Below are 72,089 nucleotides of genomic sequence, written 5' to 3' on the forward strand. Positions count from 1 at the left end.
AAACCAGTGAGAAAATGATCAGATCCTTCAATACCATGACTGAAATAAAACCTACACCTAAAACAGAAACAAGAAATATAAAAATATTACAAATATTTAAAATGTGTACCATTTTAAAGACAGTTTTCAAAGACAAACGAATGTCACCGATTGGGAATCAATATTTAAAAACATATGTTCTACAAAAGACTTGTATCGAGAATATATATTTTAAAATCTGGTAATATAAAAATAATTCCATTTAAGAGGTGGCAAATGTCTGAAAAACACTTCATAAAATTAATTGCACCAATGGGCTATGTGACTGTTTTCAAGTGTCATCCAGTCAGTGCCACCATGTAGTGACCCTGTATCCACACAGCCATTACTGTATCGGAGTCTCCCATTGCAGTCATTGTGTCAATTCAATTTCATTGAGTGTATTGCCAATTTCCGCTGACCCTCTATTTTGGTAACTGTGATGTCACCGGGAAACTTTCCATTTTTTTCTATGTCCAATCCACATGTCATCCCAATTAAAATATAATACTGAAGGTCGTAGCCAGGCATGGACATTGCTTTAACCTTCAGGTGATTCCAAGCAGCCATCAAATTTGGGGGCCATTCCTTATCTTCAATGAGATGAAGTTTCTCCAGAAATAATAACTCTTCAACCTCTTATTTATTCTTGAACTGGAAATAGCCTCCTTCTTCCACCTGAGAGCCATAATCTGCACACAGGGTGCACTTTGTACATTCCTAAAAAAGACATGGACCCACCTGCTAGGCTTTGCACCTCAGTTTCCATTGTTTTTTAAATTAGTGTTCTTCACAATCGCCCCTTCCAATCCTAACGCCTTGTGTGCCACTTCCTCTTGTTTGATGTCTTCTTTCTCCTTTCAGAATTGATTCACTGTGTTCGGTGTTCCTGTTAATCTTTGTCTTTGCCCTCATTTATCATTGCCTGGCACGCATCACTAATTGGGGAAGTCATCTTCCCCAGGCTGTGACGCTGTGATTTAATCATCTGCGGCGTGAGGGGCTGTGGCCTTAAAATTGTAAGACTCTCTGCTCCCTTCTTGCTCTAAATTGCTATAAGCCCTGAAACCTGCGCGTGCTCCTAGGAAGAGCCGCCATCGCTAGCACCGCGGGTCCTACATCGTCACAGCAAGCCAGTTTGCAAGTGAGCATCGCTTTTGGATGTTGGAGGCTTCAGACGGAGCACATGTATTTCCCCTTTCCTGAGAAGAAAATAGTAATCCTGATCATGTCTAATGCACACCAGCACACACTATACATCACACTACGTATAGTGTACTCACACTGTGTTATCATTATAAATTGTGCACTCACTCATATATGTGATATCAAAACATTTTTACATTGTCATCTCATTTTACTCATCATGACAAACATGCAAGGCAGACAGGCAGTACTACTGCCATCTTACAAAAAAATTAACTGAAGCTCAGACAGGTTAAGCACTTTGCCTAAAGCCTCATAGGATTGACATGAAAGGGCTCTGTCTTGAATCGATAGCTTCTACATCCTATTGATGATCCAGTCCATTCAATGCGGGCCCTCCTAAATTTATAGTGCTGCTCCTAAACCAAAGCACCGAACCTAGTGGAGCCCTGATGGCGTAGTGGGTTAAGCACCGGGCTGCTAACCTCATGGCCAGCAGTTGGAAACCCCTAGGAGTTCCTTGGGAGAAAGATGGCACTTTCTACTTCCAGAAAGAGTGACAGTGTGGGAACTCCACAAGAGCAGTTCTACCCTGTCCCATAGGGCCACTATGAGTCGGAACCAACTGATGGCAGTAATTTTCATTCTTTATTATTGTTATTGTTATTATTTACCAACATGGAGAGTCCTCCAACTCACAGGCACCCTAGAGAGTGTTTCCAAAGCTGTACATTTTTAAAAGATGAGACAATTCATTTTTTTTCCCTGAGGGTCAGCTGGTGGTTTTGAACATCGAACTTTACAATGAGTAGCCCAATGCTTACCCAATAGTGCTACCAGGGCTCCTAAGTACTCCACCTACATTCCACATTTAGAACAAGAGTGAAAAAGTCTACAGAGTTTAACACACCTTAAGTGCTCATGGGTTGTGAGTGGGATAATGCTCCCTCCTGAAATCCAGACTCTTAATCCCTCCCATCTTGCCCTTCTCCAGACTTGGGTGTGATTAAAATGAAAACAGCAAAGAAGGCCAAATCCAGGGCCAATGTCCCTTACTTTCCAAGCATGCTCCTAGGCCTCCTGGAATCCGGGTGGCCTACAGGTGGTGGTGGAATTGCAACTTCAGGTTGTGAGTCTGCGACAAGGTGGCATGGTGGGGGCAGTGGGCCGCAGACCTGACAAGTGGCAGTTACTTCGCCATGGAATTGGGGTCTGCTGTTTGTATGCTTGTGGCAATGACGCCAACAGGAAATGGTTACACACCAATGAGCGTTTCCATGGGGAGCAAGAACCCCATGGGTCGAATAGGTAGGGCCCCTTCCTGAATGTAAATTCTGGCCTAATCAGTTCTGCCTATGGTTTAAAATGACACAAGCCCACACACCTGCCTGAAGTGGCAAACTCAGGCAGAGATGAGGGAGCAGCTACAGAGAAAGTACTAATGCCACAGGACCTCTTTCAAAGTTATCTGTGGTGTCGGAGGAAAATTTGGTCACTGGATATTCAAAGAGTTGACTTTCACATAGGGACACAATCTTTGGAATGGAAATATGTGGCATGAGTGAGAAATGAGTATATGATAAGAGAAGTAATGAGATATCCCTGTCCTGTGATGTACTAGACTCCACACTGTCTGCTCTTCCCCTTTCAAACTGGGATCTTGAAACTTAAGGAAATGCCAATGTTTTTGAGCTCTGCTTATGTGTAGCCATCTAGAAGAAACCAAAATTATATGTTATGTCAGTGACCTCCATTTACTGATGAATCACTGAGCCTTTTAGAGAAAGTGGCCTTTTGGAGGGCAAATGGAGCATGTCTGGTACCAACTATTCTTCTGTGCCAGTCATCTCATAACCTTGTGCTGTCAGAATGCAAATTCCTGTCATCCCTCAAGAACGCTGCCATAGGGCACTTTGTCTTCAAGGAGAACTGGTGTAGATGCTTCCACTAGGGGGACTGGATAGATACTGTTCAGTGGGCTATGGAGAACAGTCTTCTGGTACACCGTCCTTGGAGTCTTTAAGAAGTGATCTCATAGCCATTATCCTCATTCAATAAAGGCAGAGACCGAGACCTCAGGGGCTAAAGGGTTTATATACAGCCAACAAAATCAGAAATTTCAGACTCAAGACACTCATTTCTAAACCAATTGTGAGCTACACAATTCTATTCTGAGCTTGAAGAGGATTTTTTTTAACCAACTTTGTTCTCTTCTGGGCTTAGAACTAAGTTTATTTCAAGTAAAGACTTGAAGGTAATCTATACCCCCAAAAGACAATAAAAATGAAGCCCAAACAAGCAATCGCAGGGTCAATTAATCCACTTCTATGAAGTTTATTGCCGTTTTTGCTCTCTGCTTATTTTAGTTTTAAAGTCTGTGTTGGTTAATCTTATATGCCAACTTTATACTAGTCTCGGTGCTGTCACTTTCCATTGTATTTATATGCAAATAATTCAATTGGCCTAAAATAAGGCAGGTTATGCCCCACAAAATGCATGGTCCTCATCCAATCAGATGAAGGTCATAGAGCAAAAAAAGCAATTTTGCCAAGAGACTATCTTACCTCCAGACTGTTCCAGAATTCCTTCATTTTTTAAATGCCTGTTAGACATAAGATTTACTGTTTATCTGTCTTTAGCAAATATTAAAATAAACCTTATTTGGGCACCCTCTAAACACGAGTGCATACATTTTTATCAGGTGTTGATTGTGAGAAATAAATGATGAAAGGGAATAGTAAAACGAAATCTGCCTCTATTGAATTGATTCAGACTCACAGGGACCCATGTGTGAGAGTAGAGCTGCTCTTTAGGGTTTTCTTGGCCATAATCTTTATGAGGTAGATCACTGAAGTCTTGCTTCCACTGTGTGGATTTGAACCACCATCCTTTAGATGGATGGTTAAATGTCAACTGTTCGCACCAGCCAATAGACGTTACCTAAACGTTAGCAAGAAGGAGGGTGCTATAACGCTAAAGGCATTGCATGTGGTAGGCTTGTGGTGATGGAAGAGTTTTGAATCTTGATTGTGGTGATGGTTACATGAAACTATACATGTGACAAAATCCCATAGAATTATATATACACATGAGGAGTACCCCCCAAAACAGAATTCCCCCACCCCAAGTTATGTATTTAAAAATTTTTAATCAAACAACCTATCACCTTCAAAGTACCCTCCATCACATTTAATACCTTTGTCAAATCTGAGATTCCACTCTTGGAAACATTTTTCAAACTTCTCTGTTTGATTGGCTGACAGCACCTCCCTCATTTTTTCTTCACCTCTTCTACGCTGTCCTTTCGTGTCCCTGTTCATTCGCAGAAACAAAAAGAAGTCACATGGAGTGAGGTCAGGTGAGTAAGGTGCATGGGGAAAGAGAAGCATGTGGTTTTTTGCCAAAAACTGGTGCACCAAGATAGCTGCGTGAGCAGGTGCATTGTCATGGTGGCAAAGCCAGTCCTCCATCTGCCACAAATCAGGACTTTTGTGGTCACACGCTGTTATGCAATCTTTCAGAAGCTCTAAAGAGAAAGCTTGACTAACAGAGTTACCTGGTGGAACAAACTCCAAATGTGTAATGTCCCTCACATCAGCAGAGCTTTTTGTGAGTTTTTGTTTGTTTTCTTGGGGGGGTATATTCCCTCATATAATAAGTGCATATAGAAAGTGGCAAAATATGAATAAGGTCTGTGTATTATTGCCAGTGACACTACTGGAAAGACTAGTTGAAATGCATACTGAACTTCCCTGGATAAGTTTTATACTTTCTTGAAACCTATAATTATATTTTAAAATAGATTATAAATGATAGTGTCTACTGTAAAAATATTATAAATTGAATTAAGACTATGATAATATCTCCCTGCAATTAAAATGATGGCGTCCATCCCAATGGGGGCTAGGATTGTCTGGGGAAGCCTTTGCTGGGTCTTTGGACTCTGATTGATAATATAAAGATGTGAAGCCAAGTCTCTTGGTTTCAGATTCCAGCTCCGCTGGTGGTTGTTTGGTGCCATTGAATTGGTTCTAACTCAGAGCGGCCTTTGATTCTGCACAAGACATAGAATTGTTTCTAATGTTGTGTCCATTGTTGTAGCCACTATTCCAATCCACCGCCTTGCAGGATTTCCTCTTCTTCTATAACTCTATTTTAGCAAGCACGATGCCACTTTCATGGGCTCGGTTCCTCTTAATAACATGTCCATCATGTATGCGATCAAGTTTTGCCATCTCACTTTCAAGGTGTATTCCAGCCTGACTGCTTCCAAGACAGGTCTGTTTGTCCCTGGCAGTCCATATTGTGCATCAACACCACAAGACATCAACTATTCTTAGGTGAACCACCTGCACCATAATCCTTTCAAAATATTCCCCCAAATTTCTATATTGTCATTTATATCAACCCAGTGCTCTGAGGAAATAAAGCATGTTGCTTGATGTGAAGAATCTGCATTCCAGTTGGAACCTTGTGAGTCTGCATCCATTAGCAAAGTCAAATCAGGACAGGTAGCAGCAATATGCACCATGAAGTCAACAGCAATATGCACCAACTCACAGGCTCAAATATCCTAGCTTCATCTAGTTGACTTTTGGTCAAATCAATATGTGCCACCTAGCTTAGCATCACCAGAGTGCCCATTTATATCCTTGTCTCAAATGCTCAACAGCCCTAGTCCTTTGGGCTAGGGCATGCTATAGGATCAGGTTCTGCACAAATCTTTAAACTTCAGAGCAGCTAACCCTCTCTTGTCTTCTCCTCTAGTCCCTGATAACCTGATATGCAGGTGTCAATGACCACAAGTAGACTCTGGTGGTCACCTAGCAAGTCTTTCAGGCTGCCCACAGGCTCTCTAGCTTTTAGTCCTGGAGAGGAGAGTTTCTTCCTGGCTCCTAATTTTTTCCAGCTTCAATGGGTAAACTACTAGTTCAAAATTCAGGAAGCTAAGGGCTCCTTTATCTTTCTTGAGTCTGTGGACAGCCCTCTCAGCAAGTCTTTTCTAAAGCAAATGTCCTGAGCACTCAAGGCACTGGGTGAGGTTTATCTTTCAGAGCCTTCTTTGCAGGCGTGTCCTATACCCATTTGAGAATCCAGTTTAATGGATGAAGACAGTAGGCTTACAGACTCTTTCCTACTTCCTAATAATCATTTTTATCACATTATATAAATAACAATAGGTGAAACCAATATAATCCTAGTACATCCACATCCTAAACACATTCTTAAAACAGTCCACTTTAATCCTTATCTAAACTATTCCATTCATATGCTATATGGCCTTAGGCCTCAGGGGCCATTTTACCCCCTGAGCTCAATATTTACATTAATCACACTCAGTTTTTCCATTTCACACAGGAATAAGTAAAGACAACAACCAAAGAAAAGAATCAAAACATTAACTTCCCATATTCTTTCCAGAAAACAATCAAGTACAGAGTGTGGCCCACTCTGAACTCTGACTAGCCAAAGAAGAAAAGCTACCATGAGGCAGAGGTCAAACAAGCATCCACTGTCCATCTTCATGATTTGTTTCCCTAGTCCCTCATTCCCAAGATACCATAATGTGTTAGGCCAGGTTGATTAGAGAAACAAACCCAGGGACACTCATATATTTGTAAGAGAGAGCTTTACATTAAGAAATGTTATACATCAGGAAACCAGCCCAGTCAAGAGCAAGTCCGTAAATCCATAAATCCCTCTTTAGACTCACATAGCCACAAGCAAAGATGTATAATTCAGGAAGATCACGGGCCAGTGGGTAAAATATCTCTGGCTCCAATGACAGTGGAAACATTGTTAGGTCTCTCTCTCCGGACTAGATTTCAGCCTCGGTCCTTGGCTCCGCGCGAGAAAGATTTCACGCCGAAGCCGGGCTCGTGATCCAAGTGAATTTAATGAGAGTTAAAAGAAACTTCAGGTTTTACATGGCACCCATAGGATTCCTCTGACCATGCGGCCTGGCAGAGACTGCCCCAGGTCACGCAAGGATCTCTCTCCTCCCATGAAGACGACCAGACCAGCCAAACCCCTCTCCCTTCCGGTCCCTGCCTTTTCAAGGGTTCTCCGATAGTGGAGTGTTAAAGTCACCCACTATGTTTGTTGATTCCGTGATTTCTTCTATCATCTTTTTAATAATTTGATGAAATTCGCTGCACCATTATTAGGAGCATAAATATTCAATATGGTAAGTGCTTCCTGGATTACTGAACCTTTGAGCATTATGTAGTATCCCTCTTTGTCTCTTTCTAAGGCTTGGATCTTGAGGTCCATTTTGTTGGAGATTAAGATAGCCACTCCTGCCTTTTTGGAGTTACCATTTGATTGGTAAACTTTCTGCCAACCCTTATTCTTAGCATATTCTTGTCTGTGAGCTTAAGATGTGGCTCTTGCAGGCAACAGATTGATGGGTTCTCGATGGGCATGCACATAGTTCCTTTTGCACTCAGTACCAATTCCAAGGGTCAGCAAGCCCAAGATTCTGACTGCTTGTTGTGTGTTGCCAAGATCACCAGTTCCTTCTTCCTTGTCTTTTCTAGTCTGTGATCTACACTGAAACCTGTCTTATCAATGGTCATCTTGCTGATGTCTGGTCCCAATGGATAGCATCACAGCAACATGCAAACCACCACAGTATGACAAACTGACAGAGTGACCTCAGGTAACTTACCTTGCTTCTCTGTGTCTGAATTTCTCATTGGAGTCCACAAATGGTCCTACTCATCTTAGTATTGAAGCTATGGTGGAATCTTTTCAGTATCATAGCAACATGCCAGCCTCCTCTGACAGATGGGTGGTGGGTGTGCATGAGGTGTACTGGCTGGGATTCAACCCAATGAAGGAAAGAATTCTACCACTGAATCACCGGTGCCTCCTGTGTTTAATTTTTAGCATACTCTATTAAATCAATTTCCTGCCATTGAGTCAATGGTGACTCATAGCTACGCCTTGTAGCTTTCTGAGACTGTAACTGTTTACAGGAATCAAAAGCCCAGTCTTCCTCCCACAGAACTGCTGGCAGTTTCCAGCTCAGATGCAGGGAGGACAATACAGTCTCCTGGTCTACCATGTACTGTAGGCAGAAACAGTTGGAGTTCATAGGAAAGTCAGGGCTGTAAAAGGGAATTATGAGCAAAGAAACTTATAATGTTTCAACAATATAAATAAATAGTCACAGTATGAAACAATAATAATGCTGTCATGCCATGTAAGGAAAGAAAAATTCTAAAACCAACAAAAAGAAAGTATCAATAGAGCACAAAAATATATTCTGAAGGTCATTGTATTGTTCAAAAGAAGGAAAATATTAATTAATTGTAAGTTTCTATAAGCATATTGTATAAGCTAAATCTTTCTGGGTTATAAAATACTAGAAATAGTTGAATATTTTCCAATCAGGAAAATGAAAATATTGCCAGCTATATATAATTAATACAAAAGAGATGATGAAAGACACTGGCAAAAATAGGATTAATAGAAAACAAAAAACGGAGATGGTATAAATAAATCCAAATATAATAGTATTTATAGTAAATGCAAAGAAATTATAATGATTTTTTAAAAAATCTTAATTATGCACTATTTACAGGAGACAGACTAAAGCAAAATAATAAAACATTAAGCATCCACAAATGTTCATTTCCTTTCCCTGTAAGATTAAAATGTGCATAGAAAACATAATTTACAAAAAAGTACAATTTATATTTGTAATAAACATAAAGGTTTTAGGGATAAGTCTAATACAAATTGTGCTCAAAAGAGCTAACTAACTCTTGAAGAATAAGGTTATCGTTCAGAAAGTGATTCTTCTAAATACCCTAGCTTACTCATATTGTGTCATCTTACTAATTATTTCAATATGATGTTGACACAAAGATAGGTAAAACTAATGGATCATAACAGTAGGACCACACATCCACAGAAACTCCATTTGTAATTGTCAGGAATTAAGAGCAGCAGGAGTCTCTAAGCGGCACAGATGTTTATGTGCTCAACGACAAGCCCAAAGTTTGGCTGTTTGAACCTTCCAAAGGCACTTCAGAAGATAGACCTCTCAGATCTTGCTTCTGGTTTATGACCTTGGGGAGTTCGCAGCTGATACACATGAGCTCACCGTGAGTTGGAGATGTTTTAATGGCACAACTCTGTGCAGCTAACAAAAGAGCAGAATTCCCTGCCGCCAGGATGAAGGCATCTGGGTCTTCTGGAAACAGCAGTGGTTTTCAAACTTCAACATCACCACTGGTGACAGAAAACCTGGCTGGAGGACTTTGTGCACTGTCCAGAATGACACCCCTATGTTGTTCAAGGATTACTCAGTAATTCCGAAAGCATCCTAAACAACAACAACCGCAATCTCTTGCCATTGAGTTAATACCAAATGATAACAACTCTATGGAACAGAGTAGACCTGCCCCATGACCTTGCTCAGGCTGTAACCTTGATGAAAGCAGCCAGTCACGTTTCCTGGCATGAAGCCGCTGGTGCCTTCAAACCACGGACCTTTGGGTCAGCAACCAAGTGCTTACCACTGTGCCACCAGGGTACCGCGAACTGGTTCTAGATATTAAAAAAACAAAACAGCAACAACCTTTTAAGTGCTGTGCTTACAAAGATGTTTAAAAGACTGATAGAAGCCAATTCTAATCCATGATTCCTCCCACAAATGTAGCAACATTCTTGTTCTGAGCTGTGGTCCATCTACCACAGTAAATGTCACCTAATTAGCCAGCTGCTCAGATACAAATCCTCTGAGCCACTGTTGCCTCTCCTTTTTTTATAAAACTTCATATGAAATTTATTAGCAAAAACCCGTTGGCTGTATCTTCAAAATGTATCCAGAATCCAACAAATTCGCACCACATCTTCTGCTACCTCCCTGCTTTCAGCCTTTTTCTTTTCTTTATAAATCATTTTATTGGGGGCTCGCACAACTCTTTGTAACACAATACACTCCCTGCCTTTGCCCTTGCTCACTACATAGTGCTTTTCACCCAGCTGCTAGACACAGTGCGATCAACACGGTACTTCCAATGTTTCTGTCAGTACACCATAAGGTTCCTCATTCCTCGAAGTAGATTGTGGTTCTTTATGTTGATCAATGGAATATAAAGGGGAGTGATGTGATCCCTCTGAGGGGATGGAAACTTTGATGCCTGGACTAGGTTGACTACATTTCCTTTTCCAATGGTGATGGGAACCAGTAGCACACCAGAGGCCCGTCCGGACTCTAGAGAGAAGGCTGTGGGACACAATCCCCAACTGGCTTGTAGTGAATGTGTAATGTGGGCAAGAATGTAATTTTCCTGGTTTCAGGCTACTGAGACTTAGCAGTTATTTACTACTGAAACACAACATAATCCATCATACCGTAGTCTTCTGGAAATGGAATTCTGATCATGTTGTACTTCAAAGACTTCCTCTTCCATAGATTGAGCCCATGGTCCCTCATTGAACTTACCTTCTTTCATACCTTGTAGTCGGAAGGTTTTTCTGAACACATCAGGCACACTCTACCTCAGAGATTTACACCTTTTCTTGCCACTATTGGACAAATTTCTCCACCAGATGGACACATGACTTGTTTTTTCTCATCCTTCAAGTCTTTACTCAAATGTTTCCTTTTGAGTCAAATGTTCCTATCAATCCTATAAAATATGAATGATTAGGGCAAAGAATGTACAGATGTGCTTTATACAATTGATGTATGTATATGTATGGACTGTGATAAGAGTTGTATGAGCCCCTAATAAATTGTTTTTTAAAAAAAGATGGGGAAAAATATGCAACCCCAACTCTGCATTTCCTATTCTATTTTATTTATGTAAATTTTATTGTCAGGTACTTTGTTTTCCTATTTGCCATCTCCATCACCGTTTAAATAAAATGAAAGCTTCATTAGGGTAGGACCTTTCAACTTCTTTATTTTCTCTATATTCCTGTCTCTGTGGGTAATGTCAAGTACATATTAAACTTCAAATCGAACTCACTGCCAGCGAGTCAATGCCGACTCATAACGCCCCTAACGGCACAGGGTGGAACTTCCCCTGTGAGTTTCCACGACTCTTCACAGGAGTAGAAAGTTGTCCCTTTCTCCCAAGTACCTTGCAGCCATGCAGTAAGTATTAGCGGAGGGAAGAATTGCCAAAGCTGACATTGTAGGTTAGTGAAGAAAGAGAGTGAAATATAATAAATGACACCAGAAGGAGAGATTGTATATATAAAGTTTTTAAAAATAGAGCCTGTACTTAATATTATAAACTAAATCAGTACCAAGAATACATTTTGAAAAGTTAAAGGCTAAATTATTATATTTAGGGGAAAATCAATGGCAATGTAATTTCATGATCCAAGGAAAGATTCCACAAACAATAAACAAAAATGGCAAAGTATAAAGAAATTATTGAAAAATGTATCTGACACAAAATTAAGAATTCCTATACCTCCAACTCCATCTAGAGAATTAAAAGATAAGTGAAAAACTGTGAAAATATTTTCATTACAGGGTCTGCACACTGTTGAACATAGGGATACTCCTCTACTCTGTGTCTGGACAACAGTTAAACTTGGAACCACATGTATGGTCGCTTCCTCTCCCCACCCCCCGGTGTCTATCTATGTAAGATAGGCATGACAGGCAATCCCAAAAAGACAGCAATGAGACTGATGGTTCCAGGGGGCATTGGAGAGGAGGAGGGGAGAGCGGGGATTGATGAGCATATAAGACAGGGACAGGGAAATAGCAAGAGATATAAAATTGACAGTGGGAGGCAAGTGTTTGATCAATTGAAATGTATCCCAGAGGAATTACTGAGAAGTGAGCAATGGATATACATGATAGTGGGGCAGGAGGAAAGAAAATAGGAGAGAAGAAAGTAAAACTTATATATATATATATGTATAAGTAAGTATAAATGCAGACATATATACATTAAGATAGGTATAATTGTCTATATATGTGTAAATGTATGGATAGATAGGTGATAGATGGGTGGATGGATAGATAGATACATATAGATATATAGATGGACTTTGGGCCGCTGCTTAAATCTTACCTCAGTACAGAAGAGTATGTTCAAATAATGTATGATACTTATATGACACTTAACTTCTCAACACAATTGCTGAAGACAAAACGGATGCATGAGTAAATGTGGTGAAGAAAGCTGATGGTACTGGCTATTAAAAGATAAGTACCTAGGGTCTTAAAGGCTTGAAGTTAAACAAATGGCTCTCTAGCAGGAAAGCAACAAAGCCCACACAGAAGAAACACACCAGCCTTTATGATCATGAGGTGTTGATGGGAATAAGGTAATGGAAATTCAAAAATAGGCAATCAGATTGACATTATTGAGCATAGACAAAGTAGAGACCCCAATCCCACCTGTAAGATAATTGGACAGTCCCCAAAGAAGGGCCACACAAAAGAGATGATATATCCAGGTTGTAGAATAACACTGTTGAAACACATAAATACCCTCCCTTACTATTATTGTTTTAGTTTCATCTCATTAATCTTGTGAGACCTGTGTATGTTCATTTGCATAATTCAGTTCATCAATGAATGAAATCCAAGATAGATAAACCCTTCAGAAATAGTAATGGGAGTAATGACTCCCTGAGGATACGGGAAGAATGGGAGTGGGGGAGATTGATAGCAATGTAACTCTGTGACCCCACTCCAGGTGACCAATGACAGAATTTTTGGTGAATGAATACATTGGATGTTGTAAGATATGGCTAAGTATATATGGATTCTTGGGAGGTCACAGGAGTGGGAAAGAAGGGGATAATGGTGAACTGATATCAACTAATTCAAGAAGAAAGAAAATATTTTTTAAATGATGGTGGCAGCAACTGTACAATTATGCATGATCTAACTGAATTAAGAATTGTTATAATATCTGTGAGAGTTCCAAATTTTTTTTAAAAAACCATTAACTACAGTGACAAACTAATAAGAATAAGACAAACCATTCAGAAAAAATCCAGGATAAAGCAGCTTGAATGGAAAACCCAAATGGTCGTAAACCTGTGACAATGTGGGCATCTCTGTGAATAATCAGGCAAAGGCGCTAGTCACAGCATGAGCACATCGCACCTTCTGAAGACACTCAACGTGGCAAGGTACTTATAATATCACACCATTGATGAGAACATGGACTGCAGAAGAACTTGACAATCACTGCACAAAAATATTAGGACTATTTGATAAAATTGAAGATGGAAATGCACTCTGGACCTTTAGTTCCATATACTACTCAATAAAGAAATATATATCAGTACATATATTTAGGCAAATATAGACCTAGAGAAAATCTTACACATATACAGCAAGAGATGCATGCATGAATGTTCATTTATATGAGAATATTCATAGCTGATCTGGGAAAAAATAGGAACGATCCAAATGCCCATTATCTTAATATGATAAATAAATTATGACATGTTCATATAATGTAATCATATCCAGTCATGAAAAGAAGTGAATTATAGTGATAAGTATCACAATGGATAAATATTACAAACATGCTATGGAACAAAACAAGTACATCACAAAAATCTACTCAGCATGAGTCCACCAGTGCATAGTTCAAAATAATGCGATATGTTTTTGAAACTCAAAATTGAGTGCAGTTATGTTTCATGGGGTAGAATCCATAGACAGGAAATTTCAAAGGGAATGTTTGGGGGATTTTTCCCTTAAATGCATGGATGGGATATGGGTTTGGTTTTGTTATTATTTCTTGCAATTTATGTACATTTTTCATAAGTCTTCTTTCATATTTATCTAGCAAATAATAAAAACCTTTAAAAACATCTTTGCAACAAAGCTTTTAGAGAACCCCCCATTTATTTGCCATGATAACAAATAGAAAGCCTTTTGATTACCTGATTGTTTCTTATCTATTTGGGCAGCTAGAAACTGTGCTGCTCAGCATTACAAACTGCAAGTAAAGGCCTTTTGAGAAAGGTAACAAATCAGAAATGCAAAATGCCATCACTGATTAATTTATGAAAATGAAGGTTTCCGCGTACGAGAACCAATGGCAAAACAAAACAATAACTCACTGGGGCCTCTGAGCCCCGAAGTGTGGCGCTTGGCCATGTGTAACTATTTATCACTTCAGGTTTCAAATCTGAATGATATCAATCATGCTGTTTGCCAGGGCGCCGGCTGAATATAAATTGGCCTTTCCGGGCATCAATAGGCCTCGCTCTGCCAAGTGATTTGATAGTTCTTTTATTTTAAAACACTTAGGATGGATTACGGAATGAAAGCGCACACTCTGGAGCTGTTTAGGAAAATCAATTCAGGCCACCACACTTCAAGGACAAAGGAAAATCCTTCTTTCTGGTGGCACAGCTTACCCCATGGATCGTCCCACGGAGATGCTAATACCTGTACAAGGTAAGTGTCCATGGTCAGGTGATGGCGAGCACATGTGTCATGACTTCATGTGCTCAGGGTGCCGATCCCCACCTTGGCTCTAGCAGGGCTGCAAGTGGCCCAAGTGTTTGGGGAACCCCCTGTTTGTGGAATTGACCCTTAGAAGCTTACATACATTCGGACAGCGTGGCAGTGGGTTGCTTTGGCTTATAGAACATGCCAGACATCTTTTGGAACTAAAGGTAAACAAAGAAAGGGCGTTTTTGACACTCTCAATATTTCCTGCTTTAATTTTTTTTTGAAGCCCTGTGTTCTCAGAACAGAATGGCATTTTGAAGGAAATGGAAAACGTTGTTTTGGGGTTTTTTCTGTTTTAGAAAATCTGGTATTGGCATAATTGGAGGAGCACACATTTCCCAAGAGGTCCCTGGCCCTGGGGTGGGTGGAATGAGACCTGGGTTGTGGTTCTTTTTCATATTCTTGTGGTTACACAGACCTTTTCAACACCCCATAGAAGTGCACTAGATAACACTTCCCAATCAACCCAGCAGTATAAGTTCTGCTGGTCATGAAAAGGGTTACAGATGGAAACCATTGATTTGGCTTAAAAACAAGGTAAATTCATGGGGAAGTGAGTCTGGTTTCTCTGGGTTGGACATATAGTAGTGTTGCTCATTCCAATTCCCCAGGGCAGAATTGAGGTGGCCCAAAGTTTAGACTTGGGAATTAAGTCTACATGGGGATCCTGAATCTGCCATTTGCTAGTTCTGGGGCAATATCAAAATGATGAGAGTCTTTTAACAATCAGCTAACTCCCCTGGCAATGAGAATTACCATTGCTATCTTAAAGAATTGTTAAAACTATTTAAAGAAATGGCTTCAAATAATAATAATATTCAATAGGAGATAAAGAAAAGAAAAAATATATAGTAAACCTAATCCAGAGGTCTTGCTGTTAGTGTACATTGTGGGATAATAGTATATAAAGTGCATGTGTCTTCAAATCAGGCTCACTAACACTTAAATCACAGACGCGCCATTTCTAAGATATGTAATTGTCAGAAAAATATTTAACATTAAAAAGACCCTTCAAGTAAAACTGTAATAATGATAATATTTGTTGATTACTGTAACATCAATACTAATATGAGAGATTTAATACTAAAAAGGAATCTGTTATAAATTTAGCCAGAGTTGCAATATTTTAAATTTAAGGTTTAATTAACTTATTGTTGGGTAACACTTTAAAAAACTATTTTAATTGGCATATAATTCACATATCATATAATTTAATTCTTCAATCATATTAAGACACTTTGTGCAATCATCTCCACAATCAATTTCAGATCATTTCCTTCTCCTACTCCTTGTTGTTAGCTCCCAATTTCATTTCTGTCCTCCTCCTTTCCCCTGCCAATTTATCAATCCAGTGACCATCGCTATAGATCTCCTTACCCTGGATTGCATATAGGGAAAATCACAGAAACACAAACAAGATGCCAGCAAACAAACCAACCATCTCCACCGAGAATGACTTCAAGACCTGGCAACTCAACGCAGCTTTCACCTCCAGAATCTACCATTGAAGAGACAGAAGGAATGGAGAGACATACACCCACACACACCTTTTTGAGACTTTCAATTTACTAATATCCCTATCCTACCAAAAACTAACATTCATAACTGCATGTAATGGTAAGACTAAGGCATAGAAATTATATTAGACCAATCTCCTTGGTGTACGTCTTGATTCCACAAAAAATGAAGCTTGCTTTCCTTAAAAGCATGACAATTTCTATAAGATGAACTTACCTTCAACTGTGACATCTGTGTTATGGTCTTGATTAGAAATGTGGTTTATCCAATGACATTATGGTAGAAATTAAGAGAGACTTATTGAATCTATCATGGAAAGTAAGAGATTCAATGAAGCTCTAGGTAATGTTGCAGAGAATGCCAATCAAATGTGGCTTCATTTTCTACACAATCATTAGACTTCTATATTTTTTTTAATTCTGAGGAATAATTTGAAATGGGTTACTTTAAAATCAATATAATTTTTACAAGTACAAAGGGTCTTCAAAAAGTTCATGGAAAATGTATGTTACCAAAAAAACTATGCATGGATTTCTTTTTTTGCAACCAACGTAAACTCATACTGATTTGATACAACATGAATAGACAGAATGGCCTGAAAAGTACAAGATATCAGTTTGAAAAGAACCTCTTTCAGAGCAACATGAATTCTGCTACAACTTAAGCAGGATGAACAGCAAATTTATGATAAAATTTCCGTGAAATAGTTGATATCTTGCAAAATGTTTATGGGGATAATGCACCAAAGAAATCGGCAGCTTACAAATGTTTCACTGGTTTTAAGAAGGGAGGAGACAATGTTAAAGATTAAGCCTGAAGCAGCAGACCATCCACATAGATTTGTGAGAAAACAGTGGATTCTGTTTGTGCTCTTTGAAGACCAACAATTAACAGCAGCAACAACATGCAACACCATAGATGACTTCAACTGGTTCATCTCACACAATTCTGACTGAAACATTACAGCTGAGCAATCTTTAAGTTTCATGGGTGCCACAACTGTTGCTCACGGAAAAGTACAAACAAACGAAGGGTTTTCCATTTACATTTTAAACAAGTGGGATCAAGATATGGAAGCATTTCTTGGAAGAATTATAACAGGAGATAGAACACGGCATGAACAGTATGGTTGTGAAGACAACCCAGTCAGAGCAATGGCTCACAGAACAAGGCAGTGGATCAGCCAGAGGCAAAAGTTGCTTTGCTGGTTTTTGATGTTAGATATTCAAGGCATTTTACCTGTTGACTTTCTGAAAAGTCACAAACAGTGGCATATACTGATTGTGGGTGTTTTAAGAAAATCAGCCAGAGCTTTAGTTAAAATGTTCAGGAAATCATTACCCGTGTCCTTTTCAACCACTATTTAAAAAAAAAGAAAAGCCACTGCCATCGAGTTGATTCCAACACACTGCAACTCCCCTCAATAAGTAAAGGCAGTTTTGCAAGTATTTCTAAAGGAAATCAATGGGAAAATATCCACTTTACCATCACATTTAACTTCTTTTTAATCCATAATATTAAAAAGTCCTTAAAGGACATCAATTTGTCTTGTTAGTAATGTAAAAAAGACTGCATTGAGCTGCCTAAATTCCCATGACTCTCAGTTTTTTAAGGATGGACTAAATGCCTGGTACCAGCATTATAAAATTGCCTTGACTTTTGTGAAACTAAAGTTGATAAATTAAAATATATATATATATATATATACACATATACATACACATATGCATGTATATATTACCTTTTAAATTTTCATTTCATTTTACAAGAATTGTTAAGACCCCTTGTATGTATAAAGTATTTCACTGTAAAAATCATAAAAACTAACCCAACTTCTGCTGGAGAGTTGATTTAGACTCAGCAATCCTATGGGCCAGGGTAGAACTGCTCTCTAGGATTTTTGAGACTGTAATTTTAGCAGATTAGGTTTGAATTGCGGTGCTGATGAGGAATATTGAAAGCACCATGGACGCCCAAAAGGACGAACTAATCTGTCTTGGAAGAAGTATGCCCAGAGTGCTCCTTAGAGGCCAGGGTGTGGAGACATCGCCTGTCGTACTATGGACATGTCAGGAGAGACCATTCCCTGGAGAAAGACCCCATGCTCCGTATAGGGGAGGGCGGTGCAAAGGAGGAAGCCCTCTGTGAGACGGACGGACAAGTGGCTGCCACAGTGAGCGCAGGCACAGGAACAATCGTGAGGATGGCGCAGGATGGCCAGGTCTTGTTCTGTTGCGCAGAGGGTCATGATGGACTGAAACAGACTCGTTGGCACCTGACAGCACTCTTTGGAGAAGCAGATTGCCACATCTTTTCCCTGTGGAGTGGCAAGTGCATTTTCACCCCCAATTTTGGGTTAACACTTGACCACTTTAACCAATAAAACCCCAAACCCAAACACATTGCCAGTAAGTCGACTCTGACTCGAAGAGTGACCCTCTAGGACAGAGTCAAACCTCCCTGTAGTTTCTGAAGCTGTGAATTTTCATGGGAGCGACAGCCTTCTCTTTCTCTCAACGAGAGGCTGGGGAACTTGTCATTAGCAACCCAATGCGGACCTCACTAGGTCACCAGGGCTCACTTTGGCCAATAAAATGCATGGCCATAGAGTAGATTCTGACTCTTAGTGAGCCTATATTGGGTTTCTGAGGCTATAAATGTTTACTGGAGAAAATGACGTCCTGCAAAGCAGCTAGTGGATTTGAACTGCTGACCCTGTGGTTAGTAGTCCAATGCTTATCCAACAGCTCCACCAGGGTCCTTTAACCAGTAATACATGTCTTATTCCTGTTTTTCAGTGGTCATGCCTGAATGTCTCATCATGAACTCTGATGTTGCTATTATTTTCATGTTGATATTATAATTAAAATATCTTAGAAAAAATTTTTACTTCTCAGTTTTCTATGAGAATTAAGCATTAAAGTATGCCAAGTGATCTTTAATAATCAGGATCTGTGGAGCTTTTATATGATTTATATTCTAAAATAAGCTATTATATTTGCAATTCAATCATAAATCTGTTTTATTTCGAGTAAATTGTTCTCTTGATGCATTATTGGATTTGACGTACTACCATTATATTCTGAAAACTCCTAAGTCCCTTTGATCCACAGTTTTCTTTTATGTGACATCTTTGTACTGCTTTGAATTCTGTTGCTTGCTTCAAGAAGTGAACTGAGTGGCTTTACATCTTTTATATTTTCTGGAAAAATATTTATATTAAAAGATAATTGGTTGTCACTTTAAGTTTGGAAAAACTTCATAATCAAAACATCTGACCCCAGAAAACATTTCAAATTAATTTTTTAAACCTTTAAGGTATTTTCCATGATTGCCACTACCATTGATTGCATTCCAACTAATACACAACAGAACATGGTTTCCAAGACTGTAAATCTTTACAGGAGCATACAAATTCATCTTTCTTCTGAGGATCAGATGCTGGCTTTGAACCACTGAACTTGCAGTTAACAACTAAAAACCTAACCCATAGTACAACCAGGGCTCCTTAAGTTCAGGGCTGTTAACCACAGGGCCAGTGGTTCAAACCCACCAGCAGCCCCTTGGGAGAAAACTGAGTCTATCTGCCCCTGTGAAGACACAGTGTTTGAAAACCTCTAGAGGGCTCTGTGAGTCAGTATTGAAATGATGGTAATGGGACTGGGTTCATATATCCAGTTCATAAATGTTAACTTATACTGCTAGTTTTTATTCATAGAAAATAAAAAATTGTCACATGGGACTTCCATATTTATAAATAATTATTGTTGTGTTGGTCTGGGTAGACTAGAAAAACAAATCTGCAAAAACTCATATGAATATAAGAGAGAGTTTTATATAAAAGGTAAGTGTACATTAAGAAAACATCCCAACCCAGTTCAGTCCAAGCCCATAAGTCCGACATTAGTCCATATGTCCAACACCGATCTACAAAGTCCTCCTCAAACTTGCAAAACACACGCAATAATGCCGACTGCAGGAGGAAAGCTGAATCAGTGAGCATATAAGCATCTCAGCGCTGGCAGGGGTCTCCGCATGGCTGCTCCAGCATCCAGGGCTGCATCGGGGTAGGTCCATGTGGCTTCTCCTCAGGATGTCTCACAGGAAGTAAACCTTGCTGGCTGAGGCAAAGAACTGGCTAAGGCAGCTGCACACTGGTCTGACCATCAGAGAGCAAGAGACCCAAGAACAAGAAAGGTGGAAAGGCGAGGCCCACCAAGCCATTTATGTCTCTGCCCTTCACTAACCCCACATGTGTTTATCACCCAGGTTGGCACAATAAACCGTAACTATCACAATAGTTTTTTCATTCTTTTTGTATGATTTTTCCCTACTAGTTTTTCCATTTACTTACACTCTCTTTTATTTTTCTTTCATATTTTTAGAAATATATCTTTTAAGTTTTTCTCCAGAGCTATATCAATAATATATTTAACAACTCAGCTATTTTCGTGTTGTTTTCTAACACATGTATTTCTGAGTTTGTTTCTATTATTTCTTCTTCGTGTAATGTGAGCCCTGGCAGTGCAGTGGGCTATGTGTTGGACTGCTGACCCCAAGGACAGCAACTAGCTGGTAGAAGGATGAAGCTTCCTACTTCTGTAAAGAGTTCGTCTCAGAAACCCCCAGAGACAGTTCGATCCTATTCTATAGGGTCGAAGTTGCAATCGATTCAATGGCAGTGAGTTTTTCCAGAGAGTGTGAACAATGTAGACCAGGAAGATGTGAAGAACAGGACCCAACAGACCCATTATTAACCAGTCTTTGTGAAAGAGTCAGCTTAAATGAGAACTGAGCTAACCAAACTCTATCTAGAAAATGAAAACAAGGGTCCAGGAATGGGTACCCATTCTCACAGATGCTGAGAAAACTTCTGGCAAGTGACAAAGGAAATATGTTGTACGAATCATGTCCTAAAGTTGCACCTCAGGCCCAAGTTCTGATATGGAGATATGTAGAGAAGTTACGAGTAGAAAGACATCTGCCCTTTTAACTACTTTTTTCAGCATATTTTAATGCAGTTTTATGGTAAAATTAGGTGCCTGGGCTGATATCCGGGTCAGATTATATACTTCAGTATATAAGATAGGTTTCTGCCAGTAGATGGTTGCTACTTTGGGATGTATTTTATATCGCAATTTAGGAGTAATTTCTAAAGGGTTAAAATGGCAACAAAAATGCAGAGAGAAAGAATCTGTATGTAAAGGCTCTATTTGATTTTTATTCCAATGTGGCAAAGAACGAAGGTTCTTCCTTTCGGCCGGGGATGTAATTATCATGAATGCAGATTTGGATTCACTATGTCTAGGGTGGAACTTAGAGATCTTCATGCCAAACAGGCTTCTGGGTGAAGGTTCTGGTCCAAGAACCACACTTGGAGTAGTAAGGATGTAGATGTGATCTCAGTATTTCTGTATGCCTCATGCGGGAAGCTTAAGACAGCTGAGGCTAGGTAGGGAAACTTTCCCAAGTCGTTGCCACAGAGAGAGCGATGTAGCAAATGAGAGGCTAGCAGATGCTCCCATGACGCATGGGACAAATAAAGGTCGTGGTCAGACCCCAGAGGTCTTGAGTCAGTGAGTGTGAAGCAAGCTGGTTCAGCAGAGAAAGATGGTAGGTTACCCAAGCAGCTCTTGTTAAAACGGCATAAACCAGACAACAACTTCTACCATCCACTGGCTTCAGCAAAAGCATCAGAAAGAATCTCCAGGAGTATGTGTCAAGATCATGGGAGAGAGATGAGTGGGTATGGAAAGCCCCGTTTGACTAATAATTGTTTTTTAATTTATCAAGGGACATTTGTGTGGACTTGCAAGGAATTCAAAGAGAAAGCGCGATGCCTTACTCAAATGAAGATGCTACCGTCTGTTTACGAGGCAGGGATTGATGAGGAATGGCTAGAGGAGAGCAGTGTAGGTGTTCAGAATATTAAAAAGACAAACTATTGTGACTTGCCTGCAAAGCTGATGCCTCGGTCCCTATGATATCAGAGAAACCCCCTCTACTCAGTCTTCATTTTAACACTGGAGGTTGTTGTTAACTGACTCCTAATGGATTCATGGCACCCACCGGCCTGACAGAGTACAGCTGGGTTTCCCAAGCTGGCTGCTTCGGGAGACAGCACCATGCCTGGCCTTGGGATGGTGGTGGTTGGGCTTGTTGTTCTGATGCACCATGCTTGTGGCTCATCATGTGAAGCATCATTTCATGTGCATACGGGTTATTTGTGTATCTTTTTTGAACAAATATCTGTTCAAATCATTTGCCCATGTTTGCCCAAATCAGGTTGCCCTTTTATTATTGAGTTATATATTCTAGATACAAATCTGTTATCAAATATGACTTTCCCCCTCATAATCTGTGTTTTCTTTGTACTTTGTTGATTGTGTCCTGTAAAGCCCATTTTTTAAAGTTCAATAAGAAGTTTACCTAGTTCTTTGTTTATTGAATTTTTTAGTTATATCAAATGCACTTGTCCTTAATCCAGGGTCACTGAGATAGTTTATTGTGACAACCTGGCCAATAAACACACGTGGCGTTAATTGAAGTGTGGAGGGATAAATAGCTCAGTGAGCCTCTTCTTTCGAGTTCTCAGGTCTCTTGCTTTCTGATGGTCAGATCCAGGTGCAGCTGCCTTAGCTAGTTCCTTGCTTCAGCTTGAAAGGCTGACTTCCTGCAAGACATTCCCAAGGAGAAGCCGTAAGGAGATACCCCGATGCAGCCCTGGGTGCTGGAGCAGCCGTGTGGAGACCCCTGCCAGTGCTGAGAGGCTTACACATTTACTGACTCGGCTTTCCTCCTGCAGTCGGCATCATTGCATGTGTTTGGTGAGATGGAGGAGGACTTTGTGGATTGGTGTTGGACATATGGGTTAATGTTGGACTTGTGGACTTGGCAAGCACTGGGTTGGGATGTCTTTTTGATGTGCACTTAACCTTTATATAAAACTCTCTCTTATACATGAGTTTCTGTGGATTTGTTTCTCTAAAGTACCCAGACTAACACAGTCACAAAGATAGATACTTATTTTTCCCCTAAGGGTCTTGTAGTTTTGCCAGGTATGTTTATCTCTGTTCCATTTTGAGGACATTTTTGGGGAATATGACTTCAACTTCAATCTTTTGCATGTTAGGAGCCAATTGCCCCACTATTGGATTTTGAAAAGAACATTCTTTACTAATCTAAATGTCTTGACACCCTTATTGAAAATCAATTGACTATAAATGTGAGGTTTTATATCTGAGCTTTCTATTGTAGTTCATCGATCAATAAATCAACTCTTATGCCAGTATTTCCCTCACTTGATTACTGTAGTTTTAGAGGAAGCTTGACATTGGGGAGTGTGAGTCCTCCAACTGGGTTCTTTTGGTTATTTTAGATCTCTTGAATGTTCATATGGATTTCAGGATCAAAGCTGTATAATCGTCGGCTTGTGGTTTGGCAGAGACTATGGTGGTGCTGTCAGTTTAGGCGGTTATATCAGTGGTTCAAACCCAGCAGCCATTCCTCGGGGGAAAGATCGGGCAATCCGCTCCTGTCAACATGTAGCCTCAGAAGCTCTGGACATGGCAGCTGTGAGTCAGAATTAAGCCAGTGGTAGTAGGCTTGGGTTGTTGTTGTTGTTGTTGGTGGTGGTGGTGGTGGTGGTGGTGGTGGTGTGTGCGTGGGCGTGGGCGTGGGCGTGCCTGCGTGCGTTACTTCTTGGAGAATCAATCACCTCAAAGAATATTGCTTACTTAACAATAGAAAATCTGATCCATGAAAATCGAAGTTCTTTTCCCTTGACTTAGGTCTTCTTTAGTTTCTTTTAATACTTTCTGGTAGTCGGGGCCAAGTTCTATACTTCTTTGTTCATTCCTTTCCGAGTATTTCGAGGGGGGTGTGTTGCTGCTATTGTAAGTAGAAGATGCCCCTTAATTTTATTTTCGATGTGCTCATTGCTAGCATACAGAAGCAGGTGGTGTAACATACAGAAACAGGTTATACTCTGGGCTACTAATAGCGAAGGCAGCAGCTGAGACTCAGGCTTTCTGCTCTTAAAGAGTCAGTCTCTGAGATCCACAGGGGCGGGTCTTCCCTGTCCCACCTGGTCATTATCAGTCAGACACAACTTGATGAGAGTTTGATTTGGGTTTTGGATATACCAAAATGTTATTGATTTTATATATCGACCATGCAGCCTACCATATTGCTGATCTCTTCTATTATTGCTAATTGTTTTAGCAGATTCTTTAGAATTTTTCATAAATTAAATATGTAATGCTATCTGCAAATATTTCTCTTATTTTCCCCTTCTGGATATCTTTCTGAATTTGCTCCTGCCTAATTGCCCTGGCAAAATCCTCCAGAAGAGGAAAAGTGGACATCCCTGTCTTGATATTAACTTTGGGAGAGTGTGTTCAATTTTTTAGGATTAATTATACTCATCTGATTTCTCCTTAGATGCCTTTTGTTGAGGAACTCCCTCCTATACCCTGTTTCTTTGTTTTTGAGTATTTTCATTATGACTATATCCTGAATTCTGTTACTTTGGGTGGGAGGGGGAGGGCATCTGTTAAAATAATCAGGTACTTTTGTCCTTTATTTTATTGCTGAGTTTGTTATACTAATTGATTTTCTAACATTAAATCAGCACTGTTCCTGAGATAAATCCACCCTGGTAATGGTACATGATTATTTCGTATATCACTAAATTTTGTGTCTTTGAATGGGGGCTTAACTTAAATGTTCATAGGGGAAAATCCATTATCTTTTCATTTCCATTTTTCATGAATTTCATGAAGTCTTTGCATAGAGCTTTAAGAGTATATTTACTAATAAACATTTTACCACAGAAGGAAATTCTGGGTAGAGAATGACACTGTTATTGCCTTTTGCATATAGTCTAGGCAGATTCATTTACACAAACAGTATTCAAATCACTTCTTAGATTCAGTCCTCAAAATTTTTTCAGGAGGTTTTCCCCCCAAGATGATCATCTAAATTGCACTCTCAGCCCTTGCCTGTGTCCCAGACTTTCCTGGAATGAGTAATTACCATGCAGAGAGGGATCTATGGGCTGCAGCTAGCTCATGTCGCCGAATGCAGAGAAGAATGATAATTACGGGCGCAAACTCTCAAAAACATCTGGATTTGAATCTTGGCGTTTGTAACTGTATCTTTGTGACCTTGGGAAATGTATTCAATCTTCGTGTGTTCGGTTCCCTCATTTATAAAACTGGAATAATAATGGAACACAACTTTCAATAGTGTTGGGGGTGGAAAATGGATTGTTTAAAATATTGCCTTGTGTGTACTAAGAGGTTAATAAAATGTAGTGCTTGTCAGGATTAAGTATAGATCTGAATGACTGATCCCAGATTTCTTCACATGATCTATTCCAGAGGTAGTTCTGGGGTCAGAAAGAGGTCCCCGAGGACATCTCATTCCAGCACTGCTTCACATGATGAGGGGCATGTGGATTATGAGCCCAATCATTATGCTGGAATAAGGACCAATACAAGAACAGAGGCCAATGGGAAATCGGGACAGGAAATGAGGCCAGCCAATAAGGTCCCACCACCCAATCTCCCTAAAACCTGAGGTAATAACCTTAGACCAGCGTCTTCCTCAAATCAAGAGGGGGAACTAGCTTGGGATTGAACCCAACTGTGCTGCTTAAATAGTTTCTCTGATAACTGTCCTGTCTTATTGCCTTGCCTTTCGGGCACATGTGAGCGGCTGCCTCTATGGCCATGACAAACTGAGAGATCTGCTAGGACCTCTGAGAGAGAACGCCCAGCAACATTGGCTATTGACCTGTGGCGTTGCTTATTATGACATTAATCCAACCACTTGGACCACTCTCCTGCTACAGGAGACTTTCAGGCTCCGCATAAAGTTTTCAGGGGCTACCTCCTCCAATGTAGGCATCTGCCTCCTTCCCAGGCTGTTCTTCGCCTGGAAACTCCTCTGAAGCCTGTTCACTGTGGGTGGCCCTGCTGGCATTTGAAATCACAGTGATACAGCTTCCAGCATCACAGCAACATGCAAGCCACCACAGTACAGCCCACACGTGGTGGGAGAGTGGAAAAGAAGACGCTCAACGAGATGGATGGAGTCTGTCAATGGCTGCAACCATGGGCTCACGCATAGGAGCAATTGTGAGGATGGTGCAGGGCCAGGGACTGTTTCCTTCTGTTGTGTGTTCAAGGTCACTATGGGTCAGAACCAGATCCCTGGCACCGAAAAGCAACAACGTGGAGATTTGAATCTTAGAAGTACACATGGCAAAATCATAGAATATCAACCGTAAGGGTGTGTACAGACAAGCAAATCCAAGCATCTCCCATTAAATGTGTGGAAACTGAGACCTAGGAAGAGGAAATGATATAGCCTAAATGCATACACATTGCCCACAGATCTGGGATAAAAACAAACCATTCCTGAATAGTGGGTTGCTGTTTATAATTGCTTGTGGAGTCTAATCTTGTCTTCGAGGCAAACTAATCTATCTATTCTCAGGATATTGTTGTTGTTGTTAGGTGTCACGGAGTTGGTTTCGACCCACAGGGGATGTATGCACAACAGAAGGTGTACACTGCCCGGTTCTGCGTCAGTCTTCTTCACCTTTGCTTGAGCCCATTGTTGCAGCCACGGTGCCAATCCATCCCCTGGCACTTTTTCGCTGCCCCTCTTAAAGGAATATGATGTCTTTCTCCAGGGACTGGTCTCTCCCAATAAAATGTCCTGAGGATGTAGGACGAAGTCTCACTATCCTTGCCTCTAAGGAGCACTCTGGCTGTACTTCTTCCAGGACAGATTACTTTGTTCTATGAGCAATCCACAGGACGTGATGCTCCCAGTCCATTGTTCAGTGCATGCAACTCACAGTTAGCCATATGCACGGAGTAGAACCGAGACACAGGGTTTCTAAGGCTGCAGCAATCAGGACTAGATAACCTGGGCTACCTGGGGGAACCTCGGTGGGTTCAAAACAACAAGTAGTAAAAGTTAGAGCTACCCAGGGATATTCCATTCTCAGCATTCTCATTTATCTGAGATAAATCCCAATCCATAGCTCAGAACTCTTCAGCTAGAGAAGGAGTTTAAAATCCCGATGAGAGAGCATGTGCTTTCACATGAGGTAAACCTAGATGGAAGCTGCCTTTTTGCTATTTGAAAGTTGCATGACTTAAGGCAATTTATTTGGATTCTCTAAGTCCAGATTTTCTGAGGGCAGAAATCAGTCAACCCTGATTTTGACTAGTAAATTTTTCTCAGAAAATTAAAATGTTTATATGCATATAAGTATTTATCAGAATGGTTGGGTTTTAAAATTTTACTTTTAATACTTATTGTGTTTATTATTTTTAATCTATCTCCCCATGTTCCAGGGCTTCTGTGCAATCTTCCATTGGGAAAGCAGATCTGCCTTTTAGACTCTGCCCTTGCTATAGTTGAGGGTAGTTTCAGTCTTCTGTTGTTTTTACTCAAGTGCATCTTCCAATCTACCTGAGATGATCCATGAGTGCTTTGGCTGTATGCTCAGCCTCTTGTGGAACAGACAACATCATGGAGAGGGAAAATCACCACTCACAAATTCCGGCCCCTTCCCTTCTCCATTAAGTCTGTGAAAACAGAGATAGTTATACAGTTGGGCAGTCCCCATTCATGTTATTAATGAAGTGCTTCTTCACAATGCATTTGCTTGCATGGGCATCTTGTAAAATTAAATTGAATTTCAATTCTTTTCTCCAATCAAGGACAGTGCAGATGGTGAGTTTAATTCCGATTAGTTTTTTTTTCCAGGGAGATGCACTGGTTAGAGCACAGCTCTTTTCTGTGTAATTAAAAGCACTTCTCTGTTCTCATGCCTCTCTTCTGCATAGCTGCCTTGGCCATGATCTAGAGTCAATTTGCTTAAATACAGCTATACCTATATTGAATTAAGAGGTGAAGTGGTGTAATTATTAGGCACATAGGCCATATCCTCCGCCGGGCTTCCTTTTCCCAGAGCTTTGATCAGTCATTCCAGTTCTGCCCCCTGCTGAGCTTTTGTCTTTCCACAAAAAATATACATCTACGGAATCCGGATGCACGTGCTCCCATGATCTCCAAGTGGTGATTCTTATGTATGCATAAACTCTTGCTAAGATGTATCTTTTGATTCAGTATATGTGGGATAAAAATGAATATTCTCACCAGGGGGTTAAACTAGAGCAAACCTAATTGAATCAGCTTTGCTTTTGGGGGAGTGGTGTTGGTGGGCTATGATTTTGGAATTGAAGAGGATGTGTTACCAAAAGAGCTCACATTTTATGTCTCATTCTCTAATTCAGCACCAATGACGGTTGTGTTTTTAACTACGAAAACTTCAAAGATCCGTTGAGATTTAAAAAGAAAAAATGCGACCGTAATGTTGCCAGGTCAGGTTTCTGAGAAAGTGACTGCTGGACGTAAATGCATGGAAAGCAGAGAGAAACACTAATGAGCAAGGCCGACGCCCACGTGCTGCTGATTTGGGTGTCCCATGTGATGTCCAACCTAATCGCACACATGTGTCTTGTTCCTGCATCCCACAAGCCTCCACCACTTAAATAAAGATGATGAGAGTTAGTTCAACCATGGATTAGTAAATATGCAAATAATTGAGGATGAATCCTTGATGGTTATGAAGATGAACTCACTGGAGAAGCAGTAACTGAGTGTTTTAACAGTACTGAGATTTTATCCAGTAAAAAAAAAATAATAATTTGACTTCCCTGACCAGTTCAAGAAAATCCACAACGAAAGGCAAGAAAATGGTCATTCCATACACTAAGACACGATCAAGGATATTTTATTTTGAGGACCGTTCATTTGTTCACAATGAGAACGTGCCCCGGAGAGAACATCCATTCACAGCGCCCTCACTGGGCAACTAGGAAGTGTAAAGGCTCTGTGAGTTGCAAGCCCAAGTTATGACTGCAGACGAGTTACTTGGATCCTGTTATTAAGTTTTCTTATCTATGAACTGGGCATAAAGTCTTTGTACTGCAAGTGATTATTTTGAAAGCATGTATCATAAGTTAAAAAGAAATCTTCAACATGTGTTTGTTCCTCCCTCTAATCTCACTCAGCTGCTTTGGGACCGATCTAGTCCAAACCGTATGTTTCTATATGGTTACCTTGAAGCTAGGTGAGCGTTCTCCCTATCACTCATGCTCCACATAGTTCTGCTGGGGACAAAGTCCTGAGCTCAGTGCTAAAGAGCATAACTAGAATGCAGGGGAGCACATGACACCAGACAGGCATAGGAATCAGAACTGACTGGATGACCCCCTAACATGACAGCAATGTACACAATAGAGGACTTCATTGCAACCTTCAAGCCTTTATTTTATCGTCATCTTTCCTGGTTCTTATGCCCAGTGTTATCTCCTCATCTGTAGTTCCTTGAAATAAAGAGGATGTATTCAACAACTTTTTTCACCATCTTGGGGCCCACTTGTAGTTCTCCATCCCTGGTTTTGCTTTACACCATACTCCCAGTATGGGCTAAAATAAAAATAGGATCAACAAGTAGGACCCAATTTCCAAGATTCTCCCTCCTGAAACTTTCCCAGCTAATCTCTGTGCCTCGGTGTTGGAGGGCTGCGTGCTGATGATACTGTGCAGGTGCCAGAGGCTATACAGCTGCAGACAGCAGTGCTGGGTATCCATGGCGTGCCATAGTTCAAGGTTGTGATTATCTGTCAGGATGAGACAATTCTGAAACACTTGGCCATAGGCTAGTGGATGTGGGAGGAAACTGGAAAAATAATCCGAGGCACCATTCTCAAGTACAACTCCCCAGACGCCATTCCAAGTGAGAATGCATGCATTGGAAAAGGAACAAGCTGCATTTCTTACAGTATAGACTATACCTTATGACATGATAGGCTGTAAGGACTCAAACCACTGGATTCAACCTATTAGCTTCATATAATCAAGCATTTTCCCAATATTCATAGGAACATTGAACTAGGGAACACATTGTCACATTAGCTACATCAATTTCCATCCTGGAACACGTGTATTGTGCCTGCCTGGCCAATAGCAACATGTGGGATTAATCAGGTGGCAATTTGATTGGAGGGCAAAGAGATAAATGGCTTGGCAAGGCACGCCCCTCTCTCTCTTGCTCTCTGGGCAGCACACCAGCATGCAGCTGCTTTAACTAGTTCTTTGCCTCAAATTGTGAGTTATGCTACCTGTGGGACAGCCATGCCATGGATCTGGTTGCTAGAGTTTGAGGTTCCTTGGAGACCTGCTTTGCCACGCTTGAGTTTGAGGATGGTGGATCCTGTTGTCTTGCATTGCTTGAGTTCAATTTCCCATCCAGACATGTTTTACTAAGCTTCTGAGTTGCTGACTCTTGGTGACCTACCCTGCTGTTTGCTGCCTTAGGGCAAACTCTGCCTGAGTTGCAGACTCAGCTGTCTGCGTTCTTGACCTTGTGCCTGGCCCCCTGGTGAGTTGAAGGACTTCCAGTGTATTAACTGTTCTATAGAAGTGAGTTGAACTGAGTCCTCTGTACAGCTGTGTGGACTAATTCGCTGTTAAATTCCTTCATGCTGTATAAATCTAGCTAATCATAAGGGTCCTCATTTTGTTTCTCTAGTCAAGTAAGAATTTAACCACGTGAGGCGCGAGGAGCCTTGACCCATTTTCCCTTTCTTTACGCTTTCTGGTGTAGCCCATCCAACATCTGCAGGAACATGAGAGTGGGCAGCAGAGGGGGAAACACTGTTCATTGCTGAATAGGGAGTCCTGCAGTCCGTTGGCCAAAGTCGAAAGGATGAGGATGCATTTTTATACCTGATTTACATGCTTCTGACATAATTGCCGTGACTTCATGGGCACCTATCAGGAAGGAAGCGCTTGTAACGTTTCTGGGTAATCACAGGATTCTATTGGCTGTAGTAATTGTGTACCTTTACACTAGTCATTCCGCCACTCATTCGTCGGTTGGGTGTGGTGTGATGGTTTGTGGGGTGCTGGGATTCTGGAAGCAATGTCATTACAATTTAAAATACTGGCAGGTTTCAGTGGCGCTTCCAGACTAAACCCAGCTAGGAAGAAAACCCAATGATCTCCGTCCAAAATCAGGCACTTAAGACCTTATTGATGAGCCCTTAGCTTGTAGAACATTAAACAATAACTACAAAAGCTGATAGAGACCAGCAGATGACCATGAAGGTGGCACAATTGGACACTGGCAGTGCCCCCCAAACACTAAGTGGGAACTCCCTTAGCTCCTCCGATTCCTCTTAAGATGCTACCATTGCCCACCTTGCTCTGTTGGTGGAAAATATGCCAGTAAGAGGTTCAGGCCGCCCTAGAAAAGGGAATACCCAGGATCACAAGCAAGGAATCTGACCCAGAACCTGTCTTTTACTCACTTCGCTAGTCTCTCAAGAAACACTGAGGGGCTTCTTACATCATATAAAAGATGCAGTGCTTAGCCATTTGGATATATTCTGTGAAGTTGGACGAGGGACTATTCTTTCCATTTAACATACAAAAAGTTATAAAAAAGGACTATAAGTGACCATTCTATGTTTGCATAAATAACAATTGATTAAGGCCAGTTTCAAACTCTGGCCAGGCCATCTATGTGAAACTCCATCCTTCTCCTGATATCGTCTGTGCCTTTCCTTAAGATTCTCTGAATACTTAAATCCTTATCAAGTAGATGGTCAGTGTTGCTATGAAAGCTGATGCCCTGAAGCCCTTTTCTAGGGTCCTCTTCCCAACAAGAATAATTATTGAAATGTTGCTTCAACCTAGAGAAAACGCTGGAGTGTAGGGACCATATCAGAGACAGCCTGGGATGAGATGGGAAAATCTCACTCTAGTGTTGCTGGTCAGGTGTCTTCAAGTGAGTTTCCACCTATAGCAATCCTTTGGACAACAAGAAGAAACACTGCCCAGTCCTGTGCTGTTCTCACAATTGTTATCTGAACCTTCTGTTGCAGCAACTGACTTGATCCATTTCCTTAAGATCCTCCACTTTACTGAGGACGATGGACTCTTCCAAGGACTGGTTCCTCGGGATTACAGCCGGGATACTATAGAACTCTATTGGGAGGTGACAGAATTTTGGGGTATAGAGATCCAAATCATAGAACCTTCGATGAGCAGAAATAACAAAGAATAGCTTCCGATGGTAGATCTGAACTTGTTAAGCTCATGCTGCATGATGATAAAAAGTGGGAAAGAGAAATGCTTCCTTGAGGGATCCCACCTGTCATACACAGTTTCTTGGCATATAGGCCTTGTCCATGGATTTTCTCCAAAATCTAATGTAACCAATCACTATGATTCAATATAGCCACAAACTCCCTGGCGCCCTAAGGTTGGGATAACTCTGAACATAGCTCTCAAACTGTTTGAGGCAGTTGAAAGAGTTGCCAATGCTTTGGGCAGGTAAAGGCTATCAATCTGGGTCGCTGACTGGAGCCCTCCTATAGCATACTAATTAGCCTCTTGGTATTTCACTTAAATAGGACTTTTCCTTTGTGTATGAAGCATTATCTCATATTCTATTATTGGTGTCTGTTTGCATTTGGTACAGTTGTTTCATTATTAATGTAAAGGAGCAATTCAGAATTTCATGATTAATTTTAATGTAGACTTTCCTCCTGTAAATAATTGATGAGAAAGATGATCAGAGCAATACCAAGTCAGGAGCTGATACTCTTTCTGTCACCTCTTATCGTCTCAGTCATACTCATTTTCAAATCCCCCCTGAGAGCCTTCATTTGGTTGCAGATGTTTTGTATTCCCCAACTTTTTGTCACTTAGTTCTTTGATTACGTGGCTACAAATCCTATGGTACCTTCATAAAGGGAAATAAAACAGTTTCCCCATTTTCCTCCAACTATTTATAGGAAGAAAACCTGAGGCAGCAGAAATGAAGCTATTTCTATCCTCCTGGGGTGCTGAGGCCTGTAGCAAATGAGTTAAGAAAAAATCTAAGAAAGGAAAAACAGCTTACATCTATACAGCACATTACAAGGTGCTTTTAAAATTAAAAAACTTCAGGTGCCAGGAATAATGTCTCGGTACATTGTGAAATATCTCTTTCCCTCATCTGTTCTACCTGGGCTAGACCAGCTCCTCTGCTGAATTTGACCCCCCCCCCCCCCCCACCCAGCTTGTGTTCTTTCCCAGAATGTCTGCCAGGCTCTGGGTAATCCTAGGAAACTAAGGGTTCCCACCGTCTTTTCCAGTGCTGCTTGGCACAGCGTTGTCCCCAGGCATGCTTAAATGTTAGTGATGGGAATAACCCAGTTACCATCCAGTTAATTTTGACTGCTGGGACTCTGTGTGTCAAGGGAGGTACTAGGGAGCCTTGAGCTTTCAAAGGTTTATTTGGGAGGCAGGTCTTAGTTTTGATGTTCTCTGACTAGGCTTACACAGCCATTGTGATATCAGCCAGCTAATCAATATTGGCTCCAACCCTAGACTCAAGTATATAAACAACAACAAAATCCTCACTGGGGTTCTGAGACACACAACTGTGTCTCACTTCTCCTTAGACCTTTCTCTGCCCTGGGCTTTCTTGAAGCTTCCTGCTCCTCTTAGAAATCAAATCCTATATCACCATCCATCTCCCTTTCTCCGAATTCCAAACAAAAGAGTAAAGTGAGATTTATGGCCATTCTATATTGAATATAGGGGCCAGGGCGCATAGAGTGGAGCAAGATCTCATTGGTCTCTGGCTTTGAATCTGTTGGCTACAATTAATTCCTCTACCACTTCCCCCCTTGGCTCTTCATTTAGATGTAGTCACAGAAACTTTTTGCCCTTACTCTCCAACCCCAATCAATCACAATATCACTGACTTGAAGAAGTAAATGGAAGCAATAATTTATCGCATCAACATGCATTTATTCAACAACGGTTATCGTGGTTAGGTGCAGCTCACTTGGTTCCAACTCATAATGGCCCCGTAGAGCACCGTCCTCACAGTTCTTATACTGAGCTCACTGTTGCAGCCACTGTGTCAGGGCAGCTTGTGCGGCTCTTTCTTTGTTGCTGCCCCTCAAGTTTACCAAGCATGAGGTCCTTCTCCAGGGATTGTTCTCTCCTGACAACATATTCAAAGGATGCTGTAGAATACCAGAAAGATATCAGCGATATATTAGCTATTGCTAGAGCTATAAAGAAAAGGAGTCTGTTACAATTAGAAGTGAGTACAATGTCATATGGCTAGGTCAATGCAGAGACTCTACAAGAAGATATATAAAAAGACTTGGGGCATAAAAATGCTTGCAAGGGAAAGTACTGAGTCTATCTGAGAGTACAGTGAACAGCATCGTGTGAAGTTGGAGTAGGCTAAACTGTCCAAACAGTTAGAAAATGGGTGTGAAAAATTAAACCTGAAAAGAGAATATGACATTTTCTAAAATGATATACACATAAATCATTTTTAAAATGATTTTTATAAGGAAAAAAGCAGTGAGAGCGGTGTGAGATGAGATGAAGTGACAGCAGGATGCACCACACTGTGATCAAGATCTCAGTTTGACATTTCCATCCAAGCCGTCACAGCAAAGAGCCTCAGGATACAACTTTGTGCGCTTCGGGTCCTTTTTAATCAATACATTTCAGACCCACTGTTACTCAAACTCCAAAGTTTGGCTGAGAACAATTTTTTAGGGCACTGAGCAAAGGTTACCCTGGACCCTCGTGTTATAGTGGTTAGGCATCGGACTGCGAGCTGCATGGTCCGCAGTTTGAAACCACCAGAAGATCCATGGGAGAAAGACTGGACTTTCCACTCCCAGAAAGAATTACAGTCTTGGAAATCCACAAGGGGTCGCTATGAGTCAGCATTGACTTGATGGCGGTGAGTTTGGCAATTTGGAATAAAGGTTATGCAGTTTATTCATCTCAGTCATTGCTGGAACACATAAGACTCATCTGAGAAGCTTGGGGGGGAAACCCACCTTCATGTGGCATTCACTTTCAGAGGTTCTGTTCTTGTTAGTATCTCTTAAGCAGTTCACATACTTCTACTGTGTAGTCAAAGCAAGAATCACTGGTCTAAACCACCTAATATCTACCTTTGGTCTGAGCTCTAGCTTCAGAGTCTTGTTCTTTACCTGTATAACAGCATTCATTCCCAATAACCTCTACCAAATCATATGTACTTCAATGTATAGGTCACCAAAGAAGAAGTGATCTATTTGAATCGTGGCGTTGATGAATAATATTGGATATACTATGATTTATGTAGGGTGTTTCTTGTAGGTTAATATATTTTACAGTACAAAAGAGATCAAACATGAGAAAGATTAGGAAGACACATTCCAAGCCACATGAAGATGACTCAGGAGCAGAAGCTTAGAAAAACAAAGACTTTGCTCCAGAGCCCACAGAGAAAATATCCATCTCCTCTAGTCAGCACCCTGAACTAGGAATTCTTACCTCCGTTTAAAACTGTGAGAAAGTAAATTTGTGTTCATTAAAAGCCACTCACTTGTATTTCTGTTCTAGCAGCAATAGATAATAGATCCCTGTTGATACGGTTGCGATCATTTTTTGAATTATATTTAGCATTTCTTAAAAATTAATGATAATTGTTTAATAATTTCTACATGCTAACCTTCCTTTGACGTGGGCATAAATGTGGAACTTTCCAGTTAGTTGACTATGTAAGTGTCTTTCAAATTCCCTGGCTTCTAGTGGGGCATCAATTTGTTGAAACATTTCAATTGGCATTCCATCAACTGGAGCCTTGTATTTTGCTAATGCCTTAAGTGAATCTTGGACTTCTTTCAATAACATCAATTCTTGATCATATGCTTTTCTGGGATATGGTTGAGCACCACTCAGTGTTTTGCCCATAGACGCTTTCAATATTCAAACAACTTGTGGCTTTAATTTTTTTCTTCATTCTTTCATCTTAAGAAATATTGAGTGCATTTTTCTTTTTTGACTTTCCAACTTCCGACTGCACACACTGCATTATCATACTTTGTCTTCTTGAGTTGCCCTTTGACATTTTATGTTCAGCTCATTTCCTTCCTAATTTCTTCAATTAACTTAAGCAACTCAATAGTCAAAAGAAAGTTCCCCAGTCTCTTTTGACATCACTTTGATCGTTCCTTGTGTTCCCATTTTTTGATGGCTTTTTGTTTTCTTTATACATGATTCTTTCAGTGTCATCTTACAATTCATCTGGTCTACAATCAATAATGTCAGTGAGTCAAATATGCTCTTGAAATGGTCTCTAAATTAAGATGAAATATACACAAACGTATATTTGGTTCATGGAAGAGAATTTCAGCTTGATTCAGCTTCAATCTGAACTTGCCTATGAGTGGTTGATGAAATCCTCCGTAGGACCCTGAGCTCTTGGCGGCCGACCTTCTCCATCAGAAGATGAGCTCCTTCGTCATCTGTGCGCACAGATGTACTTATTTTGCCTCCTGTGTTTCTCACCTGACAATTTCCATGTGTAGAGTCACAGTTTGTTTTTCTGAAAAATGTATGTGCAGTGAACTCCTTGGTCTTGCAAAATTCTTTCATGCGATCTTTAGGAATTTTTTGGGTTTCCTTTATCACCACAGCCCCATTTCCCAACTACCAATCCTTCCTTTAATTTTCACCTTTCATATTCAAATCATCAGTAATTACTAATGCATCTTGAGTGTATGTTTGATCGATTGCATAGTGAAGGAGTTGGTAGAATTCATCAGATTCTTCATCATTGGTTTTAATGGTTCTTGGGTAAATTTGAGTAATAGTTGTTTGATCTTGTTTTTGTAAGTGTATAAATATTATCTCATCACATGCAGTGTTATGCTTCATTACAGGTCTTGAATTCTTCCCGTTCCTCTTGAACTTGTCATAACTGGCATAGTAAATCATATGAATGCCTGAATCAAGATGTGCATTGCCATTATGCTTCAGCTCTCACTAAGGCTCAAGTTATCAGTGTTTGCGTTCCATTCCATTTTTGATGAATTCCAATTTCTCTAAATTCATACTCTCTCTGTTCCACATTCTGATATTTTATGGATGATTACAGCTGTTTCTTCTCACTTTGAGTCATGCCTCATCAGCTGATGAAGGATCCAAACTTTTTCTTCCATGTCCACCTCATTACGGTTGAGTCTACAATCATATTTTGAGGACCTTATCACCAGAGGGACCCATCTTCAGGCACTATATTAGACAGTGTTTCACTGCTATATATAAAGTTCTCAGGGGCTAATCCCTAAAAAGTGGATTGTTTTATACTTTTTCCTAGTCTGTCTTAGTCTGCAACTTCTGCTAAGACCTGTTACCATGGGTGATCTTGCTGCCATTTGAAATTCTAGTGCCATCGCTTCCAGCTGCACAGCAACACTCAACCCACTACAGTGAATAACTGACGGATTAGTGGTGATAGTCTATTAGAGACTATCCCATCTTTATTTTCCCCCCCTTGACTTTGCTCTGTGTCCTTCCCAGGCATGTGGGTTTTGGATTATTTTTTACATAAGAAATAGGATAGAGTATTTAAAGCAAGAAATAAGCTTAATAGAGACAAAAATTTACTCTGTTTTATGAACACTTAATCTATTTGCTTTTTTTTTAAATAAGGGAAGTTTTCTATCCAAAGTAAAATTTTAAATCACATTCTAATCCAGTTCAGTCCACTCCCTAAAATGAAGAGCTTGGTTTACACCTGTTATACATTCACATGAATAAATACTGGCTCACCACCCGTTTCCCCAGCAAGCAACCCAGTGTGCACTGGGTTGATTTTAGTTAATATAATTATAAATCTCAGCTAGTGTCCATGTGTCTGTGATGGTGGGGAGTAAGAAGTCGGCAGAGAGTCAATGTCCTGTCAGCATTTTAACACGTATCACTGAGATCACCTATCTGCCCTGTGTAAATAAAATGACAAGCTTATCCAGGGAATTTTAATATCTATGAATATAATATGTCTTGGTGATATTCTGAATTGAATCTCATGAAGTAAGAACAAACCATAGCCTGGTGCCCTGGAATTCTTCCAGAAATTTCCCCCTGTATTCCATTCTGGTTGGGAGGATTATTTCCCTTTGTTTTCTTTTTGGCAGACTAGACAGCAGACTGCTGAGCAGCTGGGTTTAGTGAATGAGCAGGGAGCGTCTTAGGTGAATTGTCTGACTAGTACCTGCCAAGAGAGCTGTGGTTCCTGCTTGCTTATCACCCATCATTCTCTCTCTCTCTCTCTCTCTCTCTCTCTCTCTCTCTCTCTCTCTCTCTGGGTGCCAGCTTTGACCAGCTGTGTCAACTGTAAGAGCCCTTATGCTCTCAGCCGTAGTAACGCCTGGTCTGTGAGGAACGTCTAATAAGGGCTGCCAAGCATATGAGATCTTCCAACGGAAAATATCATCCTCTCACTGGTTAACACTAAACCAATAGAGGAAATTTTCTAATCTCCCTATTATTAAAAATGCCTTTGCAAATTTCTATTTTTTGGAATGTCTCTTTGCGATGGTGGACAGTTTATTTTAATGTTGTGTCTTAACCATTTACCATTTTGAAGACCCATCCCGATTTTCTGTGTCTGTAGCCCAATTTTCCAATATTTCAATTCAGTGTTATGTAACATCTTCTAATTTGGCAGTCTGCTTTTGAAAATAGAAATCCTTATGTAGTTTTAACCAAAGGCAATACCGCACATTTATATGTGCAGGAAGCATCCTAAGGTGCATGTTCTGTTTGGGAAAAATGGGGAAAAAAATCAGTGGGTGCCATTGTTGTTAGCTGCTATTGAGTTGATTTCTACTCATGGTGACTGCGTGCACTTCAGAGAACTCCATAGGGTTTCCTCAGCAGGAATTTCAAAGGATGCAGACCACTAGGCCTCTTTCCCAAGTATCATTGGATGGGTTTGAATCACTAACCTTTAGTATCCTGATCAAGCTCCAATTGATTGCACTATGTGGGACCTTAGAAGTCAGCGAAGATGTGTGAAGTTGATACATGTCAGATGACTGATTACATGATGGCTACTTATTCTTGCTTTTAAAAAAGTATGTTTCTACTTACAAAATAATTAAAATTGTAAATGAAAGGCCACTTACCTAAAATTGGGTTGCTGAATTCAAATAACCTAAACAATGTAGCTTCCCTTGAGCATAATCCATTAAAAACATGTGGTGGTCTTCTAGTTTTTATCAGTTAATTTGATTGATAATCATAGTTCAAGATGCTAGACACCCTTCCATATATATATATATCATATTTGCCTAGTCAGGGAAAGACTTTTTAGCAGTTTTATTAGCATTACATCCACATGTAATATAATTCAATGACTCAATCACATCAAGAAGAGTTGCATAATTGTCACTATCTTCAATTCTAGAACATTTTCTCCCTTGTAGCCATTATTATTCATGTAATTATTTTTTCTAATTATGGCACAAATACATATACCAGAATATTCTTCAACTTCTCAACTTCTGCTTGTATAATTCAGAGATTTTGAATTGATTATACTCTTCATGTTATATAATCATTATGGATATATTTTTCCAAATTAGTGTACCACCATTGGCATAAACTCAATGGCCCCTATGCAAAAACTCTCTTCCCTTTGCCTATGGTAACCATTGGTCAAGTTTGGTTTCCTTTTTTGTCTCTCATAGTTTTCTTGGTTCACATATCATAAATTCCCATGGTTAAATTGCTTATAAATGAGTTATATATACATAATCACAATCAGTTCTGGTAATCCCTCACCCCTCCCACATTCATTGTTTCCCCCCAAATCTGCTAACCCTCCCTTTCTCCTCCCCTAACCTCACACCCCCCCCAGAAACCATTCCACTAGATATTAGCTCTATGTATCCACTCCTGTGCTTCACAGACTGGGAAATCCAACAGAAATAATAAAAAATAAGTTAATAAAATGGCAATGATAAAGTGATAATAATACTATAAAGCTAACAATACAAATAATGAATAAGGACTAAAAGATCATCATCAATATTTAGATAGTCAGGGAATAAATTTTTGTCATGGAACAAGTAAGATTGAGCCTAGAACAAATTCAGATTGGGTCAAGAGGAAGGTCAACTGACCAGGTATTAAATTCCATCCAGCACAATCTAGTTTACCATAATCTAGTTTACCATGATCTAGTATACCATGATCATGTCATAATCTAGTTTACCATAATCTAGTTTACCATAATCTAGTTTGCCATAAAACTGTTGTAGACCCTTGCCTGTGGCTACAGGGTATCTGCCAGAGGCTTAATCTGATTAGATACTCTGCAGATGGGTTTTGTGCTCCCATTGACCTCCATAGCCTTCTATAGATTGAGTGTTTATGATTTAAACTCTGATAGTTCTCCTTCATTATATTTGGGTTTTGTTGTCATATTTCTATCACACAAGCTGGTGTGCTTATTTTATTTTTACTTAGCCCACTCCTTGCTTAGATGGCCGCTTGTTTGAATACAAACCTTTAAGGCCCCAGACACGATTCCAATTGATAGCCAGGCACCATGTGCTTCCTTCACCACCCTTTGCTATAGCACCCTTATTTTCAGTGATCATTTAATGAAGGTGAGTGTCCAGCAGGGCCATGTTATCAGAACTAGATGTTTCTGGAGAGGGGCTAGAGCTAAGTGGGAGCACAGAATCCATCTGCTTACGGCAGTGGTCCTCAACCTTCCTAGTACCGTGACCCTTTCATACAGTTCCTCGTGTTGTGGTGACAGCCCATCCAACCATAACATTATGTTTGTTGCTACTTCATAATGTAATTTTGTTGCTGTTATGAATTGGGAGACCCCTGTGAAAGAGTCGTTCAACCCCCAAAGGGGTCACAACTCACAGGTTGAGAACTGCTGGCTTAGGGAAAGACTTTTCAAGAGAGTAACTTTTAAACCTTCTGTTAAACAATGAAGAGACAGCCATGAAGGGAGCGAGGTGAAGAGTGGTCCAGATGGAGGGAACCACTATGGCAAAGGCCTTTACGTAAAACAGAGATTCCTCCCAAGAGGGCTGGGAAATGGCTGAGTCTGCGTCCTTATCTGACCTTGTCTGGCTTCCCTATTTCCATGAGAAAGGCTTTAGATATGCATCCAACTTCCATCTTTCTTTATCCAATTATGACAGCAACCATTCCTTACCTGGGGCTCCCCTTAGTTCTGATAAGTCATCGAATTTCTGAGGTCAGTAAGTCATTGCAGTGGCCAAGCAAAACATACTGGCAAGACTGGCAATTTGGTTTAGCTTATCACAAACCATGATCAGTAAGCTGTAAGGATACGGGCATTGGTCCACATCAATGTGGTCTTCAGCAGCAGCCAAATCCTTCCCTGATCCTCAGCCTCTCAGCCTCTTGGTCTCTTGGTTTCTGCCTCTGTGGGCCATGGAGCCAGCCCTTGCTCTCCCCCACCGCCACCCCCCAGTCTCATAGTCTCAGGGCTACTCCTTGGTCTGCCTCATGATCTCCTTGCCTCAGCCTCTGCTCTTCTCCTGCCCTTTGCTGTGACCCATGGTCCCGTGCTGCAGCCTCTGATGCCTCCAGTCTTGGCCTCTGCCACTTCAGACAAAGATCTTGACTCTTCCACTTAGTATGCCCTGGGATTTCTCTCTCCTCCTGCCCAAACAGCCAGGGGAGTGGCAATGAATACTAATTAGTGTCACACGTACCTGATTTGTATGGTCTGATCTAATCATTTGGTTGGAGTTAAGAGGCATGGCTAGAAATCTCACTCCACCTCAGGGTTATACGGAGGACTGGAGTTTTGTGAGCAAGGGGAAATGGGTAGGGATGAACTAGAGTAGCTAATCTGGGGAATTCAAGGTCATGGGAAATTTTAGGAATTTATTCTACTAACCATCAAAAGCTATCAATGGGTAAAAATCTTTATTTCTGACAGTCTGTTTTTCTGATACAAATCTCTATAGCTCTCTGGGAAGATAGAAATTACCATAGTAAGTGTAATGGGGTTTACTGTAAGTAGTTGTAATCTAAGTATATAACCCCCAAAAAGAAAACAATGAGTATCCAAACACGTTGCCATTGAGTTGATTCCCATTCTTGCTGACTCCTTGCCTTACAGAGCAGCAAGGCTCCAGCAGGCTTTCTTGGCTGCAAGCGTTCCAGAAGTAGATGACCAGGACTTTCCCTCGCGGCTCTGCAGTCAGAGCAAAGCGGCAGCTTGCGGGTGAGTAGCCAATTTCCGACCATCTGTACCACTGAGCGACCTACCTGATCCAAAAGGTAAAAAATGAAAGAGCACCAAGGAAGTATTAGTGCTGTTAGGTTTCTGGAGTTGATAATACCGCGGTTCTTGGCATCGCACAATGAAAGAATTCACGCCGAAGCCCGTTTTGTAATCCAAGTGGGTTTTTATGAAGGACAGGCAATTTCAGGTTTTATAATCTCAAAGGGGTTCACAACTGAGCCCAAACAAGCTCGTGGAAAAGAGTGCCCGTGTGTGGAACTTGGGGGGATCCTGGAAGGCCAGAAGCCCAAGGTCCCTAGAGTCTGAGAGCATGTGGACCAAGAGGCTGTGGGCCCCGAGTATACCCGGAGAAGGCACATGTGCGTGGAGGTGGGAGACCTCGCTCTGACCAGGAGCAGGGTAAGAGAGAGCCTCCCACAGAGTGCTCCCTGGCTGGAGTAAGACGTGGTTGATGGCATTGGTGGACCTCATTGGCTGAGTTAGGCCCACCTGGGTGATATCACAAGCCTGGTCTAGTTTGGCTGGCCCAGGTGTACCTCCCACCGGGCTCAGGCACTTGAGTACAAGCATGCTCAGTTTGGGTGTCTTCATAGGTGTCTAATTGTTGCCTGAATTCTTTCCAACCTCCTCTATGGGGAGCCTTTGCAGGCATGGGAGGGGCAACCCCCTAAGATAGCTACCTAATAGCATCAGCTACCCTGATTCAGCTGGGGCATGTTGGACTTACAAAATCAGAAGCCTGAGGAGAGACTGATGGGGGTTGAAATTCAGAGCTTTAAGGGGGACTGTTCCTTGACTGTTGCTGGCATCTCTTTGACTCGAAACAGAGGTGCTGTGATTCTAGAATCCAGATCTATGTGAAGGAAATGCTGGCTAGTTGCTACTGATGTCTTTGAAAGGACTCCATGAGGCTCTTCTCAGGGTGTTGGGGGAAATGCCACTGAATTCAACTCTCCTACCAGAAATAACTGCTTCTGCTAGATTGAAGAAGCATGATTGAGGCCGAGAACAGAAAGCAGAGAGAAAGCCCACAGGGAATGCAGAGAAAGGAGCAAGTCCCTGCTTCTAGTTCCAGCCCTGCCATCTCTCTCCTGTGGCTTCAATTGGAAGAGCCAGTAAAGAGGCTCTGACAAAACGAAAGTGTGCTTGCAAAGCCCAAGCATGGAACAGAACGTGCTCAAGGGCAGAAGCACAAGTGCCCCTGGAATGTAACGCAACACAGGATCAGTACGTGCAACACTTTATGGATGCCCAGTGTGATTCTTTGCTCTGGCTGGCAATGAAATAGACCAGTTACCAATTACTGTAGGGCCCATTCCAATTCATCACACCCCATGTATGTCAGAGTCGAACTGTGCTCCATAGGGCTTCCAGGGGTTGATTTTGCAGAAGTGGACTTCAAACCTTTTCATCTGAGGAATTAATGGGTGGATTCATACGCCGACCTTGGCTTAGCCTCTGAACATGTTAACCATACCATCCAAGAAAGCTTCGCAGCTCTCCTCAAATAAATTATCTTCCTTTTAAGTCTCCCCAGTAGGCTTCCGGGTATGGCTTGGCCATTCTACATCATTCATAATCTTTGCGGACATGCACTGCATTGCATTCTTCTGGTGGGTGCTATGGCAACCTGGTCATCCTGAGAGAAAGCACGTCAGAGCAATAGCAGGTCTCAGGATGACCTTAGGACCAAAGATGGTCTTCCTGCCCCTCTCTTCCTCCCCGCTCTTCAGTTGGATAGATTAGAGCGGTGCCACTGAAGACTGATCCCACAATACTCGATTTAGCCTCAGGCAGTCATTTAGGTAATTAGCTCAGGTACCCCACACTTGACTGGGCCTTTTTTATCTTTGGAGAAGATGTGATAAACTGCTTCTTTCAGAAGGCCTGGGGGCTGTTGGGAATTTCAGTTCTGACCGAAGCTAATTTGCATGCTCATGAATGCATGTTTTACGATTAGCACAACCTGCTCCTCTTTGGTCTGAATGCAGTCTCATCACACTTGGTTACAGCTACAGGAGCCCTTGCAATTCTGAGCCTAGATCGGCTTTGTTTTGAGGAGCCCAGAGGCTCCATTACAAAAGTGTCCTTAAGAAACCTCTCAGATCCACGAGCCAATGATCTGTTCACAAAATCAGGTCTCTCTAGGCAGGACGTGTAGAGAGAAACAAAAGTAAAGGGAAGAGACCATACACAAGATCGCTAATGATCATCAGAACACAAGCTGGTCACTTTACCATCACGGATGCTATCACTGTTTCTGCATGTGAGCTACTTATAAGTGATCCAGCCAAAATGATCCACCAACTACAACATTTCAAAACATATTTATTTTTATTTATTACATGTATTAATAAATGCATTGGGAAGTCCTTATATGTACAATGCATGCTTATGTACCTTGCAAAACCACATGAGTCCATATTGCACAGCACAACACAATTAACTATATATATATATATATTTTGTCATTACCTGAGATTACTCTGATGACTTGTACTGAATGAAATGAGCCAGGGATGCATAGTCCGGATAGTAGCTGCTGACAGCCAGCCTCAAACACACTTCCAAATGATCATCAGTTATGGTGGAACGGTACTTGGACTTAATGATCTTTATGTGGGGAAAAGCTGACTCACGTAGATAAGTAGAGCCTAATAATGCAGTCAAGGAGGTAGCAAATTTTCTCCTGTTTGGGTACTTTCCCTCTGCGAGTAAGTTCCAGAACTGTTCATGTCTGTCTGGACTTCAGCTGAATGTCTGCTTGTAGTGTCAAAACCTCCCATTCCATAGCAAAGTAATCCGTTTTTGTCTTCTTAGTTGGTCCAGCTCCCCTACTCATTTTAATGCCTTTTCTTATGTTTAAGAGAAAGAAACCAAGGTCTAAAAATTGGTGATAACTTGTCAGTTTTGCTGCACTGAGCACAGTTGTTTGCACATGCCTTTGACACCTAAGGTTGCATCTGATTGGCTGAGCCGTATATCAGTTAAGTGAAGGGATTGATGATAGGCTTACATCTATTTTGTTTAATGCCATGCGATCTACCCACACTACATTTGTGATTGACTAGTTGATTGCAATCGACGTATTGAGCACCCCTGCTTTACATATATTGAAAGATAACTCCAAAAGCAAAAGCAACAAGAAGCCCTGAAATAGGCAGCCCACCCCCCAGAAGAAAAGGGTAGATTATATTTTCTGTAAGGTTGCCCAGGGGAAAAAAAGAAACAGAAAAGAAGGGTGGAATGAGGAATTCCATCTTCCCTGTTGTAGGCTGCCATGTCCCTGGCCGCTCCCTGCGCCCTGTGAGAGCAGAATGCGTCTGTCAGCTGCTCGTTGCGGTGCTTCTTAGCGATGCAGACACCCTGGCCTTTCCTCTGACTTGCCTTCCACCCATGAGTCTCCACTAAACCCAACCTACCAACCTTTGGCTTAATTCAAGAATGCACATTGTTTTCACTACCCAGGGACCTTGATTCACAGCTAGCCAGCCCAAAGCCCAGGCCTTTCCCCTGCCCCACCCCTTGGCGATGTGGGCGCATGTGCTGCTAGGACACATGGCTCAGACTGCGTACCCTTGTCTGGGGTCGTCATTTTTCTCATGTCACATTAGATCGTTAGAGGTAGAACGGCCTAATTAAGGGGGAGATGTGCGATGACTCCACAGCCCACCTCTCTCTCTTAAAAAATATATTTAACAACGACCAACATGTCCATGTAAATGGTTTCCCCCTGTGAATTCTTTAAAGCAGGAAGTGAAATAAATTCTTAATTGCCTTTTGAATGTCTAGCTGAACTGCTGTTAGAAGTACTGGGACAATGAGTGCTACCTGCAATGATGCATGCATTTGCATTGATGGTTCATGCTGCTCACAGGTGATGTCTGTGTTCAGTTTGCACGCTTCCTCTCTGCTCTGCACTGATAAGGAGGCCTGTGATGTTATCTAACAGGGAAGCAGAAAGGTCTTCACACTATGGAATAGAAAGACAGCTTCCCTAAAGAAATTAGGAACTGCCGAGATAACCACCCTGGAATCTTCCCCCTGCCCCATGTGCTGAGGCAAAGCAACAAGATGGGGGCCAGCTTACAGAGGACCTGCAGGGAGAACCCAGCCCCAGACTTTCAGCTGGGTGATGGTAGCGACAGACAAGAGTGGGGATAGGGCTCATAGAAAAAGCTTGTCTTTCCTATGGAAAGGGGAAAACAGTAAAAATCAGGTGATACAATAGTAGCACGGATTTGATTTGGTCTGCAGATTATTTTTTGCACACTTTTTCCTGTTTCTTCTTCCAACCTTCCCTAGATAATAGAGATCATTACAGTTAGAGGCTTAACTGTAGAAGAGAACAAATCTCTCAAAGGCCACATGAGGCAACAGAAAAAAACTCAAGCCCAGGGTCCAGGAGACCTAGTGTCTAGAGATTTAGGAATCATTTCAATAGATTTTAAAATTACAGTGCACCAGGAAACTTCAAAATGCTCATGGAAAATCACATTAAAAAGTAAGAATTTTTCCATGAGCTTTTTGAAGACCGTGTGTGTTGATTTTGATGGTCTCAAAAATCCTGGGGAGTAGTCTGAAGTATTTTATTTATATAACTGGCGGTCATAGCTTAGGAATGACTATAGCATATATGAAGTGGCAATGCTAAACTGGAATCCAGGACTTCTGATCCATGCCTTTTCTTATTTATTAAGTTATCTACAGTAAAAGAACCTTTAACATTAACAATGTCACTATATCAATAGTTACAAGAAACCAAAAGCCACAGGCAAAGCATTGTTGAAATTCTATTTGCCCTGATTTTACCTTCATAACAACCACCCATAGAGTTGCTTATTTATATAGTGTACAGTTATTGTCATAACTGGATTATTGTATGTAAGAAGCACTAGGACCAGAAAGGCTTTGAAGTTGCTAATCTTCTGAGCAAAGCAGGGGAGAGATTATAGCTGACCTCTTCTGGCTATATAAGGGTCGCTATGAGTTTGAACTGACGTGACAACACCAAAAAAAAAAAAAAAACCCAACACTTTGAGATTGGGAGATGAAGGGATGTAGTTACCATTACTTTCAGAAAATCAGCGTGATCCAACACAGTGTGGAAGAACAGAACGTGTACATGCTTGTCACCTGCCACCCAGTACTCTGTCTTCTAGTCTCTGTCCAAGTCACCTTAACAGGTATTGGGCCTGATGTTCAACAGTGGCACCGTGCATATTACCAGGGACTTAGATATATGGACTCACAACACAATAGCTAAACAGATGCCACAATCCCCCCAAGAGCCCAGTGGTCAGGAGTTGCCTGGCTTCTTGCACTCACCTGCAGGCTCTGCTTTGTCTAGCTGCGTCAGACAGACCTTTAGGCTGATTGCTTAGTGACAGCATGTCTGATTCTCTCTGGCCCTCCTTTTCCATACTTTCTCTTTCTCACTTCCTCCCATATTTATATGAGGTCTAATTCCTATGGAAAATGGCTTCCCTAATTCTGACAATGATTCGGAATCCCCATGTGAACATCAACAAATCAAAATGACTATTTGTAATCTTGTAAAAAAGGAGTAAATTATTTCTATAAAAGAGCTTAGCAAACCCGTTCCTGTGGAGTTTGTTTCAGAGGGTGGCAACTCCAGGTCTGCCAAAACCACAACTGTGCTCCATTAGAATCACAATGGCGGCTTTTGCAGAAGTCCATTGCTCCTTACAAAGGTTAGCAGCCACGAACTTAATCATTTGTACCAACTCAGTACTCTACAGTAGATCATCCAAGCCCCACAACCCCTGCCATTAGCTAGCTGATTCCAACACATAGCAACCTTATACAGCAAGCCTGAGACTGTAAACCTTTCTGGGGCTGACACCTTCCTATTTCCCCTTCAAGGCATCTGGTGGGTTCAGCTCTTTGCAAAGCAAAGCTAAACCAGAGGCTAAAATGTAACAACTACAGAGGTCACCTCTTAGCTAGACTTCTAGAACTAATAAATGCTAACTCTTTATCTTACTAGTTGAAGACAATTTCTATATATTGCACAATGTATAAATCTTCAGAGTACAGTGTGAGGAGCTTTGACAATTGCTTACAGCACTATTCGATAGAACCCACTCCTATTAACTTCTGCAAGTCCATCAGCAAAGATTTAAGAGATCTGCTGTTGACATGACCTGGCAGTGGGCTATCAGAAAGAGTACAGTCTGGGAAACCCTATGGGGGCTGGTGTGCCCTGTCAGAATAACAGCGATGGATTAACCGAGCAGAAATCTGCAAATGCTACAAATTAGTGCTCCCCCACCCCCACCCCATCGAGGGTCACTTTGTCAGCATGCCTGGATACAATCTACTGCCCATCAAATATTGAATTAGAAAAAAAATGCCGATGCTTCCCAGTTGACTCCAACACCCCTGAGGCAGTCGTGTACCAACTGCCTCCCTTACATTAATTTTATCTTTGAAACAGCCTGTAAATGGAAGAATACAGTGGGTGTCATGTTGTCTCGGCCTCTCTTTTCTCAGCATAGAGCATTTGAAGTGCCTTTGTGTTTCCCCATGGAACCGTGGTGCATGCCTTTTATTGCGAGGTCCCATTCCGTCTGAGAAATCGGCCTCATTGTTTTTTATTAATCCCTGATTGCTAAACATTTCAGCTTATTCCAGTTTTTCCTATAGTGAATGAAACGATTATAAATAGACTTGTACAATCTTTCTGTGTGGATATGTTCTCATTTTTCTTAAGGATATAGATATATCAACTGAATTCTTGGATTATAGGCCAGGTAGATGTTTATCAGTATAAACACATCACCAGAGAGAGTTCTAAAGTTGCTAGATTCGTTCAAACTCTGCAGAAATGCGTGAGGCCTCCTGTTGCTCTCCATCTTTGCTAATATTCATTCTGGATTCATTTTTAATTTCAGCTATGCTTTAAGTTTGTGAGCATTGAGCTGTGATCCATTTCTAAAAAGAGGCACATTCTCAGCAACCTGCCAGGGCAGTTTTACCCTTGTCCTAGGGGGTTTCCATGAGTCCGAATCGACTTCGTGGCTGTGAGGCTTCGCTTGATTTGGTGCATTGTTGTTTTCTTTCTTTTTTAAAAAATAAATCATTTTATTGAGGCACATACAACTTTTATCACAATCCATACATATATCAACTGAGTAAAGCACCCTTATACATTCGTTGCCCTCATCATTCTCAAAAGTCGCCTTCCACTTGGGTTCCTGGAAACAGCTCATTTTCCTTCACCATCCCCCTCTCTCCCCCCTCCCCCATGAACCCATAATAGTTTATAAATTATTATTTTATCTTATTTTACACTGCCCAGCGTCTCCTCTCAACCACCTTCCCGTTGCCCATCCCCCAGAGAGGAGGTTACACATAGATCCCTGAGACTGGTTCTCCCTTTCTGCACCCCCTTCCCTCCCAGTGTCGCCACTCTCACCGCTGGTCCTGAGGGGTTCATCCGTCCTAGAATCCCTGTGTTTCCAGATCCCTACTGCACTGCTGTGCATCCTCTGGTCTAACCAGGTCCGCAAGGCAGAATTGGGATCATGATTGGAGGAAGCGTTCAAGAACTAGAGGAAGCTTTTGAGTTTCATTATTGCTACCCTGAACCCTGAGTGACTCATCTCCTCCCCACTACCCCTCTGCAAGGGATGTCCAGCTGTCTACAGATGGGCATTGGGTTCCCATCACGCACTCCCCTCATTCACGGTGATTGATTTTTTCCCCCCTGCCTTTGTTGTTTGAAACCTGGTCCCCTCTGCCCTTCATGATCACACATGTTGGTGTGCTGCTTCCATGTGGACTTTGTTGCTCTCTGGGCTAGATGGCCACTTATTTACTTTCAAACCTTTAAGTCTCCAGACGCTATATCTCTCAATAGCTGGGCACCATCAGCCTTCTTCACCACACTTGCTTATGCACACATTCATCTTCAGCATTTATGTGAGGAAGGTGATCACACAATGATGGTTTTTGTTCCTTGGTGTCTGCTCCCTGGTCCATTCAACACCTTGTATTCGCTTAGGCTGTGTGCTTCTTCTCTGTGAGCTTTGTTGCTTCCGAGCTACATGGCCGCTTGTTTGCCTTCAAGCCTTTAAGACCCCAGACGCTATATCTTTTTGATAGCCGGGCACCATCAGCTTTCTTCACCATGTTTGCTTATACACACGCCCGTCTTCAGTGATCATGTCGGGAAGGTGGGTATCATGGGCAAGGTGCTATTGTATTGAGGGAGTGTGCATGAGGAGGCCCAATGTCCACCTGCTACCCTACTACTGAACCTATAAATATATGTACATAGGTCTATTTCCCCCATAATCATAAATATATTTATATATGTTTATGTTTGTATTTAGGCTTCTATGTATGACCTTTGCTTCCTACTCCGTTCCTCTATATCCTTAAGTTATCCTCCCGTCCCACTACCATGTTCAGCCTTCATTCTGGTTTCGGGAATTCCTCTCAGTTACTTCGCCCTTGGTCACTCCCTACCAGTCCTTCCTTCCCCTCCCTGGCACTGGTTTTGAACTACTTGCTTTCCCCTTGTCCCTGTGTTGGCCAACACCTCCTCCCTTCCCCTACCTCCCATGCTCTCATGTCCCTCTGGGACCTTTGGTCCCATTATTTTCTTCTCTCATTGTTTGTCCAGCCTATCTTATCTAGGTGGACCTGCTGATATAGTAATATGTGCATACAAATGCAGATGGCTTTGACAACACCCAAGTGGCACATAAGAACATGGCTTCGACAGCAGCAACACTGACACACTGATAGACAAAAAAGCCACTAACATACAAAATTTACAAGATAAAAAAAATGAAAAAACAAAAAGACAGCAAAAAAGAAAAATAAATTCTGTTAGTAGTTCAAGGTCTGTTTGTTGGCCTTTAGGAATGTTTTCCGGATAAGTCTTGTGGGGTGCCACGTCCTGGCCCCAAAGTCCATCCTTTATACTCCCTCAGGATCTCTTTGCTCTGCTTCCCCCGCTGCTCCATTGCACGCCCCCAGTGTTTGCCTCAGTGTGGTGGGGTCAGCTCAGTCGCACATCCCCCACTGTGTCTCCAGTGCTGTCCCGTGTAGGATCATGGGTCAGTGCAGGATGTCGCATTTCACCATGGGCCGGCTATATGGTCCTCTCTGTATGATGGGCCCTTCGAGCTGGGCTATCGTCTTCTGAGCTTGGTGGGCCTAGGTGTGCTCTGCTTCGTTCTTCCTCCTTTTTTTTCAGCTTCCTTCTGGGTGTGGTGTGGTGGATCAGTTCCTTTCCCCACCAGACGATCTATTTTCATTTTCTGTGGTACTCCCTTAGATTGTGGGGGTCGAGCTAATTCTGGATGGGGCCAGTGTATGGTCCAGTCTCTTTGTGTAATCCTCCGTACTTTACGTTGCCCTCCTAGTTTGGTGTGTCATGGTGGAGTCCGTATGCATGTTCCAGTTCTATGGGGACCCAATCAATACTCTTCTCCGGGTGGGTTAGTGCCCTGTTCCCCCCATACCATCCACTCAGTTTCTGCCCACCCCACTCTGCCTCCACCTGCCCCACTTCCCCTTCTTTATGCTGGGCTCTCATGTACCTCCCTCGGTGTGACCTGCCCTCCCTCCAACTATCTATGCTTCCACCCATGTATTGCAAGATAGATGTTTATTCTATTCCTGGCATGCTGTTTGTACTTACCTCAGAGAACTCATGTTATACCTGTCCTTTTGAGTCTGGCTTACCCATCTTAACATAATTCCTTCCCATGAAAAAATGTGTTTCATGTGCTCATCCGAGCTTTTCAGTGCTGCATAGTACTCCGTTGTGTGTATGTGCCAAAGTTTACTAATCCACTCATCTATCAATGGAAACTTAGGCTGGTTCCAAATCGTTGCAATTGTGAATTTTGCCGCAATAAACATTGGGCCACATATGACTGGTCATGTTTTATTTGCTGCTTCCACCGGGTATATGCCCAGTAGAGGGATGGCTGGGTCATAAGGTAGATCAATTTCCATTTTCTTTAAGTATCTCCAGATTGCTTTCCACAGTGGCTGTACAAATCTACATGAGCACCAGCAGTGGAGGAGGGTTCCTACAGTGGAGGAGGGTTCCTACTTCACCACAGCCCCTCCAACACTTGTTGCTCTCTGATTTGCTGATCTGGGCTGACCTCAAGGGTGCTAGGTGGTATCTCATGGTTGTTTTGATTTGTATTTCTCTTATGGCTAGGGACTTCGAACACTTTCTCATATGCTTATTGGCCATATGGGTCTCCTCCCTAGTGAAAGTTCTTTTCAGTTCTTGTGCCCACTTCCTTAGGGGGTTAACTGTTTTCCTCTTTTTGTGGATCATGATGGTGTTGTAGATTTTAGTAATGAGCCCTTTGTCCGATGTGTCATTACTGAAAATCCTTTCCCAGTCTGTGGGTTGTCTTGTCACCCTCTTGGTGCAAGGTGCACAGGTGCTTTATTATTAGATCCCATTTGTCGATTTCCAGTTCACCTGTGTGTGTGCCCTTCCCTGTTGCAGTGAGCCTATGAGCTCCCTGGGCCAGTGCTCTGAGGTTAGTCCCGATTCTCTCCTTGATGGTCCTGATGGTTTGGTGTTTAACTTCTAGGTCTGTGATCCACCTTGAGTTTATTCTTGTGCATGGGGTGAGGTAAACATCTTGTTTCATCTTTCTACATGTGGATATCCATTGTTTCCAGAACCACTTGTTAAAAAGGGCATCCACTTCCCACTTGATGGTTTTGGGGCCCTTGTCAAAGATCAGTTGTCTATATGCTGATGATTTTACTCTTGGACTTTCTATTCTATTCCACTGGTCTGAGTGTCTGTCCTTGTGCCAGTACCACGCCGTTTTTGACCACTGTAGCTGTGTAATAGGCATTAAAATTGGGTAGGGTGAGTCCTCCAACTGTGTCTTTCTTGAGGAGTTCTCTGCTAATTCCCTCTCCATATGAAATTGGTGGTCAGTTTTTCCAATTCTTTGAAGAAGGTTGATGGTATTTGAATTGGTATAGCATTGAACTTGTGAAGTAGGATTGTCATCTTTACTATGTTAAGCCTTCCAACCAGGGAAGGTTCTTCCATTTGTGGAGATCGCTTTTGGTTTCCTTTAATAGGACCTTATAGTTTTCCTTGTATAAATCTTTAGTTGTTTTTTTTTTTTAGTTAAATATATTCCTTGCTATTTCAGTTTGTTCTTAGCTTCTGTGAAGGGTACTTCACTCTTAATCCCCTCTTCCATGGCCCTGTCAGATGTGTATAGAAAACCTACTGACTTCTGTTTATTGATCTTGTATCCTGATACTCTTCCATATTCCTCTATTGCTGTAAGTACTCCAGCTGTGGAGCTTTTGGGGTTTTCATCGTACAGGATCATGTTGTCTGCAAATAGCAATAGTTTCACTTCGTCCTCTCCCATTTAGATCCCTTTGATGTCCTTCTGCTGTCTTATGTTGTTAGCTAGAACCTCCAAAACGATATTGAATAGAAGTGGGGACAGGAGGCATCCTTGTCTTGTACCCTTTTTCAGTGGGATTGTTCTTGTCTTTTCCACATTTACTATGATGTTGGCCATTGGTCTTTCATAAATAGTTTGAGGAACTTACCTTCCAATCCTATCTTCATGAGTGTCTTGATTAGGAATGGGTGCTGGATATTGTCAAATGCTTTTTCTGCATCTATGAATATTATCATATGGTTTTTATCCTTTTTCTTCTCGATGTGGTGTATGATATTGATGGATTTTCAGATGTTAAATCATCCCTGCATCCCTGGGATGAATCCTACCTGGTCATGGTGGATGATATGTTTTATTTGTATTTGTTTATGTATATGTTTATTTGTATTCTATTGGCCAATATTTTGTTAAGGATTTTTGCATCTATGTTCATTAGAGACATTGGTCTATAATTCTCTATACCCGTGGGGTCTTTGCCCTGTTTGGGTATCAAAATAATGCTGGCTTCATAAAATGAGTTTGGGAGTTTGCCGTCCTCTTCTATGTTATGGAATACTTTGTGGAGGATCGATGTCAACTCTTCCCTGAATGTTCGGTAGAATTCTGCTGTGTAACCATCTGTTCCTGGGGCCTTTTTCCTTGGTAGTTTTTTGATCTCTGTATTTCTTCTTTCGATATGGGTTTGTTGAGGTTCTTGATCTCTCTCTGAGATAATCTAGGGAGAGACTGTTTTTCCAAATATTTATCCATGTCTTTCAGGTTTCTGAATTCATTAGAATACAAACCTTCATTGTACTTTGTAATTATCCTTTTTATCTCATTGGGGTCTGTTGTTATTGTCCCTGATTCATCCCTCATCCTGGTTATTGATGTTTTCCCTTTCTGTCTTTCGTAAGCTTTGCCAGAGGACTGTCAATTTTGTTAATTCTTTCATAGAACCAGCTTTTAGCTGTGTTTATCTTTCACTTTGTTCTCTTGTCTTCCCACTGGTTTAACTCTTCCCTGATTTTGATTATTTCTTTTCTCTTGCTATTGGAGGAGTTGTTCTGCTGACTCTGTTCTAGTTGTTGTAGGTTTGTGTTAACATATTTGTCATACACCTTTCTTCTTTTTTCATGCATGTATTTAATGATATCAAGCTACCTCTGATAACTGCCTTTGCAGTGTCCCATAAGTTTTAATACGTTGTATGCTCGTTCTTGTTAGTTTCTAGAAACTTCCTAATATCCTCTCTGATCTGGGTCTGTACCCATTCATGTTGCAGGAGATCGTCGTTTATTTTCCAATTGGTTGCCCTTGCTTTTCTGGACACCCTCTTATTAATCTCCAGCTTTATGGCATGGTGATCTGAGAAAGATGTCTGGATAATATCAATGTGTTTGAATTTACTCAGGCTGGCCTTGTGTTCCAGCATGTGGTCTATACTTGAAAAAGACCCATGTGGATTTGAAAAGAATGTGAAACCCTTTGCTTTTAGATGAAAAGCTCTATAGATGTCTATCAGGCCCTGTTGCCTAATTACATTGTTTAGCTCTCTGGCCTGTTTGCTGAGCTTCTTTCCCAGTGATCTGTCTTTCTCTGATAATGGAGTGTTAAAGTCACCCACTATGATTGTTGAGTCCGGATTTCTTCTGTCATCTTTTTAATAATTTGTTTGACAAAATTCTCAGCACCATTATTAGGAGCGTAAATATTCAATATGGTAAGTGCTTCCTGGTTTACTGAACCTTTGAGTATTATATAGTATCCCTCTTTGTCTCCTTTTATGGTTTGGATCTTGAGGTCCATTTTGTTGGAGATTAAGATAGCCACTCCTGCCTTTTTGGAGTTACCATTCGATTGGTAAACTTTCTGCCTACCCTTTATTCTTAGCATATTCTTGTCTGTGAGCTTAAGATGTGTCTCTTGCAGGCAACAGATTAATGGATTATGTTTTCTGAGCCAGTCCTCCAGCCTCTTTCTTTTAATGTACGAATTGAGCACATTGGAATTCAGAGTAATTATTACTATCTCTGGATTCATAGTTGCCATACCCTGTTTTGTGTTTTGGGTCTTTGCCTCTCTCTCTTCATATCAGTGTGCTGTGTTTGAGTGGAGAGTTTCTATCATGTCCTCTTTTCCATCTGAGACCCTGTTGTCCTGGTAATTGTTGCTGGCACGTTGGCTTCTAGATGGAGATGGGCTATATGGTGGTCTCCTGTTTGTTCTTGGTGGAGTTTGATCCTTTGGCCATAGTGAGTCAGCCTGTATCTTCCACAGGATCGGGTGACTTGCAGCATATCTGTGTCTTTCCTTGTCCTGGAAGACCCTTATCCTACCATCTATCTTAATGGATAACTTGGCAGTGTACAGGATTCTGGGGGAGGCATTTTTTTCTTTCAGCTTTTGGAAGATGTTGCTCCATTCTCTCCTTCTCTTCATGGTATCTGTTAATAGGTATGAGCATATTCTTACCTGCGCTCCTTTGTATGTGACTCTTCCTTTCTCTTGCTGCTCATAAAATTTTCTCTTTTTCCTCTAAGTTGGACAGTTTTACTATTATATGTCTTGGTGTGTTCTTCTTGGGATTTAGCTTAGCTGGCGTCCTTTCTGCTTCCTGTATGAGTGTCTAGTTCTCCCTTGTTAGGATGGGAACATTTTCTTCCAGAAATTCCTTTGCTATCTTGGCTGTCGACTTGTGTGTTATGTTGTGCTCCATTAGACCAATTATTCGAATGTTATTCCTCTTCATAGCATCTGTCATTGATCTCAGGCTGTCTTCTGTTTCTTTAATTTTCCTATCTGACTGTCTTTCTCGCTTGCTTAGGTCTGTTTGAGTGTTCTCGAGGTCACTGATACGGTTCTCTGCCTCCTCAAGCTTAATCATAGCTTCTGTGACCTTATGTGTGGCTTCTGCTACCTCCTCTGTTGGATTCTGCAGTTCCCTTTGGTGGGTAGATTTCATCCCATCTATTGTGCATTTCATCTCCTCTATTGTTGTAACCTTATTCTGGGTTGCTTCCCTTAGCTCCCATATTACTGGAGCAGAGTTCTGAAGATTTCCTTCTATGGCTGATTGTATCTGTTTCTTCTATGAGAGACGTTAGGAATGCTACTACTATATCTCATCTGTGTTTGTTTTTTTGTTGTTGTTGGGAGTGATGTGGTCTGTTGATTTTTCCTTGATCCTTTCATAGACCCCATGCTTCTGGAAGGCCAGGATAACCTTATCTGTGTTACTGTTAAGGATTCTTTCAGACGATTGCCTATGACCTACTATAAGGGTGGATCAGACTGCTGTGTAGGCCGAGTTCCCCAACGACTTAGTGACCAGCTATGATGAGATGTTTCAGCAGTTGGAGTGGGAGCTGGAGCCTCAGTGAGTGCCCTCAGGCTGCTTTGACCTGGTTTGACAGGGTACTCATAGCAGCCCTTTTTTTGGTTTAGTAATAAAAAATAATTTAAAAGGTTAAAAATTTAAAAACAATTTTTAACAAAATTTGGGGCAGAAGAAGAAAAAGTGGAGAGAGAGGAAGAGGGAGAATCTATAAAAGAGGAGAGAAAAGCAGTGATAATAGTAGAGGTGGAAGAAGAAAAAGAGAGATAGAAGGAAAACCTATAGAAAAGGGGCAGAAGAGAAGTGCTAGCAATAATGAAAAGGGAGGAAGAAAGGAGAGAGAAAAGAACACAGAAAGTTAAAGAAAGAAAAGAGAAAAACCAGGACTAGATAAAAGATGTATAGATGTGTATATATATAAATCCCCCCCCCCTTCTATTCCCTCTAAGTTTTGGTGATGCCTGATAGAACGCCGAGGTGGGGGAGGCCTCGCTGTCCCGGGGCGTGGTGCTGATCGGGGCTCCGGATCCAGGCTATGTGGGTGGAGGAGGAATGCTCTTCAGATCAACAGGCCCTCTCAGGTCCCTGCAGGCCTGTAGAGTTTAGCCTGTGGACAGAGGCTACACAGGTGGGAGCAGCTCCCCACTGTCGGGCCTCCTGCACCAGCTGGAAAGTGCTAGGGCCGCTACCGGTACTAAGAGGGGGCACAGGCCACAGCGCCCGCTTCCTATGTCGGCTGGGGAGGACTGGGGCAGGCTTAAGAGGTGGCACTGGGGACCGCATAGGGCCTCTCAGTGGTGAGAGCTGGCTTGAGCACAGAGATGGCTCCGGCAGGGACTGCAAAGCGTCCCAGGCTCCCCAGCAGGTGGAACGTTTATTGCTTAATCTGCCGGGGTGTGAGTTGTGCAGGGAAGCTCTGCACCGCTCTGGTCTGATCCTGAACGGACAGCGGTGGCTCTGGCGGAAAACTGCGGGCAATGGCACTTATCCTCTGCCCAGATTCAGAGCTCAGAGCCACGGCCACTGGGATCCCTGCAGTGCAGGGGGGGCAATGCCACCCCCACAGCAGTGCAGAGCTCTGTCACTCGTACTCCCTGTAGGCAGGGGCACCCAGGTGCTGGGAGGGGCGCCCTCAGCAGGCAGACTCAGTGCCCGGGCCACCTTCAGAAGTCTCCACAGGCCGGCCTGCAGTGGCTCCACGGCAAGGCAGGGTGGGGGTAGAGCGGCCGGGCTGCTGCTCATGCCGGTGGGAAGTGCTCAGCACAGGCACCCAGCCGGGAGTGGAGCCGCCGCTAAGCTGACGGGGTGGGCGGCCGGGCACACGGAGTGCCGATGGAGAGGTCGGATTGTTATTTTCTGACGACTAGCAGTAGTTGAACATGTTTTGGGGTCTCGATGGGCGTGCACATAGTTCCTTTTGCACAGCATCTTTGCAAGCATTCCCATTTTCAAGATCTCCTATTTCTCAAGTGTCAATATCCCTCTTAAAAAATCCTCTTCTAATTCCGGCTCAATTCAAATTCACTTAGATAAATCCCTCATTCTGTTAGGTCATCTTTCTAATGGGTTTAAACCATAATGGAATATTTCTGCGAACATTTTTCCCTTATTAATACAGTATATGTCTTCCCTCTGTCAAATCCAATTGCTATCCCCAGGCTGCCCAGGGAGGTACATGGAAGGGGATATTGGGCAGAGAAGACACAGGGGAAGAACTGTTGGGGGTGGAGAGGGTGCCATCACGATGGGGGGAGAGAACCCTTGGCCTCCCAGAGGGCAAACCTCAGGGGTGCACAGGAGAAGAGCTGTTGCTTCAGAGAAGAATTTCCGACACAACCAAAGATGAGACTCCCAAGTACAGTCCCAGCTCCAGAGCCAGCCATGGCAACATGGACCCCAATGAACTTGGCTTCTGGGTCAATGGCCCTGGAGATAGGCAAGTTTGGAATTTGTGAGTAGGACCAGGACAAGCGAGGTCATGACAGGTAGGACTGTCAAGTTCATCCATCAGGATCCCAGTTGTCTTCGCACCACTGCAGACCATGGCCAGCTCAGTTGTGGAGAGGTGCTCTTGAACAAGGAGAAGTCAAGGTGCAGGGGCACATTGTAAGGGATAAGGGTTTGGGGTGGGAGAGTTGCTCCTTAGTGTAGGGAAGCCAGAGAGGGGGGCTTCTATGGACTTTTTGAAGACTCCCTTGGAAGTCTTTTTGTATTTTGGTTTTAGAACACACTGCAATTGGGAAGAAATGATGGTTCTACATCATTGTTTTACTTAATCACCACCTAGCCCTCAAACAACAGCTAAGAAGTATCTTTACAAAACAAAGGAAGCACAGCTGCCAGCACAGAAAGAAAGAGAACAAGCTAAAGTTACATTTGCTTTATGGTTGTAAGTGGAGAGCCCCATCTCTCTCAGCTAGACATCCCTGGCACCTCCTCCACACCAGGCAGTCCACGAATACTGACTGCAGGAAAGAATGGAGGCATGGATGCCTCACAATTAGCCGAGGACTGTCAAGGAAATGGGCTCCTTCAAGTCATTACGTCACACAACTCGGAGGTAAAGGCTCAAGTGGTTACTAATATATCAGTGGGTAGACCTCATTCTCAAAAAAGGGAAGCTTCTTCAAATCTGCAATTACAAGAGGGATCAGGTCTTGAAAGAGGAGCCTGGTGCAGGGTTGGCACTCAAACGGGCAAGGCCTGTTTTCTGACTCAGAATGTGTGAAATTACCTAATGATGAAGGCAAATTCATAAGAGGTTAATTGAAATTGATTTTTATTTTCTTTCTTTTTAATGTTTTGCTTGCTTTTAGCGGGGTGTGACATAGGAAAGAGACTAATGTTAAGTGACAGGAGCCCCGGGGATGTAGTGGGGATGTAAGGTTTCTCTCTCCGGGCTAGAGTTACACCTCGGTCCTTGGCTCCGCACGAGAAAGAATTCACGCGAAGCTGGGCTCGTGATCCAAGTGAGTTTAATGAGAGTTAAAAGGAGCTTCAGGTTTTATGCAGCACCCATAGGATTCCTTTCGACCACGCAGCCTGGGAGAGACTGCTCAGGGGTCATGCAAAGATCTCTCTCCCAAGTTTTCCTCCAAAAAAAGACCGGTCTCAAGTTCTTTCTCAAGTTATCTCCCCGGTCGAGTTGTTCTCTCCCCTTATCCCCCTAGTTCCTGCCTTTTGCAAGGATTCCAGGGGGAGGCATGGTGAACGACCCCATGTCTACCCCGTGGGTTGAATTGCAAACACCTGGCCCAGGTGGGCCGATCCAGGATTAGCGCTCATCCATGCCCACCGGCGGGAAACCTAGGCCTTTGTTCTTTCATGCTTGGCTCTCTTGGGCATGCATCAATGGACATCCCATCCCTGCCTATCTGCCTAACAGTGACACATCCACAAGGTGGATACTTCAACCCACTAGCTCCAAGTGAGAGACCAGGCTATCTACTTCCAGGGAGTGTTACAGTCTGGGAAACACACAGGGACTATTCTAGCCTAGCCCCTCAGGTCATTCTGAATCAGAGTGGCAGTGAGTGGTCTTATGTGGCAGTGAGTGGTCTTATGTGGCAGTGATTCAGTGGCATTCTGAGTCGGAGTGGCAGTGATTCAGTGGCAGTGAGTGGTCTTATGTGGAGAATTCCTGGTAGCAGGGCTTAAGCAATCAGTTCTAACCAAAGGTCCTTGGCTAGATGCCCTCAGCTGCTCTATAAGAGAATAGTGATAGTGTGTTTTCGTAAAGAGTTATAGCCTTGGATGCCTGGTGGCACAGAGCTCTACTCTATGGTCTAGGCCTTTATGGGTCAGAAGAGGCTTGGTAGCAATGAATTGGGGTTTTTGTTTGTTCACTTATATTCAGGGTGTCTGGCACCAGAATGACATCACACGAGTGAGCCGGTGCTAAGAGCTCTGGCGGGACAAGGAATGTGCCTGGCTACTCACCTAAAGATCAGTATTTTGAGCCCATGATTCACTCAGAGAGAGAGAGGGGTGGCAATCTGCCCCTGGAAATATTGATGGCCTGGGAAATCCTGTGAGGCCATTCCAGTCTTTCCTATAGGAAAGCCGAGTCACTATCAAGTTGAAATCAGTGGGTTTATGATTTTGGAAGTGGGTACATACACATATCCCACACTTAAAGATTGTATTGTTAGCCAGACAGCAATAAGAAGTCATGTGATGCCTGGAGCACTAGTGAGGGGACAGGTGGAGAGCGGGAGCTGAGGGCATCACTGTAGAGAGGATTGGTCCATGGTGCACGTGGCCTCATAAGAGTAGGCAAGTTTGCTGGACCAGGCAGGCTAGGGGCTCTTGATGCATCATGGGAGAGGAGCTCTGACAGCATAGACACAGACTCTGCTTGTGCAGCAGGTCAAGGTGTTAAGCTAGGGCCTATAGAAGCTCTAGGGGCTGAAGCTTGGAGTGGAGGAACAGTAGGATGAAGTGGGTCCAGACAGGTGGCAGGGGGCAGGAAAGACTTAGGGTACTGGAACATATGTGGGGCAACTGAACAGAGACAGGACTACGGGTGCCCACCACCACGGCTGGGTTCCATAGACTGGCTTGTGCTGTATTGGGAGGGGCTCTACCCTGTGCTCCACAAACACCCCAATAAGGAAGAGCAGTACAGTAGCAGGGCTGTGTGTATACAGGGTGAAAAGTGGCCCTTCAGATGCAGGGTGAGCTTGGATGTTCCAGGGAACGAGGGGAACAGCAGGCCCATCCATCAGGAGACACAGTAGTTCTGGGAGGGTCCCTTGGGGCAGGAAAGACTCCCGCTGGTAGAGAAGTTCATATCATCAAAGGACATTAAAAGGAGGGGAGCCCTTGTACAGGAAGGGGATTTTCAGCCCAAGGTACAAGAGGAACCGGTTCTAGCTTCTCCCACTTGGCCCTGGTTTTGACTTTGGTTTCTGGAAATAGATAACACCAGTCATTTTCTGAGAAAAATGGAATCCATTTGTTCTCTTCAACAACACTGACTCTGTGTGAAGATAAAAAGTGGACTACAGATCAGTATAAAGGGGTTAGAGACCCTCTATTCTGAACAGTGATATAGCCACAGCCATTTGGGGAATAGATTTCAGAAATAAATCCGTTCTCCCAGTTAAGGGCTAACGTATCTCCAAATGACCAGGAAAAAAAAACCTAGCTGGGGTTGCCAACCAATGGAATACCCCTTTGTCTTGGCTACAAATGGACAGAGGAGTTCAGTATCACAAAAACTCGTGCTGCCAACAGATTGACTCAACAGCAAAATGAATGCAGACTCTGAGTACCTCCTAGAGGCAAAGAGATTGCATGTGGGAGCTGATTCTGACTGGAGTGCATCCACAAGTGCACACCTCTGACAGCATGCTTTCTGCAGCCCAAGAAGAGACAGGAGCAGTCATGAAGAACAAGACACAAAGTGCAAAATCCAAATTTTGCTCCAAATCTTTATGAAGGAGTCCTTTGAAAGCTACATCCCTCTAGTCTGAAATGCTTTTCCATTCGAATGCTTACAGATACTATTCCCTTCCTCGCCCCCACCACCCACAAGAAAGACTTGTCCAGAGAACAGCCAATACTTCGTCAAAGGAATGACACATTGGTCAGAGCCCCCCAGAGTTCTTCTTCGGTGTTGTGAGGTTAAAAAACAATTCTGTGTTATTCCAAAATCACTGTGGCTGCTAAACCTTGAGGAAGCAATCCCCAGAGGCTGTGGCAAATTAAACAAGGGAGACTTGTGAACTTTTTAATGTGGGGTTTCAGCTGGAGCCCGTGTTATAAATATCAGCAAACGGTGTACTGTGCTTCATTGCATTCCTCTCGAGCAATTTGTTTGGTGCTTCAAGATATGAGACAGCCATATATTTTACTCTCACTGCCAGTAGCCAATTTGCAAGAAAGCGAGTAATATAAAAATGGCTATTTACTCTGTTACAAGCGGTACAGTCCATTATCACTCTCCACTGATGTGCTTACAAGGAGAGCAAATCAATAATCAGTTCTCATTCCCTAACTTGGTAGGTAAAACCATCTGCTTCCGTTATTGTAAACCATGCTCGGTTTGGAGGCAACCTTTACTGCCGGGCCAGCAGCAGATTCATTGGATGAGACCTCGCGCACATCACTAGAGGAAAATTCTTCCTTAATTACCGTTCTCCAAAAGTTAAATGGTTAAGTGCTATGGGATCTCGTAACCATGGGAGAAGTCCTTGTGAAGGCATCAGCGGTGGTCTAAATTGTGAAATTACAGAGTCAGTCCTGCACAACTTTGGCTGAGATGAGATTGCTCCAGAAACATGTGGCTGCAAAGGAGAAACCTCAGACTTTTGCTCACAATTATAGGATGTGACTGCTGGAGCGGTCAATGTAACCAAACCTACCCACTGACAGTTGACCGGGGCTAGACATTGTGGGACACCTTTCAGGTAAATAACAAGAATGTAATCACCCCAAGGGAACGTATATGAAGCATCATAACTTGTATTATATAACTGAATCTGTGGATTCCATGTGTACTTTCTGCTGCAGACAAAATGTAAACTAACAAATTCTAACAAGATTCAGTAAAATTCTCTCCTCCCAGTGAATGCATACTTTCAACTTTGTCACGTTCTCCCCTCTTCTCCAACGTGCCCACACGTGCATCCTTCAGCTAGGAGAGGACTCCCTGGCTGTGTGTGACCCGTTTCGGACTGCAGAGGGATCCCCCCAAACCCCAAATCCCAAATTAAACAAACTCAGTGCCATCCAGTGGGTTCCAACTAACGGTGACTCTGCCCGGGTTTTCTGAGGCCGTCTATCTTTCTTGGAGCTGATGGTCCACACCTGCTGGGCAGATGCGGTGGAGCACTTCGTGGGCGGGTCGAGAGCAGCAATTATAGCCCAGGGCAGATGATACTAAGGATGGTGTTTTGTTTTGTTTTTATTTAAAAAAATCATTTTATTAGGGGCTCATACAACTCTTATCACAATCCATACATACTTAATTGGGTAAAGCACATTTGTACATTCATTGCCCTCATCATTCTCAAAACATTTGCTCTCCACCTAAGCCCCTAGCATCAGGTCCTCATTTTTCCCCATCCTCCCCATTGCCCCTTCCCTCATGAATCCTTGATAATTTATAAATTATTATGTTGTCATATCTTGCTCTCTACCATGTCTCCCTTTACCCACTTTTCTTTGTCTGTCCCCCAGGGAGGAGGTCACATGTAGATCCTTGAAATTGGTTCCCCCTTTCCAAATCACCCTTCCTATGCCTTCCCAGAATGGCCACTCACACCACTGGTCCTGAGGGGATCATCCGCCCTGGATTCCCTGTGTTTCCAGTTCACATCTGTACCAGTGTACATCCTCTGGTTTAGCCAGACTTGCAAGGTAGGATTTGGATCATGACAGTAGGGTCGGGGGGGTGGGCATTTAGGAACTAAAGGAAAGTTGTATTTTTCATCATTGCTACATCGCACCCTGACTGGCTTGTCTCCTCCCCAAGACCCTTCTGTAAGGGGCTGTCCAGTGGTCTACAAATGGGCTTTGTGTCTCCACTCCATACTCCCCACTACCCTCAATTACAATGGTAAGATTTTTTTGTTCTGATGATGCCTGATAATGGATACCTTCGGCACCTTGTGATCACACAGGCTGGTGTGCTTCTTCCATATGGGCTTTGTTGCTTCTGAGCTAGATGGCTGCTTGTTTACCTTCAAGCCGCTAAGACCCCAGACACTATAGCTTTTGATAGCCGGGCACCATCAGCTTTCTTCACCACATTTGCTTGTTCACCCTCTTTGTCTTCAGCGGTTGTGTCGGGAAGGTGAGCATTATAGAATACCAGTTTAATAGAAGAAAATATTCTTGCATCGAGGGAGTACTTGAGTGGAAGCCCAATGTCCTTCTGCTACCTTAATACTAAACCTATAAATATATGCACATAAGGACGGTGTTTTATAGGAGGGCCACCTCATGTTAATTTTTTGAATCAAGGCTTCTAATGACAGCAGTACTAGCAGTGCAATCAAAAGTGTGACGGTAACCAAATATGGTACCTACTCCTAACTTTTCAACTATTTCATCATCTGACTTTTCACCTTTATGATAATAGTAAGTATCTACATATAACTCTTTTGTGCAGCAGTAATATACACCTGGCACTAAGAATACCAAGGTGCAGGCTGAGACTGATGGTGGCTGTGGTGGTTGAGCTGATGTGTCACATTCTTGGGCCATGATTCTCAATGTTTGGCAGCTAGGTGATTTGGCAGTCATGCAATTATATAGTCATCTTCTATTTTGTGATCTGATGTGATTATTCTCCATTTTCATGTAATTTTCATTTTCAATTAACAACCTAGGCTTTGGTACCCAGCCATTTGATGAATGAGGAGTGAGCATACTATAATGTGATGCAGAGAGGATGAAGTCATTTTTATTGTACCTGTATCTCAAGCATTCTGTGGTCTCTTAAGGAAACACTGTTGGCGGAACAGTCAGCTACTTCCCACTTCTTCAGGATTTCTGACACCAGCTGCTTCTCCCACAGTGTGCTATACTTCTCTGCTCTTTGATGTGTTGCTACACCCAACTCACAGACCATACTCATAGTTATGTAATTTATTAGGGAATTACCAACAGTAACTTAAGGTCAGAATTAACTTGGAACTAACAATACAACTCAGGATCATGTTAGAAAGCATACAACTTCGGGAAGTTATCCCCATTGGAGTGTGCATTTCTTCCTCTAGGATAGCAAACTCAGTTACTCTCTACTGCCAGGCCTCTCCCCTCTTGGGCTTCTTAGCAGTTGGATTATGTTGCTAACTGACCCGGCTCATAGACAGTGAGAGGAGCTTGCTCTACTCTGTTAGCTGTTCTCTGACCTGAGGCATCTTCATTATCAGCCTCTTGCACATGCAATTCTTTCCTACTAACTGGCCCAGCTCAGAGTCAGCCTAAGGACCACTCAATGCCCATGTGGCTCTGTGTTTCTGCCAGTCTCACTCTTCACTAGCATCTCTCTCCCTTTTTCAACCCAGAGGCCTACTAAATGCCTACAGTTCTTTCTCTCAACTAGGGGCTGAAAGTCAGATCAGAATATTGGAAGGTATGAGAAAAAAAGCCAGGACAATTGGCTTTCTGCCTGAGTGGATAGAGGCTTAGTGGTACCGGTTTTCCCTCTGTGACCACGGCTTGAACAGGCAATCTTGCTCTGTGTGGTCCAAGATATATCAGGACAGCTCATCTTTGGGTTTTAGCTTCTTCCACTTTGGCTTGGTTTGACTTTAGCTTCTAAGCATTGGCAACATCACTTGTTATTATCATTCTTCCCAAAGGATAATAAATATCAGAAGATAATAGCTCAGCTTCCTGATGTTGCTAATTTCTCTGTTTAGTATCTGACTTCTCCCAACACATGTGCAACTCCTTCCTAGACTAAATTTACCTGTGATTGAAATATATAAGGTTGTGCCTATTCTCTTCACTGTACCCAAATTGAAATATTTAGTGAGCAGAATAAAAGGAAGGAAGTGATGTTGCATAAAAGTGGGGAAAAATCCGGGTAAGCAAAAGAAACCTCATTTTAAAATTATATTTGAGTATGGGAAGAGGAAAAGCATGCATGGCCCAATTTTCAGTTGAAGATTAAATTCCTGTGTTAGTCTGGGTTCACTAGAGAAACAACTTCATAGACGCTCATATGTGTATAAGAAAGAGCTTTATATACAAGAGCAATTGACTATTGAAAAAACATCCCAGCCTAGGTCAAGTTCATATGTCCTATATTAGTACATATGTCTGAAATCAGTCTATAAATTCTTCCTCACTCACCCAGCCATGCTATAAATGCCAAATGCAGGAAGATCACAGGACAGTGGGTGGAATGTCTTGTGGATCCAGTGGCAGTAGAAGTATCTCTGGCTACCATGTGGCTCCAACAGCTACAGGACCCTGGCCACCATAAGCTCAGCTCCATGTGGCTTGTCAACACAAATGTCTTGCAGGGAGAGAGAGTCTGTGTCCCTCCTCCAGTGGGCTATTTATCTCTTTATCACCTCTAAATGAGGTCATCAAGCTGTGACCTGATTGACAGGCTATACCCCACCCCTTCACTCTTAATAGTCTCAAATTGACAACAGATTATATACCCACCACAGTCCTCTAGTAGACTCAAGTCCTAGATCTGACCTTTGAAACTGTTCAACCTTATGCAAATTACTTAACTTCCTTCTGCTTTAGTTTCCTCAATAATCTCATAGGCCTGTTGTGAACATTAAGGAAATTACTAGCAGTGTTTATTTCCTAGTAAGTCCTTAATAGCTTAGTTATAATTGTATATTGTGTTAGAATATTCTTGGTAATTTGGGGGTTATTGAAGTTTTAAATAGATATCAAACTTATTTTAGGTAAGAAAAATTATTGACTGAATGAATGAATGGAAAGAGAGATGGATAAGTAAATGAAGTAAAGAATGAATTGGTGAATGGTAAAAAAGAATAAATGGGACCATTAAAGAGAATAACTGAATGTACTCCCTATTAACAAAGACCCTTATGAGTACAGTTATTCTTGAAATTCAGTGTTAGTTCTTTACCCTAAGATTGAAGAGTGGAGAGAAAATTAAATGGTTCATTTTTTTCACTACCTCACTGGATATTTCAACTTTTTACCTACTTTGCTCAGTTCTTCCATTTACTTAAAGACTTATCTCACCTCACCTCATTGTCACCATCCCATTAGAGTCTTGATAACCCTAGAAACCACATTTAATAAAGGATAAAAGGACAATGACAAGTTAGGAATGTATTGTAAGAACTGAAATCAAAATGGATCTTGCTCATTGAATGATGTGTTCATTCTCAGTTGACTTGCTTGGCACCCTTCAAGAACTGCTTTTTCTTCTAGTGTGTCTGACACCACTCTTTCTTGCCTTCTTGGCTAATTTATTTTAAAATAGCCCATAAAAGCCTCAAAACCAAACTTCCAGAGTTGTGAGCTTTTCCAAGTTATGTGCTAAGGGCCCAGGAGGTTGCCATTGCCACTAACACCTTACCTGAAATATAACACTGAAAGGCGTTTCCCTTAAAACTGTAAAATTGGGTTATCATACCATACACCTGCTCATAAACTTGCCCTGTAACTCACTCCTTCTCCACATTTATTTCTTGCTACTTTCCCCTACCTTCTAACCCACACTTATGCCTTAGTACTATTGACCTACTTAAAGATAACACTGCATATGATGTCCCTGTGATTTTTGGTAAGCTGTTCCGATATCCTGACACAGAATCTGCTGAAGGAATCTCTTAAGTATTTTCATCTCAATTCAGGCTTCTCTAAGAAGCCTTTCTGGCCATGTTTTCCTAAGAACAGTGGACTGGGCGCCCCTCTTTTGTGTTTTCTTTAAAAAAATATTTTCATTTTTTTCTGAGAATTCATTTATTAGCTTTTTTTTGTTTTGGTTTTTTTAAAAATCTTTTTATTGGGGCTCATAAAGCTCTTATCACAATCTGTACATACATCAATTGAGCAAAACACCCTTATACATTCGTTGCACTCGTCATTCTCATAATTCACCTTCCACTTGGGTTCCTGGAATCAGCTTGGTTTCCCTTTTTTCTCCCCCCTACCCCTCCCTCCCTGCTCCCCCCCTGGTCCCTTGATAGTTTATAAATAATTATTATATCTTACACTCCCCAGAATCTCCCCTCACCCGCCTCCCCATTGCCCATCTCGCAGAGAGGAGGTTACACATAGATCTCCGAGATTGGTTCTCCCTTTCTACACCACCTTCCCTCCTGGTGTCGCCACTCCCACCGCTGGTGTTGAGGGGTTTGTCTGTCCTAGGTTCCCTGTGTTTCCAGATACCTATTGCACTGCTGTACATCCTCTGGTATAACCAGGTCCGCAAGGTAGAATTGGGGTCATGATAATTGGGAGGGGAGGAAGCGTTCAGGTACTAGAGGAAGGTTTTGAGTTTCATTGTTGCTATACTGAACCCTGAGTGACTCATCTCCTCCCCACTACCCCTCTGGAAGGGATGTCCAGCTGTCTACAGATGGGCATTGGGTCCCCATCATGTACTCCCCCTCATTCACGGTGATGTGATTCTCAGCCCACCTTTGTTGTTTGAGACCTGGTCTCCTCTGCCCTTCACGATCACCCATGTTGGTGTGCTGCTTCCGTGTGGGCTTTGTTGCTTCTGGGCTAGATGGCCGCTTATTTGCTTTCAAGCCTTTAAGTCCCCAGATGCTATATCTCTCAGTAGCCGGGCACCAACCGACTTCTTCACCACACTTGCTTATGCACACTTTCGTCTTCAGCGATTATGTGAGGAAGGTGATCACGCAATGATTGTTTTTGTTCCTTCGTGTCTGCTACATGGTCCATTCAACACCTTGTATTCGCTTAGGCCGTGTGTTTCTTCTCTGTCAGCTTTGTTGCTTCTGAGCTAGATGGCCGCTTGTTTGCCTTCAAGCCTTGAGGACCCCAGATGCTATATCTTTTTGATAGCTGGGCACCATCAGCTTTCTTCACCACATTTGCTTACACACACATCTGTCTTCAGTGATCATGTCGGGAAGGTGGGTATCCTGCAATGACCGTTTAGCAGGGCAAGGTGCTATTGTATTGGGGGATTATGCATGAGGAGGCCCAATGTCCATCTGCTACCCCACTACTGAACCTATAAATATATGCACATATGTCTATTGCCCCCATAATCATAATTTTTTAATTTAATCATGTTATTGGGGGCTCATACAATTCTCATCACAATCCATACATACATCCATTATGTCAAGAACATATGTAGATTTGTTGCTATCATCATTCTCAAAATATTTTCCTTCTACTTGAGCCCTTTATATCTGCTGCTCATTTTCCCCCTCCCTCCCTACTGCCCCCTATCTTATGAGCCCTTCATAATTAATAAATATTATTTTGTCATATATTACACTGTCCGATGTCTCCCCCTGCCTTCTTCACTGCTGTCCCTTCCCCAGAGAGGAGGTCATATGTAGATTCCTGTAATCAGTTCCCCCCTTTTACCCCATATTCTCTCCACCCTCCAGGCATCTCCACTCTCACCACTGGTCCTGAAGGAGTTATCTGTCCTGGATGAACTCTATCACAATACTTAGCATACAGCTTGTAAATTCATAATGTATTACCCCATCTGAATCTTAATTTCAAAGACAAGCACCTTTTCCTTCCATGACTGGCATACAGTTGATGAATATAATACATACTTCTCCAAGTCCCAAGGAGAGGTCTATAATTTAGCATGAGAGCTTCAATTTAACTCTCCCTCCTTCCTATCATCTAAACAATTTAAGCAATTATGTTTGTTATCTTTTTCCTAACTTATCTAGATAATTGTATCTGGATAGAGTAATTGCAGGATCTCATGTGTGGTTCTTAATATAAGTTGCTTCCTTACAAGTTTTTTTCTCAAAAGCAATGCAGTGATGCAATCACATTTATCTAACTTGATCCTTGATGCTCTGGTCTCTGGGAGTGGGAGGAACAGGTCTTTATAGATTCCTTGCCTTCAATCAGTATTATAATCTGGGTGGGAGAGGAAATGACTCACCTATTCCAAATACACATTGGGATCTCTTTTCACTAGGCTTCCTTCTGAACACCTGAATATATTTGCTTTGAAATATACCCATGTTTATAGTTCCTTGCTGGGTGTCCAGTAAATAGTGACTGATATGGTTTGATGGGGGCATCTTCAAAGGGACTACAGTAAGCCTATTCTTTTTCTTAAAAAAATGTAAGCTTTGTTCCAGTTTTTCTTTCTTCCAACCTGCTCCTGAACTTACCCCCATGGCTCAATTTGTAGCCAAACAATAGACTGATCTTTAATGGGAACAATCGCACTAGGGAGGTACACAAACTTTATAATAAGTAACCATTTGAAGTCAGAATGTAGCATTTATCAAAAAACAAAGTCCAGAGAGGTTAGGAAGAGGAGAAATGGAAACACGGAAGTGGGATAAGAGGTGTTATATATTATGGGGATTGAAATTAAATGAAGCAAAATGTGCACACATTGTTGAATTGAAAACCAATACTCTGTAAATGTTCACCCAGTTCACAATAAAACAGTTGGGTTTCGGGGAAGGTTGAGGGTGGGGAGGCAAGAGACTACAGTAAACCCCTGGTTGGGAATGGACTTGCCCTTTACGTTGTATCAATTCGCTCTCACTGTGAAATGGTTGAACCGACATGTACTTACAACAAACTCCTCACGCTCACCTTCACTTTCTGCCTGTGCAGCTCTACCATCTCGGAAACGCCTTTGATCCTTTCCTTGCACAGAAACCAAGCTAAATAGGAAGCCATCCATCTGTTTCGAGTTACCTACAAGTTTGGCTTGAAGGCACCGTTAGGAACAGACCTTGTTTGTCTTTCTGGACTGCCTATATTTGGTAGACTCCATGCACATAATAGCAACTAGGTGTAGGTTTGGTGAAGCTGTCCAAGTAGAGGGACTTTGAACCCAAATCTACTCAATATCTTCTCTGTATTTGAAATGATCTTTTGTCCTTTATTATTTCCAAAGTACCATCAAATATATTCTTTCTTCCCTCCATTTATTAACTCTGCTGAGGAATAAAGTTCTTTGTAAGTCCCTTCCTAGGTAAAAAAAAAAAAAAAAAAGTTTCTTCCCCTGCAGTTGTTCTGAGACGCAATACTCAACTGTTTTAGCAGCTCAGTATTTATCAGAACAAATAACTTCAAATTACCTGTGTGCTCTTTACCGTTGGGATTGTGGAGCCTTTGGCCAGCAGGTAAATCATTTACAATCATTATCCACTTGCTTGCAACCACACATCTCTCCTATATCCCTTTGTCACAGTTTTGTTTCCTCATGCTGCCTGACCAAAGAATAAAAATTGTTGAGTTTTCCAGCTGGTTTGAACTGTTCATCATTTTAGAATTGTTTTTTTCCCTCAAAGTACCTTAATATTTTAAAGT

The sequence above is a fragment of the Tenrec ecaudatus genome, chromosome 4 (assembly GCF_050624435.1).
Source record: "Tenrec ecaudatus isolate mTenEca1 chromosome 4, mTenEca1.hap1, whole genome shotgun sequence".
Lineage (NCBI taxonomy): Eukaryota > Metazoa > Chordata > Mammalia > Afrosoricida > Tenrecidae > Tenrec > Tenrec ecaudatus.